The 72,089-nt window shown below is 37.0% G+C and overlaps 3 protein-coding genes across 3 annotated transcripts in view; all 3 read left to right on the forward strand.

Moving 5' to 3' along the window:
* MS3_00000674 (uncharacterized protein) overlaps positions 1-3,193 on the forward strand; it is a 7,604-nt gene extending 4,411 nt beyond the window's left edge. Inside the window, exons 9-10 of the mRNA XM_051208353.1 lie at positions 1,419-1,564; positions 2,850-3,193. Coding sequence (XP_051064733.1) covers positions 1,419-1,564; positions 2,850-3,002 — 299 coding nt within the window. The 3' untranslated portion in view covers positions 3,003-3,193. The remainder of the gene's footprint in view (positions 1-1,418; positions 1,565-2,849) is intronic.
* Positions 3,194-10,747: 7,554 nt separating this feature from the next.
* Positions 10,748-15,987, forward strand: MS3_00009004 (uncharacterized protein; the record flags this gene model as incomplete). The annotated part of the gene is made up of 4 exons (XM_035729588.2): positions 10,748-10,809; positions 11,745-11,880; positions 13,192-13,300; positions 15,782-15,987. The coding sequence occupies 4 exons, from the start codon at positions 10,748-10,750 to the stop codon at positions 15,985-15,987; spliced, it is 513 nt and encodes a 170-aa protein (XP_035586397.1).
* A 26,011-nt stretch (positions 15,988-41,998) lies between these two features.
* MS3_00009005 (uncharacterized protein) lies at positions 41,999-50,129 on the forward strand. Its single transcript, XM_051217345.1, has 11 exons — positions 41,999-42,317; positions 42,418-42,562; positions 42,599-42,688; positions 42,745-42,814; positions 43,108-43,200; positions 44,156-45,209; positions 46,126-47,006; positions 48,578-48,723; positions 49,477-49,581; positions 49,630-49,722; positions 49,771-50,129. The coding sequence occupies exons 7-11, from the start codon at positions 46,838-46,840 to the stop codon at positions 49,921-49,923; spliced, it is 666 nt and encodes a 221-aa protein (XP_051064734.1). The 5' UTR covers positions 41,999-42,317; positions 42,418-42,562; positions 42,599-42,688; positions 42,745-42,814; positions 43,108-43,200; positions 44,156-45,209; positions 46,126-46,837; the 3' UTR covers positions 49,924-50,129.
* Positions 50,130-72,089: the final 21,960 nt, after the last annotated feature.

Genomic DNA, 72,089 nt, shown 5'->3' on the forward strand with positions numbered 1-72,089 from the left:
TCTCTGTTGATTATTTAGAATGATGAAGGACGGATGGCCTTCACGTCCTCACGTTGGTAAAATTCACTTAAGCGTACACGATGTTACAAGACGATAGATGAGATAATATATGTCAGTTTGTTGGTTGTGCATTGACTTGGAAGTGTCCTTATTTTTTCAACTTGCTACATGTGATAATGAATTTTCCTTAGCTATTAAAATCGTGAAAACACTCCATGAAATTGCAGTTGACTTGGAAATAATATCTCAGTTTCCAAATCCTCTACTTTATCCTACTCATCCGATAAATTGAATGTATAGACAAGTCAGGTGTTCAGATTTCGATATACCATAAGCAGTAGATACTCGTACAGTATCAAAAATACTGAGGATTTTCATGTTAGGTAAGTGTTTCCTTTCTCATTGATATGTATGGTGAGTATTCTCAAACACTATTCTGTTCGTCATGTGTTGGAGTATTGAAATAACATCACTTCTGCTGAGATTATTCGATAATCTAATGTTCAGATTGACTCCAATATTCGTTGGATAAAATATAATTTAGTATCGGTGAATGTTCATGATCCAGGTAGTGTGACGTACTAGCCGACAGCATACAGAGTATAATGTGATCACATAGTTTGAAACATTCCATAACGATAGGTCAACTGAAATCTCTTTATTTCGATGGAATTAACATAAATATAAGTGAATTTATTGTTTGGGAACAACTGACGTTCCTGCACGGATTTCAAAATAGTCAGTGTGAGTGAGTTCTCAATGTTATTTACCAGTTTTAACTTGTTGAATCGGTACACGAGACACGTTTTCATTATCAAACTGATATCAGTGGATGAAACTCGAAATCTGTTAGAAATTAAATGCAGTAGGCTTTGCTGAACCAGATGATAGCATAGTGTATATATTTCTGAATGAGAACAGTCATCAAAATCTACCAAATTCGCACGTCAATAATCATCGTTAAACATTCAACTTAGTTTAATTCAGTTCCGAGATGTTGTCGTGAAGTGTGAGTGACATGGTATGATTATGTTCTCGTTCTAATGAATATGTACACTGAGTAATCTTGCACACCTTTCACTTTATCATGTGGGAGGACATAAAATTACCATCTCGACAACTGAGAGGATCATTTCATAATGTAATGTTTAGATCGACTTTAATATTCGTTGAATAAAATGTTGCTCATTATGGATGTGTTTTCATTCAAAACCAAAATGTTGTCGTGAAATGTGAATGTCAACAAAAGTGTGCTGAATTTCCGATTGCGCGAGTTGGTGACAAATTCCTAGTGAATGAAATAGTCGCCTAACTTCGAAACCATCATTATATCATCGAGTTATAGTTATATGTTTAGTAATTCACCTACCTTTTGTTTGATAACCTGATATGCAATCACCTCATTCTTCCCACTGAAGACTGTCCAAAACACAATTCGACCGAAGCATGTAAAGACGCAACAACATCAAATACAACGTGCATTTGGTGTGAAACAGCCAACATGTGCATCACCAGCAATGATAAGGATCTTCATGAATTCAAAGTAAATGGTTGCAAGAATAAAGTAAGTAATTGGTAGACTTCACAGATTGTTTTCAATATTACCATATTCTACATAATAAATCTATTTACTCAGAAGAACGTTTTATTGCTACGAATAATTAATGATTTGCATTTTTCTCTCAGTGCATAAATCAACGTGTTGTATACGTTGACGATGTTTATTCAAATATAAGCACAATGTTGTGCTTCCATATGGATATCCAATACCCCATATAAGTGTTGTTTAACATCTATGACTAGAGACATGCTTATTTTCGGCTCATAGGATGCGTAGCGGTTAGCGATGTTCAATATAAAGCCGCATATCTACGTGAACTGCTGAAAAGTATAGACGAGATCAGCGTGCATGATGAAGCGTTATATGTTTAAAATTGAGTGGCATGATTGGATGATGAGTGAAGATTCGTAGACTTCCAATACTGAATTTCAGATAGACGTGTTTGATTCTCTGTTGAGAAATACGTATCCTGTATCGATTGCTTTAATAAATCTGTCAGTTATAATTTGGTCGTTTAATATTTAGATTGTGTTAAGTCGTGATATCAAGAAATTAAATTTCATCACAAACATAAGTTGTCAGTTAGTTGTAGGTGTTACGGATGCAGAGGAATATAGCAATCATTATCATGTTAAGTCTAATGATGTCCTTGGACTTTAAATGGGCATTCCCTATTGGCCATTATTTATTTCACTCGTTGAATATTGTACAGATGTTGTTTTCTATTTTTATGGTATGATGAGATCTGTTTGGTTGGTATATAAACAGTATGTTTGAAATATGACGATTCATATCTCAGAGGCTGTGACTTGCGTTCTGGACTCAACTGGCTGGGCTAGACAGCGAAGCAGGGCCAATCAGAACTCTAGGCCGTCCATTACGTGTTAAAGTGTTACTGTAATCGATTGATAAAACGCTGCTCCATCTAAACTGCAATGCACACGTTACAACAGTAGGATAGTGCGTAATTAACACATTGACTGTCAAATCGGTAGCGGATATTCTAAATCACATTCATTTCCATAATCAATTGCCATAATAGTGCATGATAAATGATGAGTTATTTTAAGAATATTTAATATTTGGTAATATTGCCACTGTTTCACGCTTCAAATGAACCAGAAAGTTCACATTTCGAGCAAACGAACACTTATCAAACACGAAACTACAACTCCAGAAATCACTGAAGCTGACTTAGGAAATGAAGTTTAGAAAACTATATGAAAAACTGAATGAAATTTGGAAAATATTTGATATTAAGTAATTATCGTGCTGTTTTGTTTTTCAGAATATTACCATGGAGATTACTGAAAATAGAAAACAAAGAGATTCATACAATTTCCTGTACATTGTCATACCACTTATTGTCCTTTTCTTTGTTGTATGCGTTGGCTGTGGCATTTGGCTATGGTTCTACAAACGGAAGAAAGTTTATCCATAGATCCCACAAAGATCTTGTCACTTGTTTCCATCACGCTTACTTAGTTATTTTTATATTTTAGCTTAATAAAAACGCCATATTTTTTGAATCATTTCAATTAATTGGAAATTGTTTCATGGAACTAATTTACGCTTTTACGACTGTTTAAGTAATAACTGATGTATTTTGCTGATAAAATATGTTCTTTTTTATTTGCGTGATTGTTTTCATTCAATAAAAATTGATTAGATTTACAAATGTTTAGTACATTTCATTTGTAATCAACAGTATCGTGTATAAGTGATTACGTAACAATTACAATCAACAATAAGTCCGTTGTGAATGTCCCATTACTGGAAAATTTTATTCGAAATTGACGACGTTCGTTGTTTTGAACTTAGATGTCGGAATACCACATAAGTATTTAACAGGACACTTCAATCCTTTTTTACTTGATTAGTTACTGTTTAGTGAACGCCGGATGACTGGCTACTTTGATTAGTGTTATGAATGCTGATTATAAGATAATTCTGTACAGTTCAGCTGATACTTAACTCGAAATAAAGGAAAAATGTAGGATAAGTGAGTTAGTGACAGTTCCACCATAACATCATAACACCATATTATAATAAGAAAGGTTTGAAAACCAAGCACACTACAGTGCTTGCATCAATGATTGACCACTTTATTGTGTTATATTTAGTAAATGTTTGGTCCCATTCCCATGAAATTATGAGATAGGATTCGGCACAGATTCGTTTGCATTGGTTGCTCGAATCTTCTCATTGACGGTCTGGAATGAAATAGACTAGTTTCTCTTATTGACATATATGTATCCTGTGAGGATTGCTTCGAAATTGAGACCACATCACGAGTAATATAAGCGAGGATTAATGTTGGCTAGTAGCGGAATCCAGGTTGCACGTCAACTCGTCCTATTTGTCACTCGTCATGTTAATGTGCCTGAAACACAGATTGATGTTCACAACTGTACTCCAAGTTATTATCGTTCACTACAAACATCATCGCGTTATCCGCAAAGAAAATGAGGTCGGACATTCACTGGCTTTTACAATTAGCCTCAACACAGCATATAAAGATGAAAACAGATTTGACGAATGTTCATCCTGTGACATACTGCATTCTCGAGAATCAGATTTTCTTCAAGATGTCGAATGTTTTCTGTTCTATTCAAATACAAATACATTCAATTCGGCTTGCAATATTCTCAAGCCATTAAGCCGAGTATGACTGTGGATGGTGAGAGGGACTGTCATCTGTCAACAATTCATCAAGGTAAGTTACACTTGCTACCGCTTCGAATGCGGAGATCAGTCTTCGATTCACGAGTTGATAATTTAAATGATATGAACATATCCGAATTAAACTGAATCATTTGATATTGTAAAATGAATGCGAAATTCAGTTTAGTAGACAGTCGTTCATAAAAAACATTATTTCCGATCACACGAGGAGTATCAGTTACGTCAAGATTTGGGGTACACTTTAATGACTTTTATCAACCACCATAAAACCTAAATTCACGGTTTCTGCCAACAGCCTTCAAACAACGAACAACGTCTAATATATCTCTCACATGAAATTATCTGAAAATATGAATTTGAAATTTTCGAGACGTGGCATACTTGAAATGCTATATAAATATTCAACTACGAATGCTTCCTTACAAAAAGTTCCATATCAATTTTAATCTGACCTTGGCTTTTCTTTATATTTCGGTCAAATTTTTGTTCATTCTTGTCATGTCTGTCGTCGTTTCTTGTCTTTTGGTGTTATTTGGGCTTCCTCTTCTCCTTTGGCCTTGAAGGGTTTAAAAGAAGGTTTGTTTTCTCCCATAGTAAGTTGTTGCTGACCAGTGGATTGGAAGTATTTTGCGTGATCAACTGTTAATAAATACTTGTATCTTCTGTATGATGGCTTTCATAGTTCTAGAGGTATTCGCTCCATACAATGGAACTGTTTTGACATTAGTATTGAAAATTCTGGCTTTGGTGTTGGTTGAAAATAGTTTTGACTTGTAAATACGCTGCTCTTGTTCAATTGTTGGTGGACTACAATTGTTTGTAAGGATCGTCTGAGCTGCTCGATATCGGATGAGTTCAGTGAGGCTGGTCAATTCAAGAGTTCCTCAAAATGCTCTACCCACTTGTTCCGCTGTTCTCCAATGTTGGTCAATACCTTGCCTCATTTACTTTCCTCTGGTTGTTCTAGAGAGCTTCTTAGTTTTATCATACAGTGGACTCATGTTTCATTCTCCTGAATCCTTCACCGTCGTTCTTGATAGATCTTCTACTCCGTTTCGTTTATAGACTCTGAGAGTCCTCTTTACTTGTTTGTGTGCTTCTGTGTATTCAGCTTGTGCCTTGAATTTCTCGACTGTTGTTCGACTGATATTGATTGCTGCCTTCTTGTTTCTCATTTCTTGAATCCTACTCAGTGAATCAACAGTGATTCATTCCTTGTGATGGTGCTTCTTGTGGCCGGGAACCTCGTGACACGTTGAAGTGATCGTCTCCTTCACCACTTCTTGGTTGTTATTTGAGACTGATCCCAATCTATCAAGAAGAACGTGAAAAGCCTGAAATCTATTGCTGAGGGCTATCTTGAATTTGTTGAGTTTGTTCGGTATCCCGAAGAAAGGCCGCACTAAACTTTTGTGATCTTGTCCGCTTCAATGTCCAGTTCTTCTTGAGATTTAGTTTCATCATGGTGACAAGCAACGGATGCTCTGAGGCTATATCAGCTACTCTCGTAGTTTTCACATCCTCCATCGTCTTCCTGAGCATCTCGTTGCTGCAGACATGGTCAACTGGGTTCTGTGTAGTGTGATCCGTTGAAATCCATATGGCTTGGTATTTGCGCTTATGTAGGAATATGATGCCGCCTATGTTCAGTTTATTGAAGGCACTAAAGTTTGCAATTTCTCACCATCTTCGTTCATTTTTCTACTAGTCCATGTCGTCCCATGATATCTTCATACCCGGTGTTGTTCAATTTAAACTAGGCATTTGAGATACTCTTCAGAATGGACAAGTCCTTCGTATGCATTTCCCAACGATTGACTGTAACCTATTGTATAATTCGTCAATAGATTCATCATTGTAATCGTTAGTAGCCTGGTATCATTGGATGACGTTCATTCTAATGCTCTCTTTCTTTGTTTTGAGGGAGGATTTGATGATCATTGATCAATGAGATTCACATAAGTGCTTTTGCGCTTGTGCGGATAGCATCAGTGCAACTGCTTGTGTATGTGGAGCATTTTGTTCATCATGGTAGGAGTATAACAGCAGCTATCCTGAAGCTAGACTTTGGTGTCCAGCCTGCGTCTAATATGTTACACTGATTGTAAACACCTCATGGTTGTATCATCCCACTTCGTCTGCAATTCGGCTGAGTCTCCTAGTCGCCTACATTGTACTTACATCCCACGAACCTGAATTAACGGTCACCCGAATGTCGGAAGAGGCATCAGCATCGCGAATTCCAAAGGTTCTCGGCCTTCATCATAAGATGTCATAGCTGTTCTAAATGAAGGCCTATTAAATCCCAGGGCAGAATTTAAATGGATTGAATTACTATTTGTGATCAGCGATTTTCAACGAGTTTCGCTTCTACGCGATAGGTTCAGTAACCCCATGTCCAACCCTCCAAATTTATCTGGGGGTGGGATAGTCAGTAGCACCAGAGGGACTCCGGGCGGAGTCACTTCACGACAATATCCAGGCGTATTCAATACTCAAAACAAACATACATTTTGTCTACCTTAGAATGTCTTCACAGGAACTTATGGACAAATCTGTTAGTACATTTATCAGATAGTTTCCGGCTATATAATGTCTAATGATACACGATGAAGACAAACCAACATTCATTAAATTACATATGAAACGACTTAAGTAAAAATATATGTGAATCGTGCTGTCAATACAGTTTCATGTGAACTACAGTGTTCTGTAATAAGAAGACCAAAATCCGATATTAGTTCGCAGACGCTGCACGGTATATGTCAACGCATTTCCTGAAGTGTTCTCCTAGTTCAATTAATATTCTATGATAAAGAGACTCCAATCTGCATGATCTACCACAGTCTCAATGACCAAAACACACAGGAAGTGACAACTAGGCGAGTCTAGAATATTCGTGAGTAGTAACTGTCGCTATATAGATTGATAAACTGAGGACTTGAATACCAGTTGATTTCATGAGAAAACGACCACAAAACTCTAGTGAAATTAGATGATAAAACGTATTATTAGGAAGTGATGTTTTTTATTCTAAATAAGATTCATAATACGCCCACTATACATAATAGAAAACATAGAATACCATATTATCTGATCAATGAGATGGAATGCGGTGATAGACAACAACAAAGTGTAATCATTGATATTTCTGCAAACAACTGAGGTCAACAGAAATATGTTTTTGTCAAGAAAATGGTCAGATTACTTACACTGAGATAAAAGAATAATAGATTTTACTTTGAAAATGCTATAAGATGTAGCAGAAATGATAGAATGTGGTGTTATTTTATTTTCAATTCGGAAAATCGGACAAAATTCACAACTTTTTAGATCATATTCTCAAGAGCACCTAATTCAAAGTCCTTTGCATCATTAGGCCAATTGGGGAAATTCGATCGACATGTATCTTCCACATGGAACATTCCGTTTCCGAGTGTGTGTAACCGTCGTCATATTCGTGCCTTTGTGACCCTAATATTTTCGACGTGTTTTCGGCGTCCATGCCACTCCAATGGCCAATGATCTATGTATTTTCAACGTAACAACCGACCCCACATGTCCTATGTTTTCTAAATAGCACATTTATTTGATAAAAATATTTATTTTATAAAATAGCTCTGGAGCTGTATGTCGCCTTGTTCGTCACTATGTAGCGAAAATTATTTGTACTTTATCTGGTACATTACAGTGTCACGTGTGTGGTTGGTCTTTCATTTTGAATTATCACACTTATGTAAAAAATACATGAATATTAGCATGCGTCTACCAGCCATCTGTAAACGTACAAAAAGTTAACATGCATTTATATTGTGACTGCCTGAACTATAAAATTACATGCTTGTCTGAGGGATTTGAAATGCTGTTAAAACAGAGTTATGAATAATTCATGCGTGTGACAGTGGATTAAATACGTGCACCGAGTTTTCGTTGAGTGTGTATTAGTAGAATTACCAGAAGAGCACAATGGTGACTGTGGTGACGAGATATACGGAGTTGCACACATTTTTGTTACTGAAGCCTGACGTGGTTTATGTCGTTTGAGTGATATGCGCGCGACCTCGTTTGTTACCAAGCCGTACTAATGCGCTATAAATGTACCAGTAAATGTGAATATTCATGACGGGTTGGCGAAATTTGCTTTCATGTGGCGAACAATTGTGCATCTTTGAAATATCAGCTCTAAACTACATGTTCTGCCGTATACTGTTCCGGGAATAGTGAGTCAATTGAAGTAATATGAAAACATTTATGGTTAATGGATGGTGCAGCATGCTGTTTTATGTGTGAATGAATAGATAAGATGAACACAGTCGTTATTTATGCAGCGTTGAATATCTGATGTGTATATTAACATTAAAGTAAGGATCGTCGATCCGTTCAGATAGTATCTAAATGGGAATCTTCTTCCACTTCATTTTTTCCTTCTTTAGAAATGTTTGTAATTTTGGTTCTGTTGCTTTTGTACTATATAACTTCTCAACATTCGTCTCTTGATTCTTATGTAACTACTATTCTATTGACCATCCATTATGAAATTCTGTTCCTTCTCTTTTTCTTATATTACACAACGCAGTAACCTCTTGATTACTCTGAATATTAATAATCCTCTTTCTTCCAATTACTCAATGTTAATTTCAATGTCATTATGTCATTATTATTACGTAACGTATCCACTTGATGAGTATTATATCATTGGTGCAAATCATACTTATGTATATTAGTGTAGAGTTATGATGAAAAACTAATTGAAAAGAAATTTCTTTGCTCAATTCGGTCCTTCTTTATTGACCAAATGGCAAAATGGTAATTTTCACTATATAAAATGTTTATCTACCAATAACCCACAGACCAACAGTCAGTAACACCGTGGACTGATCCCTTGAACTGACTAAATCATTCATATGTCTAAGGTTAAACATTCATTCATTAATTTTTTAATCCCTGATATGTGATTGTGTGGTAAGTGCTTTAGCCTACTAAAGTAAGCCTCTCTCTGACTCCTTATTCTAAGCTGTTCTAAATTTTGTAAATCTCATAAGTTGAACTGTCAGTGTTGGTCATTCGATAAACTACCAATGCGTATAACTGTCCACGAAAGTAATAGTCAATACACTATCGTGGAAAATACGGTAAGGGAAAGATGATAAAAAGTCAAATTATGGTATCTAGTTGTTTAAGTGTAATCGATATAAATAAATAAAAGAAGACAACAACTGAGAACTTATCCGATATCTATTAAGTGGTTACTTTAACGTTATTAGATAATATACCTTTCGGGTTACAGAAACATTCTTTGTCTGAACAATAGACAACTCTTTATACTTTGTGATATTAATTGCTTGATCATCTATGTGGTGTGCGCTACTTATATTGACATAAGTAGTAGATGATGTTAGTCGTGAACAGAATGTCTGACAGCAGAGAGACATGAGGATGGAACAGTAAAGAATGGAAGCATAATGCAATCTGCATGAAAATGCAAGAACAATGAATTCTGCATTGTAAGATGATCACATTTAGACATGTAATTATTTGATAAAGTCTAAAGATCCTAGATTTGATCCTTGATGAGATCATTATTGAGGTGTTACATTTAAAAATGAGATCGCCTTTCATTGCTTCCTGATCTTGAATGAATGTCTAACCAATATGATGATATAAACAAGAAAAATTAACTTATAAATCTAACAATAAAAGGAAATACAATTATAGAATTCATGAGTTAATTGAAGATAGACCATCATAGAAATCTGGAATCACTAGACGACCATTTCGTTCCAATATATTGACTCCTCAGTAGTGTGCATCAACGATCTTGACTCGTGAGATTCGAACCCAGGATCTACTAGTCTCATTCACGAGGGTCTAACCACTAGACCACGAAGATGAAATGGCTGTCCAGTGCTTTCAGGTTTTCCATGATAGTCTAGTTACAAATTACCTCATTATTAACTAGGATGAACAAAATTTCATACTTTTCATATTCATTTCTATCATTTTGTTTTAATGTTTTAGATAGATTGGCGAGAAATGAATTTATCATTATGATTGTCAGTTGTGTAATTTCATTACTGACTATTCTTACATTCATTATTGGTTTATTATATATTCAAAGAAAATGTAAATATATTGAATGGTCTAATCATCATCATTATTTCTGTATAAAATGTAAATTAACATTGAATAGAACAACCTACAATAAAAATGAAAGAAGGTAATGAGAATAAACTTTTCTTTTTTGAGCGTGGAGTTATGGGATTACAGTGAATGTTCACAGTGTGAATACTCTTCATATTTTTTACTTGTACTTTACCATTGTTGTTTAGGACTGTAGTTGATCAGTCTCTTGTTGATATATGTGCATGCTGTGAAGATTGTCCCAATATTGGCTTAAATCACAAGCTTTATAAGCAAAGATGGATATCAAGCGGTTTTAAACTTCATTCTATTGCACAAGCAGACGGCTTTCAGGATTCAGTACCTGTATTGTACAACGCGATGGAGTTTCAAGTGAACGGTACTGGGTTGGAGTCCCGGAGTGAACATCAACTCAGGTGCAGGTAAATGCAGCTAACGAATCCCATATAGTACGGAACACGCATCCTGGATTCCACTGCTAGGTATTAACCATCTTTGCTTATAAAATTATAGTGTGATTTCTTTGGTTTTTATAATTGAACACTATTTATTCTAAAAATAATACTATTTTCAAAAGGAACTAGAATATAGAAGTATTTCTGAAAGCGTAGCAAGAATTAGTAAACTATAGAGTTCAAATATGCAGATCATTGGAGCAACGTCACCAATGGTGATGAATTCATGTCGCACTTTGTCAAAAATCGACTGAAGTTTAAATCATCAACCAAAGAGTCTAATAATACTATTAGCGAAGATTTTAATCATACTGTTGTTGATATTTAAGACTGAAATTTAATCAATCTTTGTTGATATATGTAAATCCTGTGGGGTTTGTTTTGATATAGTCATTGCGAAAAATGACTTGGAAAAGCTAGTTATAAATAGTGGTGGAGTCTAGGAGTCCTATTTCGTCTCATTCAGAAGTCGTCAGTTGTATGTATATGTATTTCAAAGCAAGTGTTCTCAATGAATAAGTAATTGACAATCTAAACTGAGACGTTCTATGAATGAAACATTAGTGTTTAGAGAAAAAGGGAATTGGCTCAAGTTCAGATGTCAATAACTGAACTAGGATGCGAGTAGATTCAGCTAGCGAATCCTAAATTGAACGAGACTGGAGTGTTAAATTTTACAAAGTTGTCTAATGTTAATCACTCCTCAATAAATGCTATGACACATGATTTAATTTTTAAATGTTGGGCAGTAAATACTCTCCACTGTGAAATTTTGTACTAATATAAAACAACTGTTCAGTACAACTTAATCTCTTGTACGTGCCTGACAATGGTCATTCTATAAAGTGTATGTTAGAAAAGGAATGTCATGTATATCATTTCGTTGTTTCTCTTTTTAATAGATACAATCATAAGACAGCTGGATACTTTGCAGCAGTGGACTTGTCAGAAGTTATACAAAATTCACTTATTGATGATGATCATTTGAATGTAATTAATAATAAAGAAATGAATCAATCACTCAATCAGCCTAATTTGGTAGGTATTTTAAAGAAATATTTTAATCTACTTATATTATTTAAGTAGTTATGAAGTTAATAATAAAACTAAAGGTATTGTATAGTATAAACTGGATTCGAAGTAAATGATTGATTAAGAATCTCACATTTTCCATTGATAAATCAAACCAATTAAGGCAAACATTTTACACATATATCAGGAACTAACTGTAACATTTAAATGCATTGCCAATGGAATAGATCGTTTTGTGGACATCTAATACAAGATTCTTGAACTATCCATCTGTAATGAACGGGAACATAGGCGAGGATAATCAAATGGCTATGAATACAACATTACAGAATCTTTTAATAAAGTCTGAGAACCACACTGAAAGTCCCTGATTTTCAAAATGTCAATCAATTGTTTCAGACTTGATTTTTCCTTTTTCTTTCTGTTATGAACGGGGAATTAAGAAGCCCAGACAATTACGAAAGCTATTTTCTTGGGACGTTATTGCATTTCATTCAAAACCTGTAAAACACTTATATTTATTTTTGTCCCTATCTTATTCTACATAACACGAGCTTTCGTTCTATGTATCATTCACTAGCATACCCTTTTTTGTTCCAAAAATATTGTAATTTAAACATTATATTTTGCACTATATTTTCTACCCTAATTCCCTGTTTCGGGCATAACTGTATTTTTCCAAATTATCGTACGTCGTGGTCAAGATATGCACTTATTTATTCATGTACATTTTTGTAGTAATCCGAATTCAGAGAATCCAGAGTTTAGTGTTCCAACTGTCTTGTCTTCTTTCACTTGTGTGCTTGCCAACCAATCAGGATTTAGAATAGTTCTCTCTACCCCATCTCGAACTCACGCATATTAGACTCAAGGTTAAGCCACTCAGCCTAACGCGTCAAGGTCATAATTTAGACTACACCGACCAAGGTCAAGTCATAACAAGTATCACGGGGTAAAAGCGATTCAAGGTCATAACACTTTCCACACCAATTATTCTCTGTCCTCGTTCTCTTCTCTTCAATCTGCATAACCTTCTGTCGTCAGACATTTCACTTTTGATTCATGATACTTATATTTGTCGACACCAGTAGCACACACCACAAATCAAGCCTTAGTTGTAATATTGAAGTATTTAATTGGTATACTAAACATGAAGAGTTGTGAAGTGAGATAACAATTATTCATGTTAAATTTGACGTGAATAAGAGATAGTCTATTCATCTTAATAATTAAGTGGTTGAAATATATTCAGCTTTAGGTAGATGTGAACAATAAATAGTTGACAATCTGTTGTCTATTTTTTTGAACGGTATTTAGAATGATCGTTTAGTTCCCATAAATCTACTTGATGATTACGTAACAAGTAATACCATTTTACATGGGCAACAATCAACTTTAAATGAGACATTTTGTTGTGAATATAAAAGTAAGTGATCACTGAATAATTACCACATGATTATATTCTGATGATCGGTGATTTTGATGAAATGGTGTGTTGTATCTTTCAGTGAAAATAAGTATTGACTTATGTATAAGATGAAAAGTAACATTGCTCAATATGGATTATTGGATCAATAGAGTCTCCCTATGTTTACTGTGTGACATTTTCTCCCCAATGCTATTGCACAATAGTTGTGCAATAAAGCCAATTTATCGCAGTAAGATACATAAAACTTCGGATCCGGGCCTAAGGGTATAAAAGGTTATCCTTCTATGCGTGACCCAGAAGTCCCAAGTTCGATCTGTGATGGCTTCAAGGATATGTGTTGTTGAGGAATTCCATATCACGGCAAAACCGGCATCTAAAACTTCTTGATTTAATTAGTTATCTCACTATTATTAGTTTTTAACGTAAACCACGAAATTCATAGATGTTATATTTTACTGAAGAAATTACTTACGTCTGAAAAAACACAAGATTGCTGATGTAGGAAACCAGTTGGTAAACGTTTTATAAATAAGAAATGAGCACTTCTAGACTGACCAACTTCTACAGGTGTATCAATTGTCGATGTAGAAATTTCAAGAAGCCAATTGTTAAGAATTCTGAAATGGTGAATTAGGAGCATTTAGAATTACTTCAGAGTACGATTGAGTACGGAAACGAAAGACGTTAGATGTTGTTCATGATTATGTCATGTAATACATCACCATCATTTTATTTAAACATGAATCACAATAGTAAGAAGAATCAAGAAGTTAATAGAGTTAATAAATACTTTAAATAGATGGATCACAGATGGATTAACGGCTGATACACCGTTGTCAGTACACTGATTTCGTCTTCTCCATTGACCTTGAAAATTCTAAGTTAAAGCTTGCTTTGTGACACACTTGGGTGCTTGCCTCGATGTGTGCCATATGCCCAGATTTCCAACCTTTCCATGTAACTCGCAAACGCACCAAAATCTGAGTGTATGTTCAACCGTTCCATCACAGGCTCCATCGATACGCAAATGTGATAATTCTGAGTATTCCAAACATGGTACAAACTGGGAATCCCAGGAATAACGCAATAAAACGAAGAACAGGTAGATGAGCACGAAGGAAAGTATTGTATTCGGAATTCCAAATGAAGCAGTCAACAAGTACATGAGAATCATTAGTTCATATTAACTAGTTACTCATAAGTAGTAAAGATAGAATACCTGATTGATGGAACTCCATCAGTATTTAATGACTAGACAAGCAGGACATCAGCAATTGTGCTTTGATCAATAAATATGAACATCTCTGTCCTACAAGATGTCAGTTTTGTTGACAGTAACGTAGCAGTAAATTTTCATACTGCAAAATTGACTGATTTGAGTTTGAATTACACGAGGAGTATTGGTTTCTTCATGATTGACAATATAACATACTGACTTGTACCAACTACTATGAAACCGGACTACACGATTTTCTGCCGACAGCCTACAAACATCGAACATTGTCAAGCTCAATTAAATTATCTCCTCAACAAAATCATTAAAGACGATGAGTCTGAAATTGGCGAGACAGTGCAAACCTGACATGCTATTTAAATATTGAACTGCGAATGCTTCATTCCAAAAGAGCGCATTTCAAATCTGTTGAAAAGTGGGAGCAAACTTCAGCACCAAATGACATGTCAAAATGTATTCAACTTCACGTAAAATTTGATCGCTCACATTGAACCATGATATGCAACCATAATCAATATTCAGTGAAAACATACATTCGGTCAATAGTAAAATGTGTTTATTCAGAATATCGGATGAGGATGAGTTTATCCGTCACAGTGATTGATATAAAATGGAACACAGAAGGTGATGTGGACTTTATCACCAGGACGATTCACCACAGTCTCATAGACCAATATACACAGGAAGTAATAACTAGGCGAGTTTCAAAGAATCAGGATTAATAATGCGCGATCCATAGATTGATAAACTGAGGAAGTGAGAGCTGGACGATTCTGTGAGGAAACAACCACTAAACTCATCTGAAATTAGACGATGAATGGCTACAGTGTTTATTCATAGATGGAGCACAGCCTTCTATGAATTGACAGTCGAGAGATTTGTATTCACTCCATTTTGTTTATAGAAAGTAGTAATCTATTGAAAAATGAGAATTTCACTCATCTTTTTTCTGTACGTGTGACTAATTATCAGTCATTTAAACAAGTTATTATTAGAAAGCGTTGTTTTTTTGCTCTAAATAAGATTCATATTACGCCCACTATACATAATAGATGATATAGAATAATACTATATTATTTGATTAATGAGATGGCGTGAGATGACTGACGACAACAAAGTATAATCACTGATATTTCTGTCAACAACTGAGGTCAACAGAAATATGTTTTTGTTAATTAAATGGTCTGATAATTTACACTGAGATTAAAGAAGTAATAATATATTTTGCTTTAAATTTTTCACAGAATGTAACAGAAATGATAGAATTTGGTGTAATGTTCTAGTCGATCAAAGGAATCGGACAGAATTCCCAATTTTTCAAATCTTATTCCTGAGTGCACAGCATTCAAAAGCCATTGCATCACTGGGCCAATTAGTGGAATTTGATCAAACGAGATACATCTTCGAAATGAAACATTTCATTTCCGAGTGTGTGCAACCGTTTTCGTAGTTCTACTTCGCAGTATATTTTGGCGTAATGTCGAACCTCGATTACATGCCATCCCTAGGTAATAGTGATCACACAGTTTTAACTTTCGACTTTCATATAACTGTCAATCACGAGTTCAACCCAGACCTAACGTCTGGAAAGCAAACACACCTAATATCATGCACTCTGCATCGTAACTAGGTCGGACAATAGACTCACAGTCCTCAATTGAAACGGCTTGGGACGCATTTCGAAGTTTATACTTAAAAGTTAACGCACCCCACATTTCTTGAACTATACCAAGGGGGCCGAGATACTCACCACCATGGTTCAGAAAGGAGGTCAACATCCCTCTCTATAAGAGAAGAAAAATGTGGGATAGATTTAGGTTACTGGGGACTAATGAGACAAAATCTCAGTATCGAAAAGCTCGGAATACCTGTGCCTCGGCCCTTCGTGAATCTAGAAATTTGTACGAAGGAAAACGTGTTAAGGAATCCATAGAATGTCCTAAACGCTTGTATTCCTATACAAACCTAAGCACTAAAAGAAAAGGAAATATTCGTACACTATGGGGGGACTGTACTGCCGCATCATAAGTGTAGGACGACTGTGGTAAGGCTCAAGTGTTCTCAAACTACTTTAGCAATGTATATACCGTAGAAGCACCCTTCCCGTCAGCACATACAACCCCCCACACATACACTGGATGGCGTGACCATCAAAGAAATCGATGTCTTTAGTCTGCTAAATAAACTTGACATGGGTAAACCACGGGGCAAGATGAATTTCATCCTAGTCTACTGAGGGAATTATCTAACTTCGTTGCAAACCCTTTAAGTATATGCTTTAATCTATCCGAAACGCAGGATTGTTTACCGAAAGACTGGAAGAACGCCATAGTAAGTCCTGTCATAGAAACAGCTAAGAACCGTAAACCTGAGGATTACTGACTTGTTAGCCCAACTAGTGTGGTTGTTAAAATTTGAGAAAATATTATTCGGGAGGAGCTTTTTGTACTTCGATGAAAACCGGATCCTTTCGGAGAAACAGCACGGCTTCAGAATAAGTTATTCTTGTCTCACTAACTTACTAGTCGCTCGTGAAAGCTGGTGTGCTCTTAAGGACCAAAAGCTACCTGTAGACGTAGCCTACATTGATTCCAGCCAAGCTTTTGACAAAGTTCCGCACAACCGGCCGTTATATAAGCTAAGAAATGTCGGAATTGGAGGCAATCTATTGGTGTCGATAAAAGACTTCCTATTTGTCGCCAACAAGGAGTACGGGTGAACTCGAAGATATTTAGCTGGGGAACTGTGCTTAGTGGAGTGCCCCAGGGAACAGTTTTGGGACCAGTGCTATTCCTCTTGTATGTAAATGACCTTCCTTGTCTCCCATCATCATCGATCTTGCTATATGTTGACGATGTCAAGATATGCAGAACGATATGATGTAAGTGTGATAGTTTGGAACTCCTAAATGACCTGAAGAAATTACCTGAATGATCTTAAACCTGGCAGTTGCGGATAAATACTTCCATGTGTGTTGTGATGCATATCGGTCATCATCAAGGTACAGATATATACACGATGAATAACGCTGAGCCACCTGTCGTCTAGACACCTAATGACTTAAGAGTCATTGTTAGCCAAGACTTTAAGACTACTTCACACTGCCGTGGAATTCATGACCTCAGCACGTGGTTCGGGTTCCATCCGTCGACTCTTTCAAAAGAGAGTTCGATCAACTGAGAGACCACCATTGACAGGACTGACGCGGGCCATCAGAAAAGAGCCTGTTAATAGTGCGCAAGCAACTTTTAGATGAAGGCTATAGCGTTCTTCATCTCCAGCTCGAGAGCGGACCCTTATATCTTATTTCGTTTATACCAAGATCATATATTCTTATCGGTTACTAAAAATTCGGGTCCAGAAAGCCAAGTTTTAATACAGAGTCATACTTACGTATTCTGCTTGAAGCTAAATCAGCAGGGTTCATAGTTGATGGCACGTAAGTCAGTTGTGATGGCCTTATTTGTTCGCGGATGAAGTTGATTTTATCACCTACATATGTCTTGAAGCGTGACTTTGTATTACGTATGTAGTTTAATACTACTATGGAGCCATTCCAGAAGTAGATTTTAGTCATGTCTTTCAGTTTTATTCCTTTCACCATTTACCTCATCAATTTCACTGGCAGTACAGTGGCTTGCAGTTCGAGCCGTAGAACATTAACAAATTTCTGGGAGGTTATTCTGGATATGCTATATCTCGTTATACTTGCATTATTTTGCATCCTAATATAGGACAGATCTTCATGACCGCTTCCTGAAGCATGTAATAAGAGATGTAACGGAATCCGTCCCTTATCATACGATTCGATATTCGAACATTGTAGTATCCCTAGGGCTCTGATACCTGCAGTTCCTTCTAACCAACTTTCCCACCTAGAGCACAACTTCTCACTAATCATTTCATCCCATCCGTAGTTTTCAAGGTTCAGCTGTTGCGGAATTCCTGTAGGCGTAGGTGATAGAGGTGTTCAAATCCAAAGCGGATAATATAAAGATGATGCACATGATAGGATGCCTCTCTTAGTAGCCGGGCGTTCTGGGAGGTTCACGTCAAATGTGAAACAATCAGATCGCATGTACTAACAAAGTCCTAAATTCTTGTGTGTGGGATCCATCAAGCTCGGTTAACAAAACAAATTTCCTGACCTATCATCCAAAGGGACTTCATTCAGAGCAGCGTTAACGTTACAGACCCATTTATGTGAATGGAAACCCCCAAAAGCTACAACCCTTATCAAGTTATTCTCCAGCTCTGAAGTCTCTACTCCGACAAGACAATCGTCCACGAAAACAGTTTCTCGAGGGGTGGCCCGGACTTTTTCATCTAATAAGTCTCGGTGATATACGGCTGTACACATTAAAGCATAGGTAGCATAGGTAGTCAGTCGAAAAGGCAGCTCGGATTGCATAACGCACATGAAGATGCAAATGGACGATTGAAGGCTATGTTTACGTACTACGTAAATGCTTAATGAATTCTTGTAATATATATACATACCACTTGTTATTCATCAAAGCAATAAAAGATCGTTCCTGAGCAAACCAAATTCCGAAAGACAGTCATTTCCATCTATGACGTGATAATGATATGATTTACTCGAGAGCAATTAATAAGTTTATAATAATAATATATATTTCTTCATGTGCAGGTACACGCTATTTCTACAGGCATGACCTATAAATTGCAACATTTGTTGGTGCACAACATGCTACCTAACTTGTTAAGTTTATAGTTGTTATCAGGTAGACTAGTAGAGTGCTTGCTGTAAACCATGACTTTGAGGTGACTCGTACGTCAAGTTTGTTACAGACGTCGGAAGTTCCATAGCTGTGGCCTCAGAGCAAGATTCTAACGAAAAAAAGGAAGGAGAAACAGAAGAGCAGCAATGCACTTAAATATGAACACCGAACGTTTACACCAGAGCCCGCATTTGGCTCAAGGGTTTTAGTGGCGGTATGCATACTCCTGATGTCGAAGTTTATGCTACTAAGATAGTTCTTGCCGATGCACTTTATGTTGATATCTGGAGCATGAGATGTATTCCCATTGTGGGAAAACCATTCTCCTAATTGTTTAATTTGTTTATTTGTACACATAAATATTGGTACAAGAGGGCAACAAATATATATGCGCCACACAAAACAATGAGAATTTGAAGAGAAGGAGGAAAGAAAAAGTAAGGAGCGTGAAAACGTAAAGTACAGATTAGTGTAAGGTAGTGTCATGATAATAATGAAGGAGACGAAGAAGTACAATCAGAAGAAATCTTCCAGTTAAGGAAGATACAACCACATTTTATGAAGAAAGTAAAATAAGGTTACAGAAGGATCTCTACTTGCTTCTGTTCTGAGTCATATCTGATAACGTCTCTAGCCACTGTGTAGAACCATCTCACGGACCCTGGTTAGGGATTCGTGAAGGACCAAGAGAATCCAGCTCTTTGCAGATTTCTTTCATACCACGACACCATGTCACACACTGACCACCTCTCCGCCTCTCCCAACCAGTCCCAGAGTCGACAAATAATGCACGACGTGGAATTCTCTGGGACGACATTCGTAGAACATGTCCAGGCCACCGAAGTCGGTGTTTCAAGATGGTGACACTAATTGTATTATCGTATCTGTGCCCAAACACACGATGCCGAACCTCTGCATTACTAACATGGTGTTGCCACTGGATGTCAGCAATGTTTCGGAGACAACGAGTCGTCTAACATCCTCAACTCGGAGAGGCCAGGTATCACAAGCATAGAGCAAAACTGCCTTCACCAACGCGTTATAGATCCGACCTTTTGCAGCCAGACTAACATCACGAAGGCACCTAAGTTGGCCCAGATTGGCATAAGCCGCTCTGGCTTTCACTATTCGTGCATTGATCTCATCACTCATGCCACCACCAGCACTTATGCAGCTACCCAGATACACGAACTTCTCGACTACTTCTGTCTGCTCACCATCCAGAGTGAGTACATGATTAGAATCCTGCCAGTCTTGTAGAAGTACTTCGCACTTCCAAGGTGCAAAGCACAAACCATACCTACGGACATTGATTGCCAACTGATTAAGTGCGGATTACATGCCTTGGGCATTATCTCATCCACAAACTCAACGTCGGGAAGTCTTTCTTCGGGCAAAAGATACACACAGCCACTACACACATCCATCAGAGTTGTTTCCAGCATGTCGTCGATGGTACAGTTGTAGAGGAATGGTGAGATTGGGCAGGCCTGTCTCACTCCACTGCTCGAATGGAATAATCGTCCAAGACATCGATATATGTTGGTAATTGGCATCCCGTCGTCCCCACAGATTATTTCGCTCACACCAGACTTCTAGCTGCCAGTGCTTCAGATGAGTTGGAAGAGCTTCCGGTAGTTACCAGATGCAGCTGCTGCTTCCAACTCATTAGCAAACTTCGACCACCAGCCGCAAGCGACTTCACTCGCCATTTTCATGGCGTCATGCGAATGCAAACAATGATCATCTATACTTTTCGGTGGAATTGTAGCCAGCCTAGAAGCTAGCTCGATTCGATAATTACTTGCAACAGAAGTTGCAACAAACTTGCAGACATCAATCTTTTGGTGGCGGTCACTTTGTTGGCCACTGAAAAGTAAGGTAAGATTGGCGCAGACCAGGGCATGTTCTGAGTCCAGATAGGTACTCTTAAAGGAATGGCAGTCTTGTACACAACCACGTTAGCGGTAGCTGATCGTCTTTCGGTAAATAGTACGTTCTTTTCAGTTTTCGCAGTTTAGACATAGCCCTTCGGTTTATATATTTAGTAATTGTTTTAAAAGCAATTTGAGAGGGTATAGCAGTGTCTAGTGCAAATGTGGTGGTGGTATTGAAAATTTCCAATGTTTCTAAGAGGTTATCACTGGTAAAGAAACTGCTCCATTCAGAGTGCTTTATTGGATATCAATAGATTTCCCAGTTAGCGTTTGCAGTCTCTATACTGGAAACGCGTATTTAATGTCTTTAATTTGTTGCACATGGCAAGAATTGGAAAAGTGCAGAGGACTATTTTATGATCGCTGTTGTGAAACTTTTCGCCAACCACCATTGATGTTTGTGTGACATTATGACAGAATATCAAGTCAAGAATGTTATGATTTCGTGTTGACAGGTGTACATGTTGTTGCCAACCGTGTATGTTCAAGGATCTAAGTATGCTTTCAAAGCACAATGGGCCACAATGTGTCGTGCAGTTGATGGTGGGAAGGTTGAAGTCACCACATACAATTGTGTAAATGAAGTCAAGCGAGACAGCCTAAGCAAATGACCCACTTATAAGTGTCAGTTGAACTAGGAGTGTTAGGAGCTCGATATTTGCATCCGATTAGTATTTTACGTTCATGAGTGTGCACAGTAGGCCACATTGAATCAGGACGTTTGCTGAGGACGTGGTCGCTATAGATTTCCGCCCTTAAATTTTTGATACATAAACAAGACAACCAGCATCTTCTTGATGACTCGATCACAGAGGAAGAGCTCATAGGTGTCTATTTGTAGATATGTGTCTGTGGTATCGAAGGACTGCAAACTTTCCATTATCGAAACAAGTTAAGGGTTGTTTAAAAGTAATTGAGTGAGTAGGTCAGTCATCTTACTTTGTACAGATCTCGCGTTGATTAAAATAAGTGTCAAGCTAGGTGACTATTTGTCTAGTAGGAGGATATGATGTAAACCCAGTGGATTGTATGATTCGCCATGCGAAAAGGTAGAATTGAGAGTGTTGACTCCATATTGATGAGCGTTTAGTTTATCACCAATAGGGTTATTGCGAGAAAGATAGTTGGGTGTTGTTCCGGTGAAAGAAGTATGTTTAACAGTGAAAGGTAGTTAGACTGTTAGAGTTTATATCAAAGTTTTTAAGGTTGATATCGTTACATACAGACCAATTGCAAGTGTCTACTGGGTGGTCACCTTGTGTTTACTTAGTTGGGGGATGGAGTTTATGTCTGGGTGAGTAGTCAAAATCTACATCATCGGGCTGGCTATCGTGGGCAGGCTTACATGTACTCCGTGGGCCGCTATTCAGGATGCCCGATTGTAAAATTGTTGGACGTTTGTGGTCGGCTGCACTGTCTAAATACTGCTCACGACATGTGATGCTTTTGTTTGGACCGAAAATGATGTCGGCTCTATCGGTATGTGACTGCTTTTATTTATGTTTAAAAGCGAGATACAAGGTAGTGATATGTCATGTCCAAGTAAACGATGCGCGTTTAGAGTAGCTGAGGGAAGATCAAAGTGGGATGCAGACTGATCAGTTTGTTTATAAGGTTTCACGTTATTCGCTTTAGTGACTGATTTAGATCTTTTTTAGGTGTTATAAGCATCAGGAGAGATTACATGTTTTTTAGATGGCCTTGACATTGGTGGAAGTAATGGTAATTTAAAGTTTAATTAGGTGGACAGCGACAGTTATAATTTAACTCAATGGACGTGTAAAGTTCCATGGCAGGATCAGATCCAGTATTAGTTAGGAGCAAACATATTAACGTTAATGAGGTGTCAAGTTGATAGAACCCTGTCAGTGACCAATCATTTATCGCTAATAGGCGTTAAATTAAGTGGAAAAACTGATGGGAAAATAAAATAATACAGCGTGAAGAAAAATTACAACCTTCAAAAGCGCGCGCAGATGACTGTGGGTCGTCCTCAATTTCCTTCCCGTCAGGATCTCTGCCGGGGACTTCTGCTGTGGCAGCATATCACTAGGTGTTTTTCGGTAAACAAACAAGAAATTCTACAGTGTTTCTACTGGTGTCCCCTCCCCTTTTGACTTCGTTAGACCTCTCTTGAATAGATCCACAAATCTTTTGCTTGGCCATTTGACTGTGGGTCGTAAGGTGTAGAGAGGAAATGTTTGATCGATAGGCTTGAGGTGAACTGAGAACCATTGTCAGATACGATTATTCACAAGATGATTTAGCGAGGCGCGTGTTTCATGCATCGACAGAACAAAAGCTGAGAAGTAGGTGATTAGTCCCAGGAATGGTCGTAGCTGAGGGATATTATTGAGAGTTGGCATCAGTTTTATAGCTCGGATGTTTTCAGGATCTAGTCTGCGACCTGCGGCATCAACGATGAATCCCAAGTATTTAACTGAAGTCAAGAAAAGCTGGCATCTTTCTGGGCGTAATCGGAATTCGTTATCGCTGACACGTTGTGGTACAGCTGTTCTAACGATGTGGCAACAATTGAGATATCATCGAGATAAGTTGCGACCCCCAGGATACCCGATAGAGTGGTATCCATTAGTTGCCGAAACATAGCTGGAGCTGTTTTAACGCCAAACGGTAGGCGATTGTATTGAAACAAGCCACGATGAGTATATATGGTAAATATCTCTCTCGAATCCTCAGCCACTTTCGCCTGTAGATAGGCATCAGCGAGATCCAGCTTCGCAAAGAACTTCTCACCACTTAACATCGTGAACAAATCTGCATGGACTAGCAGTGGGTAATGTTGCTGTTCGAGAGCTGCGTTAAGACCTGTTGAAAAATCTGCGTATATTCGGACTGTGCGATTAGCCTTTTCAATAACCACGATGGGTGCTGCCCAGACAGAATAAGAAACAGGTGTAATAACTCCCTGTAGTTGAAAGCGGTTAAGTTCTTCGTCAACTTTCGGTAATGCTGCGTACGGCACTAGTCTCTTTGGACGGAAGACAAGTTTAGCTCCAAGTTTCAATCGAAGTGTTGTTTTAATAGCGGTGCGCTGACCCAATATAGGCTGGAAAATGGTTGAAAACTCCGTCATTAGTTCTTTAGAATATGCTACAGGTTCATGAGGTTGCTTCACCAGATAGCATACAGTGCTTGGCGGAACGTCAGATAAATGTAACCGGTCAAACCAGTCTAAAACAAGTAGATTAAGATCAGCTGTTGTGATGTCACATCATTAAGAGTTAGTTTCGGGTGTTGTTCCAATCGACTTAGCCAGCCTGTTCTAATGTCACTGAACTTCTGCGATTGAATGCCGCAGATGAGAATGAGAGATTTAAATTGGTCTTCAGTAGGCGATCCAACCGGAAGCGTTCGCATTCTCGGTTGATGATATCCACATGTGTGAGAAAATCAGCATCTTCATTCATAGCGAGCTTCAAACATCGATCGCGCGCATTGAATATTGAGGAGTTGTCTACGAATCGTTGGTTCAGTGACTGTACAGTGTCTGAGAATGAGCGATCGCGTGGGTAAAGAGGCATAATTAGGTTGAAATACCTGTCTCTTTCATTAGGACCCAACTTTCGAAGCAGCAAGCAGACCTTCCAAGCATTATCCTGATTATCATAGTCAAATTTGAATAAGTCTTCTTAACATCAAAACCACATATCAAACATGACATTGGATTCCGGATCGTAATGAAACTCGGAGATACCATTAGTGATATCATCAACTGATGATGCAGTAATAGTAGGATTAGAACTGCTTGGTTGAGTATTAGACGTAAGCTGCGTATCTGCTAACATTTGAATAAGTTTCGTCTGCTGCTCGAGTAATATTTCAAGTTTAGAACGATCCATGTTTCCGAAGCCATTAAAATAAAGAACCGCCGATAAAAGTTAGACCACCATCTTTAACTTTGAAGCATTGGACAGCCATTTCGCCCTAGTATGAGAATAGTCAATAGACCATATTCACAGTCCTGAGTTCAGGACTCCGACTCAGGGCTTTCGATATCGCGCGTGTGAACGCTTAATCTTTAGATCAAAAAGCCTGAACCCAACTTCAATCCACTATGACAGCTTGAATAAAGGATGTATTCCAGTATGAACATTTACTAATTAATTTTAAGCTGTGGAAACTGTCGACTGGATTCCATAGGTTTATAACTGTGGTAACTACTTAAGGGTCAAGAGAATATATTATACGGAAAACCTGCCAGTCCAGTGTAACAATCAGCATGGAAAGCAAGATAAGCATCAGATAAATTTTGGTGGACCAAATTAGGCTTAGTGAGTGATCTTGAAATATTGTCTGTGACCTGATGAAAATAAAACTATTATAAGTGTTTCCAATGCCTCAGAAGATAACACATAATTCTCATATTGCAAATTTGAGAAATATGAAGGTGTGTGCTACTGATATCCATGGATATATGTAGTTGGTGTCATCAATCGAAAGTGGAGTACATGTCAGCAGGAGGTTAAGAAGGCAGAAAGAAAGAAGGAAAGAAGAAGAGAACATTGAATCATTGTTGCGGAACTAAAGGAACTGTTAAATGTGAGATGATTGATGTGTTACAAATTAGGTATTTACAGTATGGCTTTTAAATAATAATGAGCTGTGTAATTTTGTGTTCAAATATATTCGACAGTGCAAATTTGTGTACTCGTTCATAAAAAGAATAATTCTGATCACATGAGGAGTGTTAGTTACGTCAAGATTGAGGGTACACTTTATTGACTTTTACCAACCACCATAAAACGGGAATTTACCGTTCCTGCCAACAGCCTTCAAACAACGAACAATAATCTCCAACGTGGACCACGTGCTACGGATTGAACGTTACTTTCAGGCCGAGGTTTTTAGTTTTATTTTTCTAGGATTCTCGCAGAGCAGGATGAATTATCTTTTCTTGGAATTATGGAAGTTAACTCTATTCCTAACTATTAACATATAAACTGTGAATTTCATGCCATATGATAAGTTGCGAGTTTAACTTACGGTATTTATGATCATATTCATACAATAACTCATAATCATATAATTACATATATTCATTTTGACTATACGATCAAACTATACTTTGTCACTTTGAAACCATATATAATCATATTTGACGAAGATTTGTATTCCATATCTGTATTCTATTTCTTAAGGAATATATGGTTATATCGTATTTGAATGCCTTAACCCACGTACTTTATGTATCTACAGGATCTATTCAAACCTCTACCTAATATCAAGAAATATATGTCACCGTGTATGTTAAAGGACTGTATTCACTATTTTATGAACTATCATTTAAATCGTATTTGGATACTATAAATTATTTCATTTTCGAAATTACCTGTCCAATTCGGTGAGTCTGTCATAGTTTGTTTTTTTACAGTGTTTTTTTCTTTCCAAAAAGCTGTTTCATATATTTGTTCAAGAAGCAACATAATAATCTTAGACGGTAATAATCTTCTAAACTACTTATCTCTGCACCTCCCAATTTTTACTAATACGGACTTTCAGTTTATATGTGTATCACATACCGTACTTTTTTTGATTGTTTGATACTAATTATCGACATTTCTAAATTACTTTACTATATAAGGCTATCTTTCGTGTCATATATGTTAAAATTTATACAACTTGCTCCTTTATATTCTATTTCGCCTCCACACAGATACTGACATAAATACTTCATCTCCACTACTATCTTCCTGCCATTGTCATCTTTTGTTTTAACACCACTAATCCTCATGATACATTCACTCTTAGTTAAAACATAGATTTTGATTTTTAGACTAACTTGAGCCCTCGGAATTGATTTTTTCACCCCTATTTCCAACATTCTGTTCAATCCACTTGCTATACGTCACTTTCTTATCATGCCACAAAAGAAAATGAAGACCCCGGCTCCTAGGCTTTTAGCCAAACGTAGGAAAACGACAAAATTTAACATCACTACTGACACGATTTCCAGCAGTTTCAACGAGACCAGCCACCCCGCTCATTTGGAAGCAGACAAGCTTTTACCAGTTGTCTCCATTCCAGACATGTTGAAAACTCTGACGGTAAACAGTGATGATAATCGCAACTGCAACTATATGGATGCTATAAAAAAGTTGCAAGTAGACATGGACATTCTCAATCCGCTTAAATATCTCATCAACCTCAACCTCACAGAGACTCCAGAGCAAATGAATGACATAAATATTTTCCTAGATCGTGTTGCATCAGAGGTATTTGAAAGAATAAGACGATCTAGCAATGCAATTGTGTTTAATATACCGGATACACATGCCCTTAAAAATATCAAATCTAGTCTGCTTAGAGCCAGCAATATGACACACGTACCATGTGTATGCACAAGATTAAAAAGAAGTCATCCTGGTATGCACTCACCGATCTTGTTCAAACAACTTTGCCGCCACCGAAAAACTCTACTGAATCTCATAAAGTTCAAAACCCAGAAAAAAGTAATCCCGATGTAGGTGGTGTCCATCCTCTTAAGAATGTTGACTTAGATTCAACCCGAAGTAGTTGTGCTGATGAAGAATGGGATAACACAATCCAAACCGCTGTTAGTGCAAGACCCAGGTACAGTAACTGTGCAACGGATAACGGGAAAACTAATCATAACATTCATGTTACTGACCATGCACTTAACGTTGATATATTGGAACCTCGCAAACCATCGCAAGTATGTTTAACAGCACACAATCCTCTCCAACTTATGAAGAAGCCGAAATCAACCACAAACCTTGGAAATAAACGTCTTAAACACGTTACCCATACGTCAGGTATAAATAGTTATCTGAATTGTAATTGGCCACTTGGTCACAACCATAGACCTGATAGCCTTCTTGGTCCGGCTCCCAATATGTACAGTATGCCCTTATCAGATGTTATATCCAATAGCAATGAGAAGAATTTGTTTGTAATTCCGCCGGCTTTCCTGCCGGCAACGGTAAACATATTTCACATGATGACAAAGTGGTTGAATCTATTTCCCCTCGCAACACGACTCTTACCTTAGCTAATCCTATGAGTATTCATGGAACTACCAATTGCGATTTATACTCTAACCTGCATCACTATGATAACTCTGAGTTCCTTATTCTTTCGTTCAATGGCCGCTCTCTGTCTAATAAAATTATTTATCTTAAAACTCTTTTATTCCTTGTAAATCCAACCATTGTATTTATTACGGAAACGTGGTGTAATTCATCTATATCCGATCATTCCTTGAATGTAGATAACTACGTTTTCTTTAGAACCGATAGATGTTATGGAATAGGAGGCAGTACAATTATCTATGTCCGTTCAAACATTCAAGCGTGCAAATTTGAGGATAAATCCCTTGATGCTATAGACGACTCCACTTGGGTTACTGTAAACTGTGGATCCCAAAATTATTTACTGGTGGCATGCATATATAGACCACCTCATGCGGATACTTATTTTGACAGATTACTAACAAACATATTTTCCATTGCTTCGCACCAAACGCATACTTTTAAAATCATCGGAGGTGATTTTAGTCTGCCAAAAATTACATGGGGCTTGACTCCGGTACCAGGTCGATATAACAAGCTAGTTGAAACATTAGAAATTTATGGATGGGTTCAACAGGTCCGAAAACCAACCACGGGGAATAATTCACTTGATTTAATGTTCACACTCAACGTAGACTCTATCTCAGTGCATACCAGTCATGAATTTTTTATGAGTGACCATAGAATTGTACTGAGTATTATTCACTCTTTAAACGCCATACAATTGAACTCTAAAACTTCATTGACGTACCAGAGCAGACATTTTGATCAACAAACATGGAAACGGACTGAAACTCTCATTCAATGTTTACCATGGGAAACTTATTTTACCACAAATAATGTTGAAATTGCGCTTTCCAATCTATACCACAACCTGATATATTGTCTTGACTGCACTGCTCCGGTTATTGGCCGTGTGGCTTATAATGCTAATAGGGGCCAAAATACTTTTAAAAGAAAGCTGAGGAAATTAAAATACCGCTACTATGAGCAGAATGATGTGTATGCACTTCAGAGTATACTTAAATTAATCGACAGAAATGCTTCATCTAAACGTAAGTATTTCATGAATATAGAAAATAAAGCTCTACGTAGTAAAAGCCCAGAATTATCAATACTTCGACTTTTTAAATCCCGTGTAAAGTCAAATTCCCTTGGCACGACTAAATTCTACATAGTTAACGGAAGCATTGTTAACGACCCGAATACTATATGCGAACAGTTCAGCAAGCACTTCTCGCAGTGCTACAAAACTGAGACTGAAGACTCCATCATTACATTTCCAATGCTGACATTCAGACATTTGTCAAAAATTGATTTTACACCCTCCAACATCAAGCAGGCCATAGCTGCCCTGAAAAAGTCTTATAATGGTGGACCTGATGGGATGCCTTCACCATTTGTGAAATATGGAAGTAGAGAATTTCCACTATTTTGTTTGAACCTTTTCAATCTATCTATGAAATATGGGACCTATCCATCTGTATGGAAAACGTCCCTTATCACCCCTAGATTCAAAACAGGACCACGTAGTGATATTATTAACTATAGGCTAATTAATTTGACATCCGTGCTCTCAAGAACCATGGAAAAAATCATCCACAAACAGCTACTATCACTTTTACTTTCCGCTAGTCTGATCAGCCCATCCCAACACGGGTTTATGACTAAACGCTCATGTTTCACATCGCACCTGGAGTTTTTTGATCAAATTACCCAGAGAAGAGATGTTGGTCAGTGAGTGATAATTCTTTACTTCGATTTTGGTAAGGCTTTCGACAGTGTCTCACACAAACTTCTTCTTTTAAAACTCTCTTCATTTGGCATACAGAATCCCCTTTTATCTTGGCTCAAATCTTTTTTAGAAGAACGTAGCCAAATCGTTCGCTTTGGATCTTGCTACTCTAAACCTGTGAATGTAACCAGTGGGGTTATACAAGAAAGTGTGGTTGGTCCATTACTCTTTCTCCTTTTTATCAATGATGTGTGTTCCCTCTTTCAGTATGGTAAGCCTTTCATTTTTGCTGATGACCTGAAAGTAGTTTATTCATTCTCTTCTCCCACGAAAGAAAGCTATATTTCGGTGGTAATCCAAGAGGAAATAAACAAGTTGTACGAATGGACTATTTCGTGGAATATGCCACTTAATGTTGACAAAAGTGGATTTATTCACATTGGTCGCTGTCTTAACTTAAATCTGACTGTACAGACACATACACTCAAACCTCTCAACACTGTTCGTGTCCTGGGTTTAAGATATAGCAATAGTCTGAACACATTATATCTCAAGTATCCAAAGCTAGAAAGATGATCGGATTGATAATGATAAACTTTAATAATATCGGATCGAGATTGTTACTATACAGAAAATGTATCTTACCCATTCTTGATTATGGATTTTAGTTTACAGTAATTGTAGACATAATGACCTGATTAGAATTGAAGGTGTTCAAAGAAAGTTCATCAAAGCTGTTTTGTTGTATTCTGATAACAAAGACTATCGCCAAAGATGTAAACAACTCAACTTAGAACCTCTTTGGATCAGACGTATCAAATTAAATCTTGTCTTCATCTACCGGCTTATTAACGGTATTTCCTACTCTTCGGTATCCACCCCTTTATACCTTATGATATCATCCCACAATCTACGCAATATGGAGAATATTCTGGCGATTCCAAGAGCCCACACAAACTTACGTCAGAATTTTTTCCTTATTCGCTACTCAACCATGTAGAACAGACTGCCAGTGAACCTCCGTTGCAGTGAAACTACAACCCGGTTCAGAAGTCTGCTTGAAGATTTTCCTTCCGAAAGTGGACTATGTCACCTATTGAATATCAATGTATTTAATAATGATTTATACAAACAAGGTCCGTCATCCATTTAATTGCCTGAAAAGCAAAATGAAACCTTCGAATCTTTTCACGTCTATTTTATTTCATTTCTATTCATCTTGATATATGAAGTCTGCTTATGTTCGTATCTATAATTATTACTGTTATTAATATCATTATTGTTCCCCCGACATATCAGATATTCCTTTTATATCTTCTTATCTTAATTCCTGACTGTCCTTTGAAATTAATTGTGACTTTCATAACATCATTCTTAATTATTATTGCACAAATATTTATTTTATTTTCCTAAATTGTTGGTTTCCTACTGAGGTTCATATTCATTACGCAATTATTATTCTTATCATGGATGAAACTTTTCACTAGGTGTTCACTTCTTTTCACTCCATTCTTTCCCTCTAAATAAATATTATTCTTAAGATTACGAAGTTTGTAATTAAAACAATAACTTGTGTTACACTTAAATTTAATTCTCAGACCCGTTTTATCTTCACTATGCATATATGACCCATACATATTAATATTTCATTCGAACTCACTTGAAATTTGGTCACTTCCACTTAACGATGATTACCTGCTTACTTACGCCTCTTCCTCTCAATCGAGAAATGTCCAACGACTAACATTCTCCAACCCAATCTGACCTTGGTTTTTCTTCATATTTCGGTCAAATTTTTGTTCATTCTTGTCATGTCTGTCTTCGTTTCTTGTCGTATTGTGTTGTTTGGTCGTCATCTTCTCCTTTGAATTTGAAGAGTTTAAAAGAATGCTTGCATTGTCACGCAATTATATACTTTCCTCAATGTGTGTCCTATCCACTTCCAGCGCTTCTTTCTCCGTCGGAATCTGGTTTGTTTTCTCCCACAGTAGGTTGTTAGTGATTAAAGGATTCGAAGTATTTTGCGTGGACAACTGTTAATAAATACTTGTATCTTCTGTATTATGGCTTTCGTATTTCTCTAGGTCTTTGCCCCATACAGTAGAACTGTTTTGACATTTGTATTGAAAATTCTGGCTTTGGTGTTGGTTGACAATAGTTTTGAGTTGCAGATGTTTAACGGTTGTAAATACGCTGCCCTTGTTCAATTGTTGGTGGACTACAATTGTTTGTAAGGATCGTCTGAGCTGCTCGATATCGGATGAGTTCAGTGTGGCTTGTCAATTCAAGAGTTCCTCAAAATGCTCTACCCACTTGTTCCGCTGTTCTCCAATGTTGGTCAATACCTTGCCTTCTTTAATTTCCTCTGGCTGTTCTAGAGAGCTTCTTAGTTTTATCATACAGTGGACTCATGTTTCATTCTCCTGAAGCCTTCACCGCCGTTCTTGATAGATCTTCTACTCCGTTTCGTTTATAGACTCTGAGAGTCCTCTTTACTTGTTTGTGTGCTTCTGTGTATTCAGCTTGTGCCTTAAATTTCTCGACTGTTGTTCGACTGATATTGACTGTTGCCTTCTTGTTCCTCATTTCTTGAATCCTACTCAGTGAATCAACAGTGATTCATTCCTTGTGATGGTGCTTCTTGTGGCCGGGAACCTCGTGACACGTTGAAGTGATCGTCTCCTCCACCACTTCTTGGTTGTTATTTGAGACTGATCCCAATCTATCAAGAAGAACGTGAAAAGCCTGAAATCTATTGCTGAGGGCTATCTTGAATTTGTTGAGTTTGTTCGGTATCCCGAAGAAAGGCCGCACTAAACTTTTGTGATCTTGTCCGCTTCAATGTCCAGTTCTTCTTGAGATTTAGTTTCATCATGGTGACAAGCAACGGATGCTCTGAGGCTATATCAGCTACTCTCGTAGTTTTCACATCCTCCATCGTCTTCCTGAGCATCTCGTTGCTGCAGACATGGTCAACTGGGTTCTGTGTAGTGTGATCCGTTGAAATCCATATGGCTTGGTATTTGCGCTTATGTAGGAATATGATGCCGCCTATGTTCAGTTTATTGAAGGCACTAAAGTTTGCAATTTCTCACCATCTTCGTTCATTTTTCTACTAGTCCATGTCGTCCCATGATTTCTTCATACCCGGTGTTGTTCAATTTAAACTAGGCATTTGAGATACTCTTCAGAATTGTCAAGTCCTTCGTATGCATTTCTCAACGATTGACTGTAACCTTATGTATAATTAGTCAATAAATTCATCATTGTAATCGTTGGTAGCCTCACAGCATTGTATGAAGTTCATTGTAATACTCTATTTCTTTGTTTTGAGAGAGGCTTTGATGATCATTGATCAATGAGATTCACATAAGTGCTTTTTGTGCAGGTCCGGATTGCATCAGTGCAACTCCTCGTGTATGTGGAGCATTTTGTTCTGCATGGTAGGAGTATAACAGCAGCTCTCTTGAAGCTAGACATTGGTGTCCAACCTGCGTCTAATATGTTACACTGATTGTAAACACCTCATGATTGTATCATTTCACTTCGTCTGCAATTCGGCTGAGTTTCCTGGTCTCGTACATCGTACGGAAAAGTTCAACGAACCTGAATTAACGGTCACCAGAATGTCGGAAGAGGCATCAGCATCGCGAATTCCTACAATCAGCATGATCCATCACAGTCTCATCGATCAATATACATGGAACAAAATAACTAGTCGAGTCTCAAAGAATCGGGATTTCGAATGGCTGTCCCACAGATTGATAAACTAAGGACGTGTGAACTAGATGCTCCGATGGAAAGGACCCATAAAAGTCATCTGAAATAAGATGGTAATTTCTTATAGTGTTTATTCATAGATGACTAAACACAAAATATTGGTTTTCATTCGGTGTACTTTTAGCGAAATAGTAATCTTTTGTAGAATGACAATGTCACTCGTACTAACACTGAGTGTATAGAGGGGTGTCAATCAAATAGACAAAACGTTTTATTAGAAAGTGATGTTTTTTATTCTAAATAAGATTCACTTGACGCCCATAATACATAATAGAAAACACAGAATACCATATTATTTGATCAATAATATGGAATGCGGTGATAGACATCAACAAAGTATAATCATTGATATTTCTGTAAACAACTGAGGTCAACAGAAGTATGTTTTTGTAAAGCAAATGGTCAGATTATCGATAATAAAGCAATAAAAGATTTTACTTTGAAAAGGCTATATAATGTAGCAGAAATGATATAACGTTGTGTTATGTTATTTTTATTTCGGAAAATCAAACAAGATTCACAATGTTTCAGATCTTCTTCTCAAGCGCACCTAATTTAAAGTCCTTCGCATCATTAAGCCTATTGGAGAAATCCGATCGGAATGTATCTTCCACATAGAATATTGCATTTCCGAGTGTGTGTAATCGTCTTCATATTTGTGGTTTTGTTACCCTAATATTTTAGTCTTATTTTCAACGTCCTTGCCATATCAATGCCGAATGATCTATGCTTTTTAACATAACAACCGACCCTACATATCCCACGTTTTGTAAATAGCACATTTATTTGAGAACATGTCTATTTTGAAAAATAGCTCTGAAACGGTGTATCGGTTTGTTCATCAATATGTAGCGAAAATAATTTGTACTTTATCTGGTACATTACAGTGTCATGTGTGTGGTTGGTCTTTCATATTGAATTATCATTCTTATGTAAAAAATACATGAATATTAGCATGCGACTACCAGCCATCTCAAAGCGCACAAAAAATCAACTATAAAATTACATGTTTGTCTGAGGGATTCGAAATTCCGTTAAAACAGAGAAATGAATAATTCATGGATGTGACAGTGGAATAAATTGGGGAACTAAGTAAGGTAGAATCTCTCAGGAAGTGATCTGTGGTTCTGACTGAACATGAGAATGAAATAACGTAAATATGAAAATGTTCTAATAAGTCGTAATAGAGTGAGCAGCATCAATTAGCACCTAATGTATTCGGATTCACACACAATAAGTAAATGTAAGATGAAAATAATCCCGCCTCAAAATGATAACTACGTTGATGTGTGAAATTCATTGTTGTACTGAAATTGATACTGATAGTAAAATAAGAGGTCAGTGAACGATTTTGCGGGTGTCGCAAATAGGTTCATTGAGTTATCGTTGAGTGTGTATTAGTGTAATGATCAGAAAAGCAGATTGGTGACTGTAGTGACGAGACATACGGAGTTGTACTCCTTTATGTTACTGAAGCCTAACGTGGTTTATGTCGTTTGAGTGATATGCGCTCGACCTCGTTTGTTACCAAACCGTACTAATGCGCTATAAATGTACCAGTAAATGTGAATATTCATGACGGGTTGGCGAAATTGGCTTTCATGTGGCAAACAATTGTGCATCTTTGAAATATCAGCTCTAAACTACATGTTCTGCCGTACACTGTTCCGGGAATAGTGAGTCAATTGAAGTAATACGAAAACATTTATGGTTAATGGATGGTGCAGCATGCTGTTTTATGTGTGAATGGATAGATAAGATGAACACAATCGTTATTTATCGGCTAGTAATATGGCGTCGAATATCTGATGCGATAGCCATAATTCCACAAACATGCAAGATATTATTTAAACCATTTATGTGATGAATGGTCCAGAACATAATAAACGTGATCAATCCATTCGAAAGTCTTATGATAATTGAAGGCGTCCACAGATATAATAGAAGATGATGCGGAACAAGAAAATGAATGGAATGTTAACAAAATAACCTCGACTACGTGGATGAGTGTAGAAAGAGGGCAAAAATGACATGAAAGAAAATTGGAGTGGACACTCTTACCTACTTACTTACTTATGCCTGTTACTCTCAATGGAGCATAGGCCGCTGACCAGCATTCTCCAACCCACTCTGTCCTGGGCCTTCTTTTCTAGTTCCATCCAATTCTTGTTCATTTTTCTCATGTCTATCTCCATTTCTCGGCGTAATGTGTTCTTTGGTCTTCCTCTTTTCCTTTGACCTTCAGGATTCCATGTGAGGGCTTGTCTTGTGACGCAGTTGGGTGCTTTCCTCAATGTGTGTCCTATCCACTTTCAGCGCTTCTTCCTGATTTCTTCCTCCGCTGGGATCTGGTTTGTTCTCTCCCACAGTACGTTGTTGCTAATAGTGTCCGGCCAACGGATCTGAAGTATTTTGCGTAGACAATTGTTGATAAACACCTGTATTTTCTGGATGATGGCTTTTGTAGTTCTCCAGGTTTCTGCCCCATACAGTAGAACTGTCTTGACATTTGTATTGAAAATCCTGACCTTGGTGTTGGTTGACAGAGAGTTGCTTTGAGTTCTAGATGTTCCTCAGCTGTAAATATGCTGCTCTTGCTTTGCCGATCCGCGCCTTCACATCTGCATCAGATCCACCCTGTTCATCAATGATGCTGCCCAAATACGTAAAGGTTTTTACATCTTCCAAATCTTCTCCGTCAATTGTGATTGGATTGGTACATGCTGTGTTGTATCGGAGAATCCTGCTTTTTCCTTTGTGTATATTGAGACCTACTGCTGCTGAGGCTGCTGCCACACTGTTCATCTTCTCCTGCATCTGTTGTTGCGTTTGGGATAGAAGGGCCAGATCGTCTGCGAAGTCTAGATCATCCAACTGCATCTTAGATGTCCATTGTATCCCGCGCTTCCCTTCAGACGTTGACGTCTTCATGATCTAGTCGAACACCAGAAGAAAGAGAAAGGGTGAGAGTAAGCAACCTTGCCTGACACCGGTCTTCACTTTGAACGACTTTGTCAACTGTCCTCCATGCACGATTTTGCAGTGTAATCCATCATATGAACTCTGTATGATATTCACTATCTTCTGAGGCACGCCGTAGTGTCGAAGAAGTTTCCATAGTGTTGTTCTGTCCACGTTATCAAATTCCTTTTCGTAGTCAATGAAGTTGATGTAGAGTGATGAATTCCATTCAATTGATTGTTCCACAATGATCCGTAGAGTTGCGATTTGGTGTGTACACGATCTATCCTTACGGAATCCTGCCTGTTACTCACGAAGTTGGGCGTCTACGCAGTCCTTCATCCTGTTTAACAATACCCTGTTGAGAACTTTTCCCGGTATTGAGAGAAGAGTAATGCCCCTGTAGTTATCACAGTTGCTGAGATCGCCTTTCTTCGGTATTTTGATCAGAAGTCCTTCTTTCCAGTCTTTTGGTACTTGTTCCTCATCCCAAATCTTATTGAAGAGAATGTGGAGTATCCTTGCAGTTACCGCTACGTCTGCTTTTAGTGCCTCTGCTGGGATGTTGTCCGGTCCTGCTGCTTTTCCACTCTTGATTTGTCTGATGGCCATGCTGATTTCTTCAACTGTTGGTGGGCCAACATTGGTTGGGAGGTCCGCGGATGCTGCTTCGATGTTCGTTGAGTTCAGTGGAGCTGGTCGATTCAAGAGTTCTTTGAAGTGTTCTACCCACCTGTTTTGTTGCTCTTCAATGTTGGTGATTACCTTGCCTTCCTTGCTTTCCACTGGTCGTTCTGGTTAGTGGACACTCTTAGGGCGGTATAAATTCAGGCAATTGAATAGTAAATATTTTAAGGTGATTTTCGAATGTCATAACGTTAATGGAACTTTCATAACGTTACAATCTGTTCGGTGAGTGATGTGACTGTATCAATGTCATAATTTAATGTCAGCACAAACAGAAATAATATTGCCGCGTCGAGTGATAATGTGACATCAATGTGATAATGAGACTATGATAATTAGGTGAATCATAATGGAATAGTTGACCAGATAGATCAGTGAGCAGAAGTGACAACAGGACAAAGTGTTGATAAGATAAAACGATTCGGGCATGTCCATGTCGTGTTGCACAGGCTTCGCTGAGTATGTGAGATCAGAGATTGAGCTGTCTTTGCTGATTTTGTTCATCAAACGTATGGAGTGCGGAAGTTTATTCATCGACGTTGTTGGCTGCGTTAGGTTCGTCGTTGGTGGGCTCACAATTTTGATGGCCCCATATCTGACTCCATTTGGAACGTTTCTCATTGCTACTGAGATATGTATGTCACCAGTCCTTTCATATAATTATCGACTTGATTTGCTTTAGTGAATAACGGAATTAAGCAAGGGCGGCCTGCTTGAGCATCTGCGCTGCCTGTTCCTGTCATCAAGATATTTCAACAAGTTATCTATTTTCGTTTGTTTTAATATATCATTATGTTTATTAATCGCATGACCTATTCTGCTGCGTTTCTGAAAAGTGTACAACCCTTCGTTGTCAAAGTCACAAAAAACTCAATAAGAGCTAATATGGTTGCTGGCAATATACAGCGAAAAGAATGCACATTATTCAGATGTTCATTTACTGAACTGTTAACATCTAACTGGCGATCACTCAATATTTCTCGCCAGGACCGACCAAGAAGAAAGAAACGGAAGCTTGTTGAAATACTTTACGCTGAGAATTCTATATTGTACCAAAAATAAAATATTGATTAGAGCTGATAATAATAACAATAATTATAAGTACGAGAACGGATTCCGAATACGTTTGCCTCATGCAATCATCGATCCAGACAAACGACCGAATGAACAAAGTGAAATGACGCTCATTGAAGAATGCATGTAAGTCAACTCGATTTAACCAAGTTTTGATCGATAATAATAGTCAGATATATGATGGGTAGGGTAAACAACACAAGCACACACGATCATACAAAGACAGTCAGGATTAATAAGCGAATAATTAACAAGGCCAAAATGTGACTCACGAACGGTGAATAAATTGACTTGTCTGGAAGCTGGAATAAGCCTTTGCACTGAAATTCCACACAAAGTAGATTTCTAAAGGATAATGGATGATGTGCTTACACATCTTGAAGCAAAATTGTAGCATCCACTCTGATAAAAAATGACGGTGCCAACTATTAATTTGTTGTTCAACGTTTTATAATGAAACCACTTGAACGTTGTTGTTACCTAATGAACTGATTCAAAAACAAAACATCTGTATCCGTCGTTCAATTTTCACTGCATTAATTTAGAGATTTGTTATGCACAACTGCTGAATGAGCATGATGTTGTATTTTAAGTCAGTTTGTGGTCGTTGTTCATTAAGTGTTCGCAAAGAAGTAGTTTTGCTGAAGATGTTCTGATCATCTTTTTTCAAATAGAACTGAATCACTGTAATGCTCTTTATCAAAATAAACATTTTAAAATAGAATGCATCGCCTGTAACAGTGATAAGCCACAATATGTTACGTACAACTGATATTATGTTGCGATTTCAAAAGATTGTCATATGTTACAACATTGTATCATTTGTAATTGTCGTGATTTCTGTCTGCTCCTTTCACTCTTCCATATATACTTTGGTTTACTCGTGTATGACATATTATTATTTATCAACATGTCTTCAGAGAATGCTTTGTTCAACCCTCTTCAAACATCATCTTTAAGTTCTCCTGTTTTCTTGTTACCACATTTAAGGTCACCAACACACAGTTACAAAACACGATGTTAAATGGCAGGAAGACAATTATTTTGCGCTACAAATAGACAAAGTTGACCCAGAATAACAGACCACAAAGTTGATCAGAAAAAAGATCGCGCACAATAGATCGATTGTTCTTTAAGAGACACTTAGATTTTTCGATATGCTGGCTTTTTCAAACGTATAGCAGAAGGGATCTAAAATGTAAATCCCTTTTGTATATCTGAAATAAATAAATTGGAATATGATTCATTCGTCTATCGGTGACAACTGCATCGGTTGGCGTATCTTCCTGAAACAGTCAATCAGTTCACATCTACATTCAAACTATAGGTGCACAATTCTTCATAAATATAAGGTAGGAATTAGCGTCGTGTTTTTTCTTGAAGTGACGAAAGACCAAATGGTAAAGAAGTTAGATTTATCAGCTGATTGCTGACGAAATCAACACACAAACTTTATGACAGGTAATCACTGGTTCCGTTTCTATGAATTTTGTGGTAGTTATAAAACAATAGGATCCAGACAAATCTCTGTGAGCAGAGTTTACCCAGCTGAAATGCAGATCTCAAATAAATTTTTTAACGTTAAACGGTTACCACAGGTCCATCAGCTAATGCAAAGCTACGAAGATTGGGGACAAAAGTCCTACGAGTATCACAACAGGAATCCAAAAGACTAATGTAGCTAAGGAATCCAAAGAGTTCTAAAAGCCTTTTAGTGACTTCATTGCAGATGATCATATAAAAGAACGCGAGAATCAGGTTTTGTGAAGGTCGTTGAGTTTTTAACAAGTAAACAATAAGTGACAGATATCCATGTTACTTCAGTAACATGATATCTTTGACGACATTGGTGGATTTGAGTTTTGCATGGAGTCTTCGTAATGCCCAAGTCACAAGATAACTTCTGAAGGTGTCGTGTCAGTTCGGGTGGTGGTCACCGCTATACGCGAATATCCGCTAGCTGATTCATGAGATAATTCACGGTGATTTATGGATTATAAATTATTATGTACGATTTATCCCGAACTGTGCAACAACATGACAGCCACCGTCGAACACCTTTCGTGGACATTTTTGGTCATTTCATCTTTCAGTTGAAATTAGAAGAGGACCAAAGAACGCTGATCAAGCACTGGACAAGAATATGGTATTCGTTCGACGAGGGACGGAAAGTCATCAGACATCATGACTGACACATTGGAAGTGGCAGTATGAGATATATTGCAAAAGTTGTTAAGGGAAACGTTTGAACCCCATTCACATTTCTCAAAGAGATTAAACCTTATTCAGACTATGAATAATAAGTTCAGCTCTTTTATTAATGACACTTGTGTGTAATGAATTTTGCGTTCATCGATATCCATTATCTTTTACTTTGATAAAAGTGAACATGTCAATTCTGAACTAAGCGTATTATTCGCTATACTCTTTCACTAATGAACATGAACTCCGTTCATACTCAATACCATACAGTTGATATTGACTAAAGTGTTTGTCAACTATGATTTTCATATGAACAACATTAGGTTCCGTGACACCAAAGCAGAATAGCTTGGCGAAAACCGAACAATAAATAATCTACATAATACTGAATAAATTTTATTAACCTCGAAATATTTATTTAACATGTCCATATGAAGAACATTATGTTTCCATTGACATTAATGTAAAATTCTCTTATGAGAAATTGACAGTGATTTTATGGTATTGGTTCACTACTCCAGTAACTATTGCTTCCGTCGATACGATGAAGTGAACAAACACCAAAGTGAACTTTTATCAAACCCTAGTGAATAAACTACATTATTACCTAAAAATACTGCTACCACATGTAATGACGATGAATAATAATAATAGAAATTTGATAATGGGCCAGACATTAGTGCATAATTGAGAACAACTCTGATGTTCATGATTTCGCAAAATTAACCAACAACCGTTTATTCGACCACAGAATGTGACACTCGTGAAAGCAATATTTTGATTACTGTTCACATTCTTTTGCGGCGCAAAATTCACCATCACACAGCCAAGAGTTACATTTTGCAATTATAACGAAATCATGAATAATTTGGGCTTGTTCCGCTGAAATTATTATTCATTCACGAAAGTGTAGACTGTTAATCATTCAACAGTAATTGACTTATTACGTTTAGTGTGAACACATTCACGTCCACTTCTACCTGATCAAATAGAGAAGTCTTGTCTATTTTGATCGCTAAGTCTATTTAGAGCCAACGGTACAATGTGCCGGTCAAATGGGCTTTTTTGTGACTGTTACAATCACACATTCAACGACGATGGAGTCGTCTGACAGGATTGATTTCATAAATTCAGATGTAAAAATGCAAATCTAGATATCCAATCAAGACAGGCTTTGTTACTTTGATTTTAACCTATCAAATCAAAGTAATGCACCATTGGTAAACAGTTCACAAATCATTACAAATAAGAAAATGTTTGTTCGTAAAAATATGAGCACATATTTTGACCTACATATAAACCCCTCACTTAGTTTAATATATTATTAATTATATCCAATATAATTTTCATCAATATAGGCCTTGAAATTTCAACCAACGGTGGATAAGTGTCAGCCTTTGGAGAACGACAGCTAGAAGTATATTGCACTACGATGAGCTCGTCTTCCATGATGAGTGGTTAACAATGATCATATGATTCTATGAAACGTGATGTTTCCAATGGTCAATTTGGATCGTCGAATAAGAAACAAGCAAACAAACACTTGAAAAAAATATTTAAACACGACAAGGTGTAACAACAATTAATAACGTTGTGAACAGGAAGATGAGGTGAGTGTTGACTGTACAGTTAAAGCAATTGAGTGTGTTAAATGAATTTCAATTTGTTTCAATGAAATGAGGCTGTATATTTTTATCTGTATCATTTCAGACAGATCTTTTCGACTGGACAGTTTATACTGCTCTGTTCAATCATCGTATTAGTTTACAAATTCTTTGACTGCCATGAAATTTGCACAAAACCTGAATTGAAGAAATACGAAAAAGTAATTTTTGAAAGTGATGCATATAAATATGTAAGTAATCAGTCCGGTTCCAATACATATATTCAGTCTCATCACTATTATTATTCCCGGACAATCCGCTCTAATCAGTCTCTTCCAATTGTTAGCGGCACGTTTGAAAGATTGGTTGATACTAAAGTGAGTTGACTAAATTTTGCAACGATGTTTCAATCCATATGTTTGCTTATAATCAGGATATCGATCCGAAGTTCCTGTTTACGTTTTATGGTTCTCAAGTCATCAAATTCAGAATATTAATTACTGGTAAGAGAATAATTTTCATCGAACTAAAATTGTTACCGAGTTTCGTTTATTCACATTTTATTCCGTGTACCAATGTTGATATAATTTCTTCAGTAAATCAGTTTTATGCCCTTTGTAGCTTTCAGAACATCTACTGATATCTTATTTCGTTCAACTTGTAAGCAGTTTAAAGCCTTACAGAAATTTAATTACGGTCCATGAAACTCATTTTGTCTCCAGTTAATCTAAAAGTCTTTAATTCATTCTCTACAGAATGTCATTTGAATTTCATGTTTTTCATTCGATGAACACAGGTAGAATTGAAGTGTACAACCAAGAGTACTCAGGAGGAATTAAAAATTATGTGAGAAACGGTTTTTATGTGAAAACCGATATTTCGGATGGGCGTGAGTACCTCTATTATCCGGTGATAATTTGCTTCGCCTTTCATTTCTCACTTTTATTTCGCATAAATGGTTCAATATTTGACCTGGTTATATTTTGAGTGCTGACCAGTACACAGTGATTAATCTGTTTGTGTGAATCGATGCTTTAAAATGTGTACGCAACACGTACTCACCACTGTCAAGTGAAAACGATGGTTCACTTCAAAATAAACGCAAATTGATTGAGTAGTAATAATAAATCGAACGAAGCAAACCGAACACCTGTACAATAATAAACAATGTTGTATGAGAAATCATTTTGGATCATTAAGTCACATGGACTACCAAATTATATTTGATGACGTCCAGTTTTTTTTCTTTGACTTACTTCACAAAGAATTAATTTCTCATAGTAACTATCTGTGAACCACTGTGTATTCATCACATTTTTGACTTTCATATTCATATGGATCTAAAACAGTCAATAATAATAATGACAGATGAAAAAAATTACCATAAACAGTGCACTAGTATAACATGGTTGATTCGACCCGGAGCAACTACAACATCGAGATGAAGTCCACTCATTTTGTTCACTTATTCCATTTAGTGACATGAAAGTAGAATTTCTGAGTAAAAATTGGTTCAATTGAGGAAACGCTGCTCGATTGGAATAACGCAATTTCAGAAAATGATTTTGTATGTGTATTGCCGTTTATATATTATCAGTCTATTAGATTGTCTGAAGCCTTTAAAATCAACGCTTCGGAATTAAAATATTCCTCTCAGTTGGTTGGATAGAAACATTCATTATATCGTTGAAATAATCATTAGTCTCCTTGCAACTCCCATTTAATTCAACCGGTTTACCTATATCGTGAAAGAAAGATGATAACTCGTGTCCAAACTCATTCTCTGTGGATGTTCACTATACATATATACAAAAACACAAATATTTTTACTTTCATCATTTCAGAGGAATTATTAGCCGTCAGAAAGTCTTATTATATAGAAGCTGATAATGAAAGTATGTATCCATAAAATGATTATTTGATTACACATGAAATATTCAAATATCTACACCAGCATTCGCAGTACTTGCTTACACATTTTCTTTTCATTTTACATCACTGAATTCCTTTCAAAAACTGACAGAGGTAATAAAGTGTAACCATCCCAGAAAATTAGGAAGGCGGACTTATATGTTGAATCCATCGATTGTTTGAACACAATGATTGAGACCTGAAGCACAGTTGACATAATCTGGAGCATACTAGATTGGACGTGCAATAAATAAATCCGTATGAATAAATTGGGTCTTAAACTCATTTTACTTGTGGATAAACGAATGTAGAGATACATCTTGGTCAACAGGCTTCAATGATGCTTGATAAGAAGTCTGTATTCCGAAATAAGTAAATTTGTGTTACTCAACACACGGTCATTCATAAAAATTATCCATTCAAATTAAAAAATTACAAAGACGAATAATCTGGAGCTATTCATTTTCCATCGTTACCAAACACTAATAAATCAATGCGTTGCATAACCGAATAAGTTACCATGTTCTATTCGTAAACAAACAAACCGTCGCTAATGTCAGGTGCACTAAGGGTCGATTTTTTCATGGGTAATTATAGAGAGTGTTGAGCGAATGCCAATAACTCATCAACTATCAGATTTATTTGGAAGCTTGATGATTTATTATTTCAATATGAAAACGGGTTGCAATACAGCCTCGGAACCTAGTTATCTGACATTTATATTGAAGGTTGCATGCTTGCTTTATTTGCGCGACGTTCACTAGATTATATTTATTACGAATTCTACCAAAGAAAACATTTGAGATAACGAGGAAAATACCTGCCTAAGACTGAGCACTTTGCAAGTAGACAAATACACTTTCGCATCCAACAATGACACTAATGCCTTAAATTCTGAATAACGATAGTCTTCTGTTTGCAGTTCCTGTATTCAAAATAACTACTCTGATACATCCGAATGGGAAGATATCAATCTATTATGAGAACGTAAGTTGCAAATTTGAATGGTAATGTAGTGTTGTTTGATGAATTTCGGATCGCTATACTACTTTGCGCAAATCGACACCGTCGAATGCATCAAGATACATTGAACACGATAGAAGGATATCAACAATTTTTAACGCCGTAATGACACACTTTATTTTAGCACTATTTAAAAAGAGTGAAGTATTGGAAGTCAAATGTTATCGATAGAAATTCTGACGTCCTTGAGGCGATTAAGGACAAACAATGTATTTTATAGTGCTTTCCAACACAGTCACTTTCTGTCAAGCTTTAATACGTCTTCTGAAGTCCAACTAATTGGAAATTTCATCGTCAAATAATCTGCGAGATAAATTGTTAATAACTTGATCGTCTCTCAGTGTGTACTTGTTCGAATGTCAGCACTTAGTACTTCACCAATTTGAAATCCAATTGATGCGTGGTAACTAGAAAACGCAGGTGAGATGGAAGATTTCATTTGTGTTGAGCTGAATCCATTTTGATTGCTTCGAGGTAATCAGGAATTGTATGTACGGTAATGGATGGAAGTGAGTACATCAACACAATTCCTGCACATGACAGTAAATTCACGTGCAGCAGCATTGCAGTTATTCACAATCACATTTCCGTCAACCGACGTAGATATTCATCCCACAGTGTAGCGCATCATTGCATGGTAGATAGACCGTCCATTGGATTTCAGTGAAGTTGACAACTGAAGTGAGTCAGATTATCCTCGTAGACTAGATGAGGCACACTCCTGAGGAAAGTGAGGAGATCAGTATGCCTACTGTGTAACTAGTTGTCCTTGTGTAAAGTGATGTAAATGACGACACATTCCTTCAGTGATTGGTTGGCTTTGATAAGGGTGGTTGTGTGTTGACAGGTGTTTACTCAGACTTCCGTTACATCTTTTCAGATTCCTAGGATGATTGCCAAAACCGAAAAGCCGTCGAGCATTTACGGATGGTTTCATTGCGGAGAAAAAGGTGACAAATCTTATTTACATTTTGATTAACATCCGCCTTCACAAGCAGTCATGTGTTAGCCTAATATTAACTTCTTTATGTACTCTTGGATCACCACATCAATACAGAAATTTGCTGTATTCTGTCATTGTGATCTAATATATCTTTCTTACAGTCTACATTATTCAGTAGTGTTGTGTGAAAGCAGATTGATCGAAGTATCATTGAAGTGTTTATGAAAAACGTGTGAAATAAAATCTGAATGCTTCTGGTAAACTCATTGTCCAAACACTACTGTTTATTGAAAATTCAATGTAGATGATGTGTTCACACATCTTGAAGCGAAGTTTAATATAATATGTGATAATAAATCAAAGTTCAAACTAGTCCTGACAATACCGCGTGTTTTGATCAATTCTTTTGAACAGTGAACCACTGAATTCAGGTGAACTTAAATCAAGTATCTGTGTCTTCATTCGAGCAACCGACAGCCTTGGTCGTGTCACAAAAACGACTGTCGTTGTTTTAATGACATTTTATTGGTGTTGTTTCTGTTTTATGTGCTGAATTCCGTAAACAATGAACTTCACGATCCACGTGTGCTGACGCACGCCTAACCTGGTATACTGAGTAATATAACTATGGTGTGTGAATATCTTCATCATGGATATTCAGAGAAGTCAATCCCATTTTTTAACAGTCACTAGTTTAACGAAACCTCGGTTTTTTTCTTCTGTAAAATTTATTTCACAAGATAAGAAAGTATCTGAAATAAATGTTCCTAAAATATGGATCCAAAATGGAACGTTAGTGGAGTGGGAACCTCTCGGTGGTATGTTAAACCTTATTTTGTCAGGAATGGCTATTTTAACAGTTCACTGCATCGGTTTTGTTTCAAGAAATTGAAAATTTCACGTGCAATTTCAGTAAATAATTAAATGATATTTGGCTGCTAGTATCAAATCACGCCATTCTATACGTGGATTCTCCGTTGATTATTTAGAATGATGAAGGAGTGATGTCCTTCATGTCCTCACGCTGATAACTTTCACTTAAGCGTACACGATGTTACAAGACGATAGATGAGATAATGTTTGTCAGTTAGTTGATTGTGCATTGACTTGGAAGTGTCCTTATTTTTTCAACTTGCTACATGTGATAATGAATTTTCCTTAGCTATTAAGATCGTGAAAACACTCCATGAAATTGTAGTTGACTTGGAAATAATATCTCAGTTTCCAAACACTCTTTTTTATCCTACTCATCCGATAAATTGAATGTATAGACAAGTCAGGTGTTCAGATTTCAATATACCATAAGCAGTAGATACTCGTACAGTATCAAAAATACTGAGGATTTTCATGTTAGGTAAGTGTTTCCTTTCTCATTGATATGTATGGTGAGTATTCGCAAACGCTATTCCATTCGTCATATGTTGGAGTATTGAAATAAAATCACTTCTGCTGAGATTATTCGATAATCTAATGTTCAGATTGACTCCAATATTCGTTGGATAAAATATAATTTAGTATCGGTGAATGTTCATGATCCAGGTAGTGTGACGTACTGGCCGACAGCATACAGAGTATAATGTGATCACATAGTTTGAAACATTCCATAACGATAGGTCAACTGAAATCTCTTTATTTCGATGGAATTAACATAAATATAAGTGAATTTATTGTTTGGGAACAACTGACGTTCCTGCACAGATTTCAAAATAGTCAGTGTGAGCGAGTTCTCAATGTTATTTACCAGTTTTAACTTGTTGAATCGGTATACGAGACACGTTTTCATTATCAGACTGATATCAGTGGACGAAACTCGAAATCTGTTAGAAATTAAATGCAGTGGGCTTGGCTGAACCAGATGATAGCATAGTGTATATATTTCTGAATGAGAACAGTCATCAAAATCTACCAAATCCGCACGTCAATAATCATCGTTAAACATTCAACTTAGTTTAATTCAGTTCCGCGATGTTGTCGTGAAGTGTGAGTGACATGGTATGATTATGTTCTCGTTCTAATGAATATGTACACTGAGTAATCTTGCACACTTTTTACTTTATCATGTGGGAGGACATAAAATTACCATCTCGACAACTGAGAGGATCATTTCATAATGTAATGTTTAGATCGACTTTAATATTCGTTGAATAAAGTGTTATTCATTATGGATGTATTTTCATTCAAAACCAAAATGTTGTCGTGAAATGTGAATGTCAACAAAAGTGTGCTGAATTTCTCATCGCGCGACGTGATGACAAATTCCTAGTGAATGAAATAGTCGCCTAACTTCGAAACCATCATTATATCATCGAGTTATAGTTGTATGTTATGTAATTCACCTATCTTTTGTTTGATAACCTGAAATGCAATCACCTCATTCTTCCCACTGAAGAATGCTCAAAACACGATTCGACTGAAGCATGTCCAGACCCATTAACATCAAGTACAACGTGCATTTGGTGTGAAACAGTCAACATGTGCATTACCAGCAATGATAAGGATCTTCATGAATTCAAAGTAAATGGCTGCAAGAATAAAGTAAGTAATTGGTAGACTTCACAGATTGTTTTCAATATTACCATATTCTACATAGTAAATCTATTTACTCGGAAATACATTTTTTTGTTGCTAACAAGTAGTGTATTGTATACTTTGGATGATCTTTCATCAGATATGAGCACGATACTATGTTTCCATGTGGACATTCAGCAATCGACAGAAGCGTCATTTGACACCTGTGCTTGAAAAAATGTTAATTCTCTTGCTCATAGAATGTGTAGTGATCCTCAATGTCCAATATGAAACCGTCTGTATGTGTGAATCGTTACAAAATGACGATTAGATCAGTTTGAATGATGAAAAATAATCTGTCATAAATTCTGCATCATGTTTGAAAAGTGAAAGTTCGTGGACTCACATTGTTGAATTTCAGAACAGATATTCCTGATACCCTGTTCAGAAATTTGTGTTCTGGATTCATTGATTCGATAAGGCCGTCAGTTATTGGTTCGTTATTAATTATTTACATTGTGATAAGGTGAACCATCCGGCAAACAAATTTCATCACAGAAATAAGTTGTCAGTTAGTTGTAGGATAATGTGTACTCACCACGTTGACCGTCAAATCAGTAGCAGATATCCTAAATCATTATTCATTGATCACATAGTGCAAACGTAAATTATGTTACTAATTGTTGAATTCACTTCTGTCATCAGTACTGACAATAGTGTATAATGAATGGTGAAATATTTGATATTTAATTATATTTCCACTGTTTCTTTCTTCTGAAGATCTTGATTGCCAATGTTCCCACCGAACCAACAACTCTAGCAACTACTGAAACTGATCTAAGAAATGAATTGGAGAAGACTAGTGGAAGCATTGAATCACATTTGGTAAATATTTGACATTTTGTAATCATTATACCATTTCGTTCTTTTCAGAACATGACCAAAGATACAACAACTCTAACAACCACTGAAACCGATCTAATAAATGAATTGAAGAAGACTAGTGGAAACACTGAATCACATTTGGTAAATATTTGATATTTTGTAATCATTATACTGTTTCGTTCATTTCAGAACGTGACTTCAGATATAACTGAGGACATTGAGAAAAGAAAATCACTGCCATACGTGTACATCGTTGTACCATTAGTTTTATCTTTCCTTACTGTGGGCATTGGCTGTGGCATTTGGCTGTTGTTCTACAGAAGGAAGAGAGTTTATCCATAGTCCCAACAAACAGCTTGTCACTTGTTTTCATCAAGTTGACTTTGTTATGTTCATTTTTTAGTTTAGTAAACACACTTTCAATTTTTTTAATCATTTCAATACATTGAAAATTGTTTCATGGAACTGCATATCACATTGATGATTGTTTACGTAATGACTGATGTCACTTTGTTGGTAGAATATAAAAATATAATTTTTTGTATTTATGTCATTGTTTTCATTCAATAAAAACATGGGTCATTTCACAAGAGGTTACAACATTGCACTTGTCAATTAACAGTATCGTGTATACGTGATTGTGTGACCATTGTTTTAAACTAAACTATCGGAATGCGGCATCAATATTCAACAAAGCACCTCAATGCTTCGTTATTTGACTACTCACTCTTGAGTGAAATCTGGTTGAAAGACTGTGTTATAAAGCAGTCAAGTAGTATCTTTTGAACGAATCTGTGCGTGATCTATCCAGACAGGATGAAACAACATTGATGTGTTGCGATTGGTAATTTTCTCGCATCCTTTATCAACTTCCTTATTTATTGTAATTTAGATTCGATTCATTGAACAATTATTGGCTGAATAGCTGGGTGGTCATATTTGTTTAGGTAATAGGGTACATTTAAATTTATAAAGAATTTCAGAACGGTCAGTTTACCCAATCACACTGTTTTGGTTTCAACCGGACAAGAGCGCGTATCTAACCCACCTAGACAGTTATTCTTCAGTTCAAACATTAGTTTGCATCTAACACCTCCAAGAATGTGTACATTAATTAAAATGAAGTATCTTTCAAATTATTAAAATGAAATTTATGTACCAGAAAATTTACGAACTTGTAGAAGGTTTTTAAAGTCATTCAGATTTTCTCGAAATGGAGTGTTAGCGTTATTAATGGCATCAAATGATGGAATATATATGAGACTTTTCTTTTTCTAACAAAACTTTAAACAGCATTATAATATTGTCTGAATGGGTATCTGTTGAGATAGCAGTAATTTTAACATTATACTAAACGGCCTTCCGGTGCTTCCGGGTTTCTAACGGTGACCTAGCCCAGATTAATCCATGGATCCAAGCATTGTCGTGTTCACCGTAGTAGTTTAATTTCACATCACCAAAGAGATACACTCCATGTTTTACGCCATGCAACTCACCCTGGTGTATCTGAATCTATCAGAAGTGTGACAAATCAGGAATCACAAACAAGACTTATCCTTATCATAAACAGTGAAGTTAGTTGAAAAATACAGCTGGGATGGTAAATGATTGGAGTGTTTATTCGTGGATGGTGCAAGACCATCTATGAATTGACAACCAGAAGATTTGTTTTCACTTCATCTTTTTAGGAAAGTAGTGACAATTTGTAGAATGAGAATTTCACTCATCTTCGATCTCTGTATGTAGGTGATTTTCAGTCAAATAAACAACATATTATTAGAAAACGATGTTGTTTTATTCAAAACAACATTCTTATAACGCTCACTGAACAGAATAGACTACATACATTGTAGTATTATTTGATTATTGAGATAGAATGAGGTGATCAATGATAACAAAGTATAATCATAGTTGATTCTATAAACAATAGAGGTCAACAGAAATATGTTTGTTCATTAAACAAACACGTTTACACTGAGATTAAAGAGGTAATCAATATTACTTTGAATATTTTATTGGATATTACAGAAATGATGGAACGTGATGTTATGTTATATTCAATGCGATGAATCAGACAGAATTCTCAATTTTTTAAATCTTATTCCTCAATGCATACGATTTACAGGTCTATGACGTTTGTATAAATTAATGATACCTTTGTACTTGAAGACTGTCCGCTTTCGAATTCCGAATACAATACGTTCGTCTGTCCTCATCTAGTTCTCACGCAATATAACTCAATCTGTATAACGAAAGATGGCTGGTGACCAACAATGGAATATATGATGCGCTTTTCTCCCTATTTGTGACTCGTCATCTGAAAAACCACTACTTACATCTTTGTGTAGGAATGAAGATTAGTGCATCACGACAGTTTTGATGGGATGGTTGATGCGACAAAGTAATGGACGATGAGTAAAACAATACTCTCGTCACGGAAAAGAAGGCAACATCAATAAAGACAGTATGTACATCACGGTCTGTACACTAATAGACGCACACACATTTAGCTTGAAAAATGGCAAACATTTATATATATATATATAGACAAGTAAAAAGAGGCACGTTTACTTCCTAACTGCTTCAAATGTGCCAACTACTTTGATTAGTGTTGCTGTTGGCTTATCACAGTACGATGATCACGGTAAACCGGGTGGAGTAAATATGAGGTGGAAAGTTGAGAAGACATGTTGATGGTTTGTGACTAACAAGGTGTGTGTAATATGCGCTTATGAATTGTACTGAAAGTATTGCACAGCACAGTGTATAGGCAGGCGTCTCCAGACAAAGTAAAATATATCACAACTACCAGAGTTTATGCACGCAAACAAATATATGATTGCAGTACAATACCTCACCCAGCAAATATACTATGTGATAAACAGATTATTAGAGCTGACACATTCAACAACTTGTATTAAGCACATAACTAGCAAACGCGCTATCGTATTTTCAAACATTACCCACAAGATTGAGCAAGGGACAAAACAAAGCGATAAGGAGTCCAATCTCCACACATCGAGTCAACACCTGTTACCGCATGAGAGGAAACTCCAATGTTTGAAATTATTGACGAGAGCCAACCGAATCTACCATACGATTTCAGAATTCGGCTCTTATATACAGTAGATTCAATAGGAATGCACATCAATAAATTTAATGTTTGTACTCTGAACGTGTTCATATAATCTCTGAACTTACCCTGACCTTGTATTTATATGTTTCTAAACTTTTCTGTCTCTTCCTTCATGGAACTTTTTTACGGAACTTCATTTTTTCAACTCTTTTATTTTCGAATTTGATCTTACGTAACCTGTTTATGAGTTTGATCATGTCTTTTTCACTGCACTTGTCCTAATAATTACTGATCATTCATTTCACAGACAATAAAAACGATTTATGTTTACATACATTTTCAATTACTGTTCACATTCACATTCACAATAATGGAAAAAGTGATACAAAATCAACTACTTGATCACGTACTTAACGAAGATCTGATAGACCCGTCACAACATGGCTTCATTAGAACAACGTCGTGTCTGATAGACATCTTTAACGAGGTTACTCGCATAAGTGACCGGAAGAAACTAACGGTTAAACTTTATTTCGATATTCAGAAAGCCTCTGATAAAGTACCTCATAATCTTCTAATCGGTAGACTCAAGTCAGTTGGAATTATAAATCCCCTTTACCAATGGATCAAGTCTTTTCCTACGACAAGTTTCCAAATAACCAAGATTAACTCTACAACATCTACACCTCGACCAATAACCAGTGGTGTTGTGCAGGGTAGTGTTTTGGGTCCTTTGCTTTTTGTAGCCTACATCAACATTATATGCAAGCGATTAAACACAGATAAGACTTACATCTACGCTGATGACTGAAACGTCATCTATAAAACTGACATTTGCGATGTACTTAGTACTACGCAAACGATTCAACATGCACTCAAAATGGTAGACGACTTGTGCAAACGCTAGAGGTTAGACGTCGACACAGAGAAATGCGGCTGGTTATGCATAGGAGACACGTCTCTTAAAATAAAATAAACACTTAACAACAACACACTGCCTAGACTGGCATCAGTAACTGACCTAGAAGTACATTACTCACACAGTTTTATTTCTCTGAACCCATCCCAGCCAAAGCATCTAAAATGCGGAAGTTGCTTGGCTCCATTCTCTGCGATTTCTATCAAAATGAATCTAAAATCCTTCTTGATAAAGTTCATGTAAGACCTATCATTGAATAGTCCTCGTTCTTATTTTTCAACGTACGCCTATCTAGTATACTAAAGATGGAAGGAATACAACGAAATTTCACCCGCAAAATACTGAAGACTGGATTGGTCATCGATTATAGTTCCCGATGCCAAGTCTTAGCAATAGAACCCCTATGGAATAGACGGATTAGTTCTTATGTGATTCTCTACTTCAAACTACTCAAAAACCTTGCTTATTCAACATGTAAGATAGTTCTTCCCCGAGATTCACACGAATACGAACTTCGAAACAAAGTATCTACCGTCAAAGCTGAGAAATACGGATCAAAAACTCGGAAAAACCTCTTTCTCATCAAGTATGCAATAATATGGAACAGTCTTCCCTCTGAAATACGCATGACAGATTAATTACATTCGTTTGTAAAACTGCTTGATCAACCACTCACTTGCACTGATCTTGCACGTACGAACACATATGCGCCCCATTCAGACATCATAAGTTCTCTCCATGTCTATACCAAAATGGACTTCAAGTTCAGTTTACCTTATTTTTCCAACTCTGAAGTTGCATTAGTTACTCCTTCCACACTATTTCTTCACTTGAATTAGACAGGTAACTCACTGGACCTATCGATACTGTTCAACCAAACTCCATCGCTAAGGGACATTCACTAACACCCTAAAAAGTTGAGAGCACCACACAATCGACTGCCTACTACCAGTGGTCTTGCGTCTACGTAGCCTGTTACCCATCAATCGGTTAGGACAACACAAAATAACATGAGCACGAAGTTAGTGTGAGTTTTTTCTCATTAGTTTTTTATTAGCGTTTTACTCTTCTGTACACTGTATTGACTAGCTATTAATATCATTTCTCCACTCGTTACCTCATCTACAACTCATACTTCTGTACTTTTCCGCTTGCTTTGATAAACAACTATCCTACATTATACCCTTCTTAATGCTTATACTCTGATCGGCAAACTATACTTTATACTATGGTCAATTAAAGCATTGAATCGATGCCCTACCTACAGTCCATAACTTATAACTGCCTGATAAACTTGTGAAATGGTACTTATAGAAATAGTGTTTTCCAACAGGATGTGAAACACAGAGGATTGTGTGAGGTATGACATATATCCAAAAATAAGCTTAAATGAGCCTAACATCAAAAAAGAAGTGAGGGTGGAGTTACTGATCAGCAAGCATTGATGGTGAGGGCGAAAACTTCAATCTACCCATGTTTGTGGGGCAGAACATTTTGTATGTATCAGCCTCTATATGACTGAGAATAAGTCAATCAATCTGTGATAAAGATTGTCTTCCTACGCTCACCACTCAAACTCATGTTTTCAATTTTATGCTGGATTAGCTATTCTACTAAGACTGTTTATAACTATTTTGTTTGAAACTTTTCAAACTATCTATGAAATATGGGACCTATCCATCTGTATGGAAAACATCCCTTATCACCCCTAGATTCAAAACAGGACCACGTAGTGATATTATTAACTATAGGCTAATTAATTTGACATCCGTGCTCTCAAGAACCATGGAAAAAATCATCCACAAACAGCTACTATCACTTTTACTTTCCGCTAGTCTGATCAGCCCATCCCAACACGGGTTTATGACTAAACGCTCATGTTTCACATCGCACCTGGAGTTTTTTGATCAAATTACCCAGAGAAGAGATGTTGGTCAGTGAGTGATAATTCTTTACTTCGATTTTAGTAGGGCTTTCGACAGTGTCTCTCACAAACTTCTTCTTTTAAAACTCTCTTCATTTGGCATACAGAATCCCCTTTTATCTTGGCTCAAATCTTTTTTAGAAGAACGTAGCCAAATCGTTCGCTTTGGATCTTGCTACTCTAAACCTGTGAATGTAACCAGTGGGGTTATACAAGGAAGTGTGGTTGGTCCATTACTCTTTCTCCTTTTTATCAATGATGTGTGTTCCCTCTTTCAGTATGGTAAGCCTTTCATTTTTGCTGATGACCTGAAAGTAGTTTATTCATTCTCTTCTCCCACGAAAGAAAGCTATATTTCGGTGGTAATCCAAGAGGAAATAAACAAGTTGTACGAATGGACTATTTCGTGGAATATGCCACTTAATGTTGACAAAAGTGGATTTATTCACATTGGTCGCTGTCTTAACTTAAATCTGACTGTACAGACACATACACTCAAACCTCTCAACACTGTTCGTGACCTGGGTTTAAGATATAGCAATAGTCTGAACACATTATATCTCTAACAGGGTTAGAGCTACAGGTCCCAAGCCCGGATAAAGGAGGAGGGTTGGGGCATGGGGTTAGCGTCCCCATCCGAGTGCATTAAAAGATTTTTATTTTATTTTCCTAAATTGTTGGTTTCCTACTGAGGTTCATATTCATTACGCAATTATTATTCTTATCATGGATGAAACTTTTCACTAGGTGTTCACTTCTTTTCACTCCATTCTTTCCCTCTAAATAAATATTATTCTTAAGATTACGAAGTTTGTAATTAAAACAATAACTTGTGTTACACTTAAATTTAATTCTCAGACCCGTTTTATCTTCACTATGCATATATGACCCATACATATTAATATTTCATTCGAACTCACTTGAAATTTGGTCACTTCCACTTAACGATGATTACCTGCTTACTTACGCCTCTTCCTCTCAATCGAGAAATGTCCAACGACTAACATTCTCCAACCCAATCTGACCTTGGTTTTTCTTCATATTTCGGTCAAATTTTTGTTCATTCTTGTCATGTCTGTCTTCGTTTCTTGTCGTATTGTGTTGTTTGGTCGTCATCTTCTCCTTTGAATTTGAAGAGTTTAAAAGAATGCTTGCATTGTCACGCAATTATATACTTTCCTCAATGTGTGTCCTATCCACTTCCAGCGCTTCTTTCTCCGTCGGAATCTGGTTTGTTTTCTCCCACAGTAGGTTGTTAGTGATTAAAGGATTCGAAGTATTTTGCGTGGACAACTGTTAATAAATACTTGTATCTTCTGTATTATGGCTTTCGTATTTCTCTAGGTCTTTGCCCCATACAGTAGAACTGTTTTGACATTTGTATTGAAAATTCTGGCTTTGGTGTTGGTTGACAATAGTTTTGAGTTGCAGATGTTTAACGGTTGTAAATACGCTGCCCTTGTTCAATTGTTGGTGGACTACAATTGTTTGTAAGGATCGTCTGAGCTGCTCGATATCGGATGAGTTCAGTGTGGCTTGTCAATTCAAGAGTTCCTCAAAATGCTCTACCCACTTGTTCCGCTGTTCTCCAATGTTGGTCAATACCTTGCCTTCTTTAATTTCCTCTGGCTGTTCTAGAGAGCTTCTTAGTTTTATCATACAGTGGACTCATGTTTCATTCTCCTGAAGCCTTCACCGCCGTTCTTGATAGATCTTCTACTCCGTTTCGTTTATAGACTCTGAGAGTCCTCTTTACTTGTTTGTGTGCTTCTGTGTATTCAGCTTGTGCCTTAAATTTCTCGACTGTTGTTCGACTGATATTGACTGTTGCCTTCTTGTTCCTCATTTCTTGAATCCTACTCAGTGAATCAACAGTGATTCATTCCTTGTGATGGTGCTTCTTGTGGCCGGGAACCTCGTGACACGTTGAAGTGATCGTCTCCTCCACCACTTCTTGGTTGTTATTTGAGACTGATCCCAATCTATCAAGAAGAACGTGAAAAGCCTAAAATCTATTGCTGAGGGCTATCTTGAATTTGTTGAGTTTGTTCGGTATCCCGAAGAAAGGCCGCACTAAACTTTTGTGATCTTGTCCGCTTCAATGTCCAGTTCTTCTTGAGATTTAGTTTCATCATGGTGACAAGCAACGGATGCTCTGAGGCTATATCAGCTACTCTCGTAGTTTTCACATCCTCCATCGTCTTCCTGAGCATCTCGTTGCTGCAGATATGGTCAACTGGGTTCTGTGTAGTGTGATCCGTTGAAATCCACATGGCTTTGTAATTGCGTTTATGTAGGAATATGGTGCCGCCTATGATCATTTTATCGAGGGCACAAAAGTTTGCAATTTCTCACCATCTTCGTTCATTTTTCTACTAGTCCATGTCGTCCCATGATTTCTTCATACCCGGTGTTGTTCAATTTAAACTAGGCATTTGAGATACTCTTCAGAATGGACAAGTCCTTTGTAGGCGTTTTTCAACGATTTGATGTAACGTATCGTATAATTAGTCAATAAATTCATCATTGTAATCGTTGGTAGCCTCATAACATTGGATGTCGTTCATCATAACGCTCTCTGCCTTTGATCCTTGGTCAATGCGGTTCCCATAATTGCTTTTTGTGCTTATCTGGATAGCACCAGTGCAACTGCTTGTGTATATGGAGCGTTTCGTTCTTCATGGCAGTAGTAAAACAGCAGCTCTCTTGAAGCTAGACATTGGTGTCCAACCTGTGTCTAATATGTTACACTGATTGTAAACACCTCATGGTTGTATCATTTTACTTCGTGTGCAATTCGGCTGACTCTCCCGGTCCTCTACATTGTATGGAAAAATTCAACGAACATGAACTAACAGTCACCTGTATGTCGGAAGAGGCATCAGCCTCACGAATTCCAAAAGTTCTCGGCTTTCATCATGTTACGTCCAAGTATGAGTTTTGCTCGTTCCAGTTATTGAAGTGCGGACTATCGATCCACTTGCAAATTACGAACCCTAATTAACAACAGAACCAAGTCCCAATTTAGATACCAAATTTATTCGTAATTCACAAATAATCGACCAAATGTCGTTCTAACAACAATAATTATAACAATTATAAAACAAACCTTCCATTTTGTAGGTTCCCGGAGCAAAACTCCCAAATACCAAACCAAAGACAAAGAGAGCACCAAATACCAAACCAAAATGTCCGAAATAATGATATAAACAAACAGTGTCAAAGGTTAAGTAAAACAATTACATCCAAAAAACACAGTAAATTATTAATGTACAATAAAAGGTTTTAATCCGCCAAATGTCTTCAGTTCTCCCGTAACACTCTTGACCAAAAGAACCTTGGTTCTTTTCACAGACAAATAAATAAACAAGAATCCAAGTTTATGCATCACAAACAATCAACAACAAACACTCATTACACCAACAATCTCGTGTTCCCTAGGACTTACACCAGTACGCCTAGGGATTCGAGTAGCTACCTACCATCTACGGCTTCAAGAAGGCACAGTTTTCTAATATCTCTTACTAGGATCCCTTTTCTTGTCCTCAATTCTACCTGCCTCACTAATCTATCCCTACTTGGTAACGCTCTCTGCACTAGACCTAAGGGCCATTTGTTTTTCTCGGAGAACTCGGAACATATCATTACTAAGTCACCCTATCGTATGTTCCTCTCTAGTTGGGTCCACTTATATCTACGTTGCAATAGCGAAACATATTCTTTAGACCAACGTTCCCAAAATACCTGTGCCAAGTAACTCGCCTGCTTCCATCTCTTAGAATACCTGTCCTTACGTAGAGTGTTAGTGAATTCTTCGACGTTCTCTCTCAATAGCAATAATTTTGCTGGTGTTTTGGCATCGAAATCGTTCGAATAGTCTGTAACGGGAACTAAAGGTCGATTGTTAATTATACGCTCAGCCTCTGTCATGAAAGTTTCAAGACATTCATCTGTTAAAGATTGTTCCTTTACAAGAGCACCCAATACCTTCGTACAGAGCGAATTATGCGCTCCCACACTCCTCCCCAATGACTAGCAGCCGGAGGATTGAAATGCCAGTCAATTCCCTTTCTTAGTAATGCAGAGTGTATACGCTCCTGCACCCAACCCTGAAGACATTTTCTTAGTTCACGCTCAGCTCCCACCAGATTTGATCCATTATCACTGTATATCTCCTTTGGATAGCCTCTCCTACTGACAAACATCATTAGCGCCATGATAAATGAGTCTGTGGTAAAGCTATATGCCACCTCCAGATGCACAGCTCTCAACCTCAAACAAGTGAATACACAACCATATCGCTTTTCAGTACTTCTACCATGTTTAACCATAATGGATCCAAAATAATCTACCCCAACTGATAAGAATGGATAGTCACCACCTTCTATTCTGACCGGAGGCAATGGTGCCATTAGTTGTTGAATGGGACGGGCGTTCCTCCTTTTGCAATAAACGCAATCCTTTTCCACCCTCCTCATGGCTACACCACCCCTCAGCACCCAAAATGTTCCTCGGACCGTTGCAGTTACCCATGTAGCTCCAACATATCCCTCCAAAATATGGTAATACTGTGGAATCAAATTTGTAATCGTATGCTTCGATGGTAATATTATAGGATGCTTCCTCGACTTGGGCCAGGAACTAATTTGAAGTCGGCCACCGACACATAATAATCCGTTTATCATCATTGGATTTAAGATTCGTAACGGTGAATTTGCTATTTTCACCTTGCTAATGGTATCAGACGACATTTCAATCTCTTTCCGAAATACTATGCGTTGGACATACCGAATTAAATCTAAACAAGCTAAATTTAACTCATCAACTCTGAGCATACCTACCTGTAGAGACGGATCAGTTCTACCAGAACACATTATCAATAAATATCGCTTAAATCGAGATAACCATGCAACAGCCTTAAGTAATCTAGTCCAATCTGAATAATAATTAATAAGTAGATCGACGGTGGATTCTTCAACCATTACATGCGTGGACATTACTTTCTTTAATTCCAAGAGATGGGGTTCAGGACCTTGTATATCAGCAGCAGGCCAACACTCCTTTGGCTTCTTCAAAAAAGGTGGACCCTCTTCCCATACCTTAACATCATCGATGTTGAACTTTATCTCTCTGGATGCAAAGTCTGCTATGTTTTCTTTAGAAGGCACGAATCTCCATTGGTCCACCTTAGTAAGACTATGAATAGTCGAAATCCGGTTTGCTATGAATGTTTTAAACTGGCTTTTCTCATTTCTAATATAATGTAAGACAATCATGGAATCCGTCCAAAATTTAACGTCCGTAAACTTAATATCTAACTCGGTTTGCAGCTGAGACCTCATGCGAGCTGCTCACACTGCTGCCGTAAGTTCCAAGCGCGGTATAGTTTGAACCTTCAAGGGGGTTACTCTTGCCTTAGCCGTAACAAGACGAGAACATATTTCAATGTCAGAAATGTAAGAGCGAACGTATGCTACCGCACCATACCCAGTTTCCGATGCATCACTAAAAATATGAAGTTCCAGGAGCGAACGATCTGATTGCGGAAACAATACACAACGTGGAAAACTAACTTTCTCAACCCTCTGAAATTCACTTAAAATCTCTAACCAGCGTTTGCTTTCCTCATTTGGAATTTCTTCGTCCCATCCTAGTCCCAATTTACCTAAACGTTGAAGTAACTGCTTCATGGGAAGCATAAACGGTGCTACCGATCTCAGGGGATCATAAAGTGAGGCTACACTTGACAATATACCTCGCCTAGTGAGGGGGCGTCTCGGTATGCGAAATTTAAATTCAAACGAATCAACCATAGTATTCCAAAATAATCCGAACGTGTGTTCCGTAGGAAGTCTTCAAAGTCAATCTCTCTTCCGGCTTCTGCTCTCTCTTCTGTATGAATTGGTTCGACAACTTGTAAACAGTTACTTATCCACTTGGTCAGTCTAAACCCACCTTTTCTGAGGAGAGAACCAAGGGCTTTTGCCAGCTCAATTGCATCCTGTACGTTATCAATAGAGGCTAAATAGTCGTCGACATAGAAACTCCTATCTACGACATCCTGGATATCTTCATTGAATCCCTTACCGAATATATCTACCGTCGTCTTAAGAGCGAAATTAGCGCAAAAGTGGGAGGAAACGGCTCCAAACGGATGAACTGTTAAACAATATTCCTTCACATTTCGTCGTATATCACCGTCTTCCCACCACAATAGACGAAATGCTCCCCTGTCTTATCTCGGGATCTTTACTTGAAGAAACATCTCTTCGATATCAGCAGCTAATGCTACGTTACCTAATCTGAATCGCAGAAGTACACCAATTAAACTATTTACAGTATTCGGTCCTCTCAAAAGCTGGTCATTAAGAGAACAACCTTGATAGACAGCCGCACAATCAAAAACAATTCTTAATTTTTCAGGCTTTTTAGGGTTGATAACAGGATGATGAGGAATATACCAACAGACAGCATCATAGTCAAATCCCTCTTCACTAGCTTCATTGATGTAGCCCTTACTTAAATGTTTATTCATCACAACTTGATATTTCTCCAAAAGACTGTTGTCTTTCATAAACCTCTTCCTTAAGCATTCTAGTCTGCGTTCAGCTAGTTCCAAATTATTCGGTAGACTTGGCTTATCATACTTCCATGGTAGACCAACTTGGAAATGACCACCCTCCAATCTAAACGAACTGCTAACTATTTCTAGAGCCTTTTTATCTTCGACAGAATATCCATTACGAAACGTATCTGTATCCTCGAACTCATGATTATATAGTTTTTCTAAATCTCGCAAAATATCATTAGTGGAACAATGACACCACTGAACTTGATGTAGAGACCTTGATACTTCCTTAGGACCTATAATCATCCAACCAAGATGAGTACGCATAGCAAACGGATGCTTCCTGTCCCCCAGACGTTGTTCCAGGATCCAATGTGCATCCGGAGCATCACACCCAATCAATATTCCTACGAAATTACTTTGCAACCTAGGAAGGGTTATGTCCTTCAGATGTTTCCACCGCTTCAGTTGGAGTTCGGTTAAAGGGGCTGCATGATCAATCGGAAGTTTCTTGGTCGTGTAAACTTTGTTGATTCTTATAGAACCTTGTTGATCTAATGAAAATACCTCTAAATTTACCTCCAAACAATCACAGTTGGTAGTTCCGTTTACAGTAGCCACCTTTATCGAAGTCTCTTTACCTTTGATACCCAACTGGTTAATTAATTCTTCACATACAAGAGAAGTGTCCAAACCACTGTCTAGAAGTGCATATGTTTCCGAACATCCTTTGGGACCGTATGGTCTGACTGGAACGATCCCCAAACAAACCTTTGAGGAGTTCCAATCCTTATTTAGGTTCACCACATGGTTATCAATACTATCAATATGCAATAATGAATTATGCCCAACCTTGCAATTCTCAACGTCGCACTTGATGCCTGAGTTGCATGTCATAGCTATGTGACCTTTCCTTAAACATAAGTAACATAGACCACGTTTTCTTATCTCCTGCCTCCTTTCCTTTACATTCAATTTTGCTAACCTTGGACAATCTGTCGCCTCATGATCACCTACGCAGATTTCACAACGTGTTACCTTGACTGAGTTATTTGGGTCTCGTCTGATTGCATGAAAGCGTGATCTCTTATCAGCTTGGCCTTCAGGATTCCTTTTACCGAACCTTGAGTTACACTGTACTAATCTACCATAACGGGTCCGGGCAATTCTGGCCCTCTCTTCTACAAATACCACAAATTCTTCGAAGCTCGGCTCCTTCCCATGCATCATGATTTTATCGGCGACTTCCACCCACTTATTCTGCAATTCTACTGGTAGACATGAAACTATTACCTCCAAATTAGCCGTAGAATTAACGTCAGACATGTATCCCATTTCCATCAACGTTATACATACATTACGCAATTTAATCGCAAAGTCAGTTAATAAGTCAGCTGATCCTCCGACAGGTTTATGGTTTAATAACTCAATAATTAATTCTCGTGCAACAAGATGTTCTTTACCAAATAAATCATACAAAATCTGTTTAGCTCTATCATAGCCCAGGTGAATGGGCAATGAAATGCAAGCTTCAATAGCTGTCCTGGCCTTTCCCTTACAATAGTATAACAAATACGACAACAATTGGCCCTTATCTGACAATTTACTCTCTATAAGGCTATTAAACTGACTAATGAAACGGTAATACTGACCTGGTTGCCCATCAAAGTACATCATATCGATCTTAGGTAAAACCATGTTACTAACCATTGTATGTAACGTGTCCTTCAGCTCACCAACTCAGTCGACTTTTGAGATGTTACATACCTCGCCTGTATGATTATTACATCCAGCATCACAATCCAAATAATTTTCCACTGTAGCATTTATCCCACATTTATCTACGGGTAATCGTCCATCGTCCTCGATGGCCTTGCATTCTAGTTCAGCGATATCAACCTCTTCTTGTAGATTTAACATCTTAAGTTGCCGTTCTAACTCAAGTCTCTTCTCTAAATTCCTTTTCCTCAATAATGCCTTATCTAACTTTAATCTGGAAGTACTTAGCTGGCTAGAGGACATACTATTAAGACTAACATCATCATATTTATCATCAGTAACATCAGACATACCACAAACAGCTTTAGAAATGTTACCATCCATTTCGTCATTTTCCTTCAGCCTTTTGCTCCGTGTTTCCATCGTATTTGTTGTTCAAATAATCAATTGCCAAAACAAATCTGAATTAATCCAAACGAAATCGACCAATAGGACCAGGAATTTGGACCCAAAATATCCAGAAAAACCCAAGGTATGAACACAGAACCAATAATTGAAGAACCTTTGTGTTACGTCCAAGTATGAGTTTTGCTCGTTCCAGTTATTGAAGTACGGACTATCGATCCACTTGCAAATTACGAACCCTAATTAACAACAGAACCAAGTCCCAATTTAGATACCAAATTTATTCGTAATTCACAAATAATCGACCAAATGTCGTTCTAACAACAATAATTATAAAAATTACAAAACAAACCTTCAATTTTGTAGGTTCCCGGAGCAAAACTCCCAAATACCAAACCAAAGACAAAGAGAGCACCAAATACCAAACCAAAATGTCCGAAATAATGATATAAACAAACAGTGTCAAAAGTTAAGTAAAACAATTACATCCAAAAACACAGTAAATTATTAATGTACAATAAAAGGTTTTAATCCGCCAAATGTCTTCAGTTCTCCCGTAACAATCACGAGATGTCATAACTGTTCTAAATGAAGACCTACTAAATCCTATGATAAAACGACCACAAAACTCAAGTGACATTAGATAGTAAACGATCACAGTGTTTATTCATAGGTGAAACAACACGTCCTGTGAATTGACAGCCAAAATATTGGATTTCACTTGATTTTGTACATGGAACAGTGTTAGTCCTCTACAAAACCGAGAATATCACTCATACTTGCTTTGTGTGTATGTGGTTTTCAGTCACACAAACACATTATTATAAAGCGATGCTTTCCTTATTCTCGCTGGGTGACTGACACAACCGTTACTATAGTTAATAGAATTTTAGTGGCTTTCAGTCAACAGTAACCGAATGATATGTGAAAGGACCTAAATTAAAATATAAGTGAATCATTTAGTTAACACACAGTTTCATGTGAATCACAGTCTACGGTAGTAAAAAAACCGAAATCCGATATCAGTTAGCAGACGCTGCATCTTATATGTTTAACAATTTGCTAAAATTCCCTCTTAGTCTAATTATTATTAAACGGTATAGAGACTACAAATAGCATGACCCATCACAGTCTCATCGATCAATATACATGAAACGAAATAACTAGTTGAGTCTCAAAGAATCGGGATTTTGAATGGGTGTCCCATAGATTGATAAACTAAGGACGTGTGAACTAGATGCTCCCATGAAAAGGACCCACAAAACTCGTTTGAAATTACATGGTAATATGTTGTAGTGTTTATTCACAGTTGAATTGACGTACAAAACACTGGTTTTCACTTCATTGTACTTTTAGAGAAGTAGTAATCTTTTGTAGAATGACAATGTCACTCATACTGCAGGGGAATTTCAGTCAAATAGACAAAACGTTTTATTAGAAAGTGATGTTTTTTATTCTAAATAAGATTCAGTTTACGCCCACAATACATAATAGAAAACATAGAATACCACATTATTTGATCAATAAGATGGAATGCGATGATAGACAACAACAAAGTATAATCATTGATATTTCTGTAAATAACTGAGGTCAACAGAAATATGTTTTTGTAAAGCAAATGTTCAGCCATCTCAAAGCGCACAAAAAATCAACTATAAAATTACATGTTTGTCTGAGGGATTCGAAATTCCGTTAAAACAGAGAAATGAATAATTCATGGATGTGACAGTGGAATAAATTGGGGAACTAAGTAAGGTAGAATCTCTCAGGAAGTGATCTGTGGTTCTGACTGAACATGAGAATGAAATAACGTAAATATGAAAATGTTCTAATAAGTCGTAATAGAGTGAGCAGCATCAATTAGCACCTAATGTATTCGGATTCACACACAATAAGTAAATGTAAGATGAAAATAATCCCGCCTCAAAATGATAACTACGTTGATGTGTGAAATTCATTGTTGTACTGAAATTGATACTGATAGTAAAATAAGAGGTCAGTGAACGATTTTGCGGGTGTCGCAAATAGGTTCATTGAGTTATCGTTGAGTGTGTATTAGTGTAATGATCAGAAAAGCAGATTGGTGACTGTAGTGACGAGACATACGGAGTTGTACTCCTTTATGTTACTGAAGCCTAACGTGGTTTATGTCGTTTGAGTGATATGCGCTCGACCTCGTTTGTTACCAAACCGTACTAATGCGCTATAAATGTACCAGTAAATGTGAATATTCATGACGGGTTGGCGAAATTGGCTTTCATGTGGCAAACAATTGTGCATCTTTGAAATATCAGCTCTAAACTACATGTTCTGCCGTACACTGTTCCGGGAATAGTGAGTCAATTGAAGTAATACGAAAACATTTATGGTTAATGGATGGTGCAGCATGCTGTTTTATGTGTGAATGGATAGATAAGATGAACACAATCGTTATTTATCGGCTAGTAATATGGCGTCGAATATCTGATGCGATAGCCATAATTCCACAAACATGCAAGATATTATTTAAACCATTTATGTGATGAATGGTCCAGAACATAATAAACGTGATCAATCCATTCGAAAGTCTTATGATAATTGAAGGCGTCCACAGATATAATAGAAGATGATGCGGAACAAGAAAATGAATGGAATGTTAACAAAATCACCTCGACTACGTGGATGAGTGTAGAAAGAGGGCAAAAATGACATGAAAGAAAATTGGAGTGGACACTCTTGGGGCGGTATAAATTCAGGCAATTGAATAGTAAATATATTAAGGTGAGTTTCGAATGTCATAACGTGAATGGAACTTTCATAACGTTACAATCTGTTCGGTGAGTGATGTGATTGCATCAATGTCATAATTTAATGTCAGCACAAACAGAAATTATATCATTGGGGTCTCGCTTTGGTTTGCGTTGCATCCCAAATCATGTAGTGTCTCTCGGTTTTATGGCTTACCAAAAATTCATAAACCAGATATTCCTCTAAGACCGAAAGTAGACTTCACAAACACCCCAACATATGCATTATCAAAATATTTAGGCAACATATTAAAACCACTGCAACTCAAATTACATAATATAATAAAAGACACATATGACTTTAAATCAAAATGATCCGGATTAATCATCGAGAAGAATGAAATCACGGTAAGCTTTGATGTCGTTTCTTTATACACAAGTGTTCCCATTAATAAATGCTTAGAATTCTTTAGTGGTTTACTCTAGAACGACAATACTCTTCCTGACAGATGCCCGTTGAGCATCAGTCTAATCATGAAATCCTTAAAACTTTGCTTAAATTCAACGCTGTTTACTTTTAACGGCATGTTATTCAAACAAACTAATGGTGTAGCAATGGGATACCCCGTGTCCCCGATTGTAGCCAACCTTTTCATGGCATACATAGAATCAAATATCTTCGCCCACAACATTATACCACGAATTTGGCTTAGATATGTAGATGATACATTTGTTGTTATAGAAAAGACTCATCTAAGATCTTTTTCAAAACGAATAAATACACTTTCATCGCACATCAAATTCACGAATGAAAATGAAAATGTACATGGTGAGCTACCATTCTTGGATTGCTTAGTAAAAAGAAATCCAAATGGAAGTCTAAACCTATCCATTTACCGAAAACCGACACATTCAAGTCGTTATATTGACTTCCATTCAGCACATCCTTTCAGTGCAAAGATCTCGCTAGCCTTAAATCTTTTTAGAAGAGCTAACAAGATTATCACATCAGAGGAAGACAAACAAAAAGAACATGTGAATATAGTTAGCATCTTACAATTTAATAATTTTCCTATGAAGATTATTAGAAGCATATTAAAACAAAACAGTTTATTACATTATAATAATGATTCGAATGAAATGCCATGGATTGGTACTGTAGTTCTACCATACCGTCATGGTACGACAGAAGAAATCTAAAGAATCTTAAAACATCACAGAATCAAATTGTATTACAAAACAACGGACACACTTTGTAATACTTTAGTTCGCCTGAAAGACAAAATCCCTTTCATGTCTACACAGAACTGCGTCTACAAATTAGGTCGTATTGATTGTGATGCCTATTATATTGGAGAGTCATTCCGCGAAATCGTGACTAGAGCCAAAGAACAAATTAGGTACACAAAGAAACCTCCTAACAATCCTGTAGAATTGAACCAACTTCAAATTAAATCGGCAATAGCAGTTCATGCCATTTTCAACAACCACCAAATCGATTATAAAAATATCAAAATATTACAAAAAGGCTTTTCCAACTACAAAGAAAGGAGGGTAGCTGAGGCGTTCCATATAATGCTTAATCCTACTTCTCTCAGTAGAAAGGAAGGTCTTAGCATACATCCTACTTGGACCATCTATCCTAACCATTCAGTCTGATCGTATTTACAATTTCATACTATCATATTACAAATTTAAACTCTATCCTTTCTTACCATAAAGGTCACAGAAGTTTTCATTCCTAAACAATGCACATATACATACACACAAATTTACATACAGATCATTTATGAATCACCTTGACAGAAATGACATGACATCAACTTGTGCAGACCTGTTTTTTGATTGATCAAATATTATTCTTGCATTGTTTCATTGTACTATTTAAACTTGGATTAATTTTAATTTGGTTATTTATTCCCCGAAGAAGTGACTTACACTAAGTTACAAAACGTCAGAAAATCCAATTTTCTACTCACTGGGATATTACAAATATATTATTTTTATTTATAGAAATAATATTGCCGCGTCGAGTGATAATGTGACATCAATGTGATAATGAGACTATGATAATTAGGTGAATCATAATGGAATAGTTGACCAGATAGATCAGTGAGCAGAAGTGACAACAGGACAAAGTGTTGATAAGATAAAACGATTTGGGCATCTCCATGTCGTGTTGCACAGGCTTCGCTGAGTATGTGAGATCAGAGATTGAGCTGTCTTTGCTGATTTTGTTCATCAGACGTGTGGAGTGTGGAAGTTTACTCATCGACGTTGTTGGCTGCGTTAGGTTCGCCGTTGGTGGGCTCATCATTTTAGTGACCCTATATCTGACTCCATTTGGAACGTTTCTCATTGCTGTTGAGATACACATGTCGCCGATCCTCTCATATAAATATCAACTTGATTTGCGTTAGTGAATAACGGAATTAAATAAGTCAAATACGAGGAATGATCCTGAATACGTTTGATTCATGCAATCATCGATCCAGACAAACGACCGAATGAACCATGGGAAATGACGCGCATTGAAAATGACATGTAAGTCAACTCGATTTAACCAAGTGCTGATCGATAACAATAGTCAGATATGTGATGGGTACTACAAAGAACACAAGCACACACGATCATACAAAGACAGTCAGGATTAATAAGCGAATAATTAACAAGGCCAAAATGTGACTCAAGAACGGTGAATATATATTAACTTGTCTGGAAGCTGGAATAAGACTTTGCACTGAAATTCCACACAAAGTAAATTTCTGAAGGATAATGAATGATGTTTACGTATCTTGAAGCAGAATTGTAGCATCCATTCTGACAAAAAATGACAGTGCCAACTACTCATTTGTTGCTCAATGATTGATAGTGAAACTATTTGAACGTTGTTGTTGCGTAATGAAATGAATCAAAATCAAGATGTCTGTATCTGTCGTTCAATATTCGCTGCAATAATTTTTAGATTTGCTATGCACAACTGCTGAATTAACATGATGTTGTACCTCGAGTTCGTTTGTGGTCTTTATTCATTAAGTGTTCGCAAAGGAGTAGTTTTGCTGTAGATGTTCTAATCATCTTCAAATAGAAACGAATCACTGTAATGCTCGTTGGCAAAATACCGCAATGTCATATTTTTCATTAGAGTAACTTTTAAGTTCAACTCAACATCAACTAAACTCGTTATAGTTCGGTATTATTGCCATACTCATTACACGTACTTCATCTTGAAAAAGAATGCAACACATGTAACAGTAATAAGCCACAATATGTTACGTACAACTGGTATTATGGTGCGATTTCGTAAGATTGTTCTACGTTACAATATTCTATCGTTTGTAATTGTCGTGATTTCTGTCTGCTCCCTTCACTCTTTCACGTATATTTTGATTTATCAGTGTATGACATATTATTATTTATGAACACGTCTTCAGAAAATGCTTTGTTAAACCCTCTTCAAACATCATCTGTAAATTCTCCTGTAACCACATTCACCAACACACAGCTACAAAAGACGAGGTTAAATGGCAGGAAGACAATTATTTTGCGCTACAAATAGACAAAGTTGACCCAGAATAACAGACCACAAAGTTGATCAGGAAAAAGATCGCGCACAATAGGTTGATGGTTTTCTAAGAGACTATTAGCTTTCTCGATATGCTGGCTTTTTCAATCGTATATTAAAAGGGATCTAAAATGTAAATCCCTTTTGTAAATTTGAAATAAATAAATTGGAAAATGATCCATTCGTCTGTCGGTGACAACTGCATCGGTTGGCGTATCTTCCTGAAACAGTCAATCAGTTCACATCTACATTCAAACTATAGGTGCACAATTCTTCATAAATATAAGGAAGGAATTAGCGTCGTGTATTCTTGAAGTGACGAAAGACGAAATGATAAAGAAGTTAGATTTATCAGCTGATTACCGACGAAATCAGCTCACAAACGTTATGACAGGTAATCACTGGTTCCGTTTCTATGAATTCGGTGGTAGTTATAGAACAATGTGATCCAGACAAATCTCTATGAACAGAGTTTACCCAGCTGAAATGCAGATCTCAAATAAATTTTTCAACGTCAAACGGTTACCACAGGTCCATCAGCTAACGCAAAGTCATAAAGATTTGAGACAAAATTTCTTAGAAAATCACAACAGGAATCCGAAAGACTAGTGAAGCTAAGGAATCTAAAGGGTTCTGAACGCCTTTTAGTGACTTCATTGCAAATGATCATGTAAACGAACATAAAAATCAGGTTTTGTGGAGATCGTCGAGCTTTTAAAAAACAAACAATAGGTGACAGATATCCATGATACTTCAGTTACATGACATCTTTGAGATTTTAGTTTGACAAGAAGTCTTCGCAATGCCCAAGTTACAAGATAACTTCTGAAAGTGTCGTGTCAGTTCGGGTGGTGGTCGCCGCTATCCGTGACTATCCGCTAGCTGATTCATGAGACGGTTCGTGGCGATTTATTGGCTTATAAATTATTACGTACGATTTATCCCGAACTGTACAACAACATGACAGCCACTGTCGAACACCTTTCATGGACATTTTCGGACATTTCATCTTTCAGTTGAATTTAAAAGAGGGTCAGGGAATGCTGATCAAGCGCTAGACAAGAAGATGGTGCTCGTTTGACGAAGAACGGGAATGCAATCAGACGTCAAGACTGACACATCGGACGTGGCAGTAGGAGATATATTGCAGCAGTTGGCAACTGAAACGTTAGTTCCCATTCATATTTCTAAAAGAGATTAAACCTTATTGAGACTATGAACAATAAATTCAGCTCTTTTACTAATGACACTTGTGTGTAATAAATTTTGCATTCATAGATATCCGTTATCTGTTACTTTGATTAAAGTGAACATGTCAATTCTGAACTAAGCGTATTATCCGCTATACTCTTTCTTAATGAACATGAACTCCGTTCATACTCAATACTATACAGTTGATATTGACTAAAGTGTTTCACAACCTTAAAACGTTTGCGAATGCTGTTCATATGAAAAACATCAGGTTCCGTGACACCAACGCAGAATAGCCTCATAAAAAACTAACGATAAATAAACTACATAATACTGAATAAATTATATTAACCTTGTAATATTTACTTAACATGTTCACATGAAGAACATTATGTTTCCATTGACATTAATGTAG

This window comes from Schistosoma haematobium, chromosome 5, assembly GCF_000699445.3.
Source record: "Schistosoma haematobium chromosome 5, whole genome shotgun sequence".
Taxonomy (NCBI): Eukaryota; Metazoa; Platyhelminthes; class Trematoda; order Strigeidida; family Schistosomatidae; genus Schistosoma; species Schistosoma haematobium.

Bases quoted from the DNA above. Each gene is read 5' to 3' on its own strand.
- MS3_00009005 (XM_051217345.1), top strand. From the start codon at position 46,838: ATGGATATTCAGAGAAGTCAATCCCATTTTTTAACAGTCACTAGTTTA. The intron at 48,724-49,476 runs GTAAGTAATTGG...TTTCTTCTGAAG, and splicing joins TAAATGGCTGCAAGAATAAA to ATCTTGATTGCCAATGTTCC. The intron at 49,723-49,770 runs GTAAATATTTGA...CGTTCATTTCAG, and splicing joins GAAACACTGAATCACATTTG to AACGTGACTTCAGATATAAC.